This window comes from Cervus elaphus, chromosome 13 (assembly GCF_910594005.1).
Source record: "Cervus elaphus chromosome 13, mCerEla1.1, whole genome shotgun sequence".
Classification (NCBI taxonomy): Eukaryota; Metazoa; Chordata; class Mammalia; order Artiodactyla; family Cervidae; genus Cervus; species Cervus elaphus.
The window spans coordinates 13,230,539-13,302,627 of NC_057827.1; the positions used below are offsets into that span (position 1 = coordinate 13,230,539).

The 72,089-nt window shown below is 38.0% G+C and overlaps 1 pseudogene; it reads right to left on the bottom strand.

The window, feature by feature from the left end:
* Positions 1-1,010: 1,010 nt before the first annotated feature.
* LOC122706587 lies at positions 1,011-10,019 on the bottom strand (annotated as a pseudogene).
* Between the last annotated feature and the right edge of the window lie 62,070 nt (positions 10,020-72,089).

Sequence of the window (72,089 nt, forward strand, 5' to 3'; positions counted from 1 at the left end):
AGTAAGTAAGCATTTCTAAAAATAATCCTCTGAAGCTTTGTAATATACTTCTTTTATTTCAAACTAAACCCATTTCTAACTTTTAAGTCACATAAAGGAATATATTTTGAGGACAGAGCTGGCTCTTTGTATGACCATAAAATTATTTAATTTTGTAAAATCCTGGATCAACAGTTTTATGGTTCAGAAACTAGTTCCACAAATTGTGCCTTTCTGGAGTCATCCAAAAAGAATGTTTTCCTAATGATCAAAAATTAAACAATTTTATTGGCTGACTTTACTCACTGTAACTTAGAGGAGTATATCAGCTGATAACAACTTGCTCCAGTGTTTGCAGGAAAGTCATGACTAAAGAGCTAATCCATAAAGCACAGACCATTTCATAGGACACTAGCTTCTTGTAAGGCTTAAAAGTACATTTGCAAATAGATGGGAAAGCTTGAGCTTTAGTTTCTGTAGTTTCACCCCATGTTTTTTGAGTCTGGGCCAAATATTCATCTCATCAACTCTAAAATCTATGGGAGAAGCTGCAGAAATGTCATGCTTAAGTATTCAAACTAACTGTAATAATGATAACAATAATCAGAATAGCCTATATTTATTGAGTTTACTATGAGCTGATTTTAAATGACATTAGAAGCTCAATTGACTTCATAAAAACACTATCATTATCCCAGTGGTGTATGAGAGATAACTCATGAGGAGAAATGTACATTGTTCCACCAAGTCACTCCAGTGCTCTTGCCTGGAGAATCCCAGGGACGGCAGGGCCTGGTGGGCTGCCGTCTATGGGGTCGCACAGAGTCGGACACGACTGAAACGACTTAGCAGCAGCAGCCACCAAATCCTTGGGCAGTAGGTGGGGAATCATAGTGGAGTAAGACTGCCCCACTATAGAGGTCATGTCCTTGGACCACACTCTACATTCTTGGTCATTTTTTTTTTTTCTTTTAAAAAGATTTTATTAAAGGTCTTTGCAGAGCAACATTCAGATTCCAGATCCAGCGGCCAAGGAGGCCTATTATGCTGTGGGTACAGGCTGGGGCATGGCAGGCGGCTCTGGCTTCCCACCCTTCTGTTCAGAGATGGGGGTGGTGGGCAGTATTTCATCTTTGGGTTCCACATTGCTCACGTGATCAGGCAGAGGCTTCTTAGGGCCAGTCTTACCAGTTGGGTCCCAAGGCAGCATGATCTTTACCTTGATTCCCAGCACACCCTTCTGAGTAGCACATGGCACACGGCAGTGTGAATGTAGTAGTTAACAGGGTCCCCACTGTGGATCATGAGGCCAACCACAAACTTCATGGATTTAGCCCTCTGTCCTCGAAGTTTCCCAGACACCACGACCTCGCAGCCTTTGGCCCCACTCTCCATGATGAACCGCAGCACACCATAGCAGGCCCTCCACACAGCAAGGCCTCTTAGGCACTTATAACACAGAGATTCTGCCTGGGCAATAGCACACAGTCCTCTTGTGGCTATCTTTTCAGCATAAAGCGCTACACTGCCTTCAGGGAAGCCAAATCTCTTCTGAACCACAGCAGTCAACTCCCGGATCTGCTGGCCCATCTCACCAAGTACATTCTGTGTCCTGGTGGCCAAGGTAATGATTTCTGTCTTGGTTGGTGTAACTTGGACCTCAACTCCAGAGTAGCCATCTTCAGCCAGCTCCCGAGTGAGAAACTCGTTCAGTTCAGCTTTGAAGATGCCATCAGCGACAAACTTCCTCTTCTTGGAAATTTGCAAGGCCATCTTGCCGCCACCAGCTGCTGAAAGGAAAGGGTCCTGGTCATTTTTAAATTCTTTGGATAAATGACTTTAAAGATAAGGCCATCATATCTAAATATCACAGGAATACTTTTCATAGGTAGCACTCAGCAGGAAATTCATAATACTTTGAATATAGTTTGCCTATTGATTATCTAGGAGGAGTAGAATGCATAAGGAGCATATATGGGGGAAGATCTCTAGAAACAGATTTTATCAGCCTTACTGACTCTATGTCCCTATAAAGTTCTTTTAACTTTCAAGGTGCCTTGACCTCCAGGTACAACCCAAAAGCTGGGCTGGTGGTCTACAGAAGGGACAGCTGAAACACAAAGTCAGTTGCATAGTTGGTTCAACAATACATCCACTTCCTAGCAAGCATACTCAGGTCATTTTCATCTGCCCCACTTTCACCCACCATGAACCTCAGTTTCAAAAGAGAAAGATCCCACTCATGTATCCCAAATACTGAGTTTCGGTCCAGAGGGCTTTCCTGGAATTTTTTTTTATGTTAATATAAGACTGCAGCTCTACGCTCAACTCTCAGGTTCACTCCTCCAGAGAAATGGAACTCCCTCCTGGGTCCAAGGTCAAGAACTTGCTGCCTGTGGCCAAATGTCTCTAATTGCTGCTTTTGGACTGCTTGCATAAATATTTGCTTATTGACTGAGGAGGTGATGATGATCGTGTATTAACTTCTTTTTCTAATCTGACACTTTTCCTGGTACTATAGCCTGCTGCCCTGGATGAATTTTTCTCTTTAATTTGCTAGATCGTTTTCTGCAAGATGGAGGGATGGGAGAGAGCGAGCTTTTTGACTCCAGTCCCTATAGAGAGGGTGGGCTGAGAGGAGTGCCTAGGAACCTTGGTCAGATGCATTAACTCAAACATGAATCTGCCACTTACTTGCTGAGGGACCCTAGGAAACACTGAATCTGGGTTACTTCTTCCTTAAAACAGGGTTGATCATTCTTATCTCTGAGGCCTGCTTTGAGGTTGATGTGTTTGGTGATTGGCACTTAGTGTGTATCCCCACCCTGGTGCTTCTCATCCTTAACCTCCATGGTTCTTATGGTCTGAAGACACCCACTGGCAGCTGAACTCCCAGGTAGTGTTGCAGATCGAAACCTCTTCACCAGAGAGATGAACGATTCCGAGCTAACTGCAGCCTAGCCCTGGGATTTGGAATCTGGAAGCACAGGATGTGGAAGTTCATGCCATACAACTTGTTCATAAGACTCATCTGAATGCAGTGGTCAACACGGAAAGCCAAAAGGAAAGAAACAAATCATTCACATATATTTTCTCTTTTCAGAATTCTGTGACCTGTACCGAAGCTCCAAGTGTTGGTTAGTAAAAACCCCATGCTGACTATGCAGTGGCCACTTCACATTGATTCAGGCATCAAGGAGACACGTGAGCAAGTTTACAGAGGATGCTGTGTGGTTGCAAAACAGAACATCTGCCGCATGTCAGTTGGATCTGGTTGTTGTCAGTCTTGATCTCATTTATCTTGCCTATAAGTGTACTTATTGAGAAAACCTCACCTGGCAGGCTGGGAGTACTTTCTGTAGCCTCTGAACCATCAGAATTGGAGCAGAAAGCTTATCATCAAACTCAGCATCACCCATTTTTGGGTTTCAGAAACAAACTTGTTAGAGTGGGGCCAAGGTTGAGCTGAAGCCCCCAAGCTACAGCTTAATTCTGTTCTGTCCTGGAGGCCACGTGCCAACTTTGCTTTGGATTCAGTTCTCAAACTTATAGGTCATATGAAATATTTTTTAAATATTTGTGTGTTTCTAGTATACAGCAAAGTGATTCAGTTACATATACATATATATTCTTTTTCATATTCCTTTCTATAATGATTTATTAAAGGGCAGTGAATATAATTCCCTGGTGACATTAGTGGTAAAGAACCTGCCTCCCAATGCAGAAGACACAAAAGACTCAGGTTTGATCCCCGGGTAGGGAGGATCCCGTGGAGAAAAGCATGACAATCCACTCCAGTATTCTTGCCTGGAGAATTCCAAGGACAGAGGAGCCTGGTGGGCTACAGTCCATGGGGTCGCAAAGAGTCAGATACCACTGAAGCGACAGCACACACATATGTACAGCGTTTCCCAGGTGGCATTAGTGGTAAAGAACCCACGTGCCAATGCAGGCGATGCAGGAGACATGGGTTCGATTCCTGGGTGGGGAAGATCCCCTGGAGGAGGGCATGGCAACCCACTCCCGTATTCTTGCCTGGAGGAGCCTAGCAGGCTATAGTCCATGCAACTGCAAAGAGTTGGACATAATTGAAACGGCTTAGCACCCATACACATATTTAGAAACAAAATCTCTCTGACATCTTATAAACACAATTTGCATTCAATTCTGAAGGTGTATATACCATCCTCACTGCTGCATGGCTGTCTCTGCTGACAGAGAACACAATGCTTGATCTGTCTCTTCAGGTGGCTCAGGCTAGCTCAGAAAAAAAATCATAATCTTATCTCTTCAGAGCCTCGAAAGGTAAAAATAGCCTGGGTGTTTATTGCACCAGGCTTTTAGACCCAGGTGTAAGTGGGGAAAGTGGATTGTCACTTTCCCTGCTGGATAGGATGGCTTCAAAGGAAACAGAAAGGTGCAGATTAAAGGGATTGTGGCCACACTCAGCCTTCTCCAAGAAGGCTTAAAGCCCCCTCGCGAAGGACCTTATCAGGCTGGAAGGGGGATGCAGAAGATAAACTTTAAAAATAAATGCCAAAAAAAGCAAAAAAAAAAAAAAAATCCTGATTATCGTCTCTGCCTCCTCTACCTTGTCTGGTCAGCAATGTGTTAAGTGAATTGAAACTAGATCTCGGAGAGACAGTCACAACCTGGTTATCAGTGGCAGTAAATGGAAGATAATAGCCCCACTAGAGAGTTATGAAATGGCTTGTCTTTGAGCTGCCAAAGTGTTTAGTCTTTCTTTTATTATATTCACAGCAGTAATCCGATATGTCCTGACTTCTGTCATCTGTGTGTAATGCTTATCAACTCTGTCAGTGATTCACCCCCTTGTCAGAGACAGTTATTCCTCAAAGTGCCGAGGTTATGACTGAAGCAATATTGTGACTGGAAAGAAAATACAAAAGGTGTACCCATCACAGCAGGCAATCTGGGAGCTGACGTCAAAGTAAAGGAAAACATGGTCGATGAAAGGAGTACATGAGGCGACGTTTTGTTCCCTGCGCCGGGAGGCGCGGCTGGCGTGGCCGAGGTCAGATGGGCAGATGGCCTCCTTCCCGAAGATGCTTGACCTGCTCAGGATGGCGGGACGTGGGGCCTCTGCCCTCACAGCTGTGGAACCGTTTCCACGCTGCATCTCCATTGACAGGGCGCTCGGAATCGGGTTGTGACACGGTCTGCTTGATGAAGAGAGTTGAAGGGAAACAGGCTGGCGCAGAAACTGTTTCATAACAGAGATGAGAGCCCACGACTCCCTGCACCATCCATCCTTATCTTAAGATGTTCACTCACACCTGGGACTTGCTTTAAGCAAGGCTTATCCCCACATCACCCGTGAGAAGGCAGGGGAGTGTGGTGGCAACAGCTGGGGTTTGAGAAGGTGCAGAGTGATCAAGAGAATCGGGGTTTCAAATTTTAAAGAATTAAAAGTGTGGCAGTCAGAATTCATTTTGAACGTTCTTTCTGATCTTGAACAAGCTACCTAATGCCTCTGCCCGAAGTTCTATAAAAGGATAAAATAGTTACCAATAATACCTGTTTGGGGCTTCCCTGGTGGCAGAGCAGTAAAGAATCCGCCTGCCAATGCAGGAGACACACGTTCGATCCCTGGGCGAGGAGTATCCCCTGGAGTAGGAAATGGCAACTCACTCCAGCATTCTTACCTGGAAAATCCCGTGGACAGAGCAGCCTGGTGGGCTACCGTCCATGCGGCTGCAAAGAGTTGAATGCATCTTAGCAACTGAGCATGCGGCAATAGCTGTCGAATGGCTGGAGAATCCAGAGATGATGGCAATAAAGTGCTTGAGTAAAGGCACTTACAGATGTGATATGACAAATAGTGTGTGACTGGAAATAAGACACTGTGTATGTTCTGAGAGTCTCATGTGTTCAGCCCTGACGTAGGCAGAACACTAAGATGTGGGTGTGATACTAACGGCTTGACTTTGATGCTGTGAAAAAGCAGCTCCCTGATAATTCCTGTGAACGCAGGGCAGGCATGCCGGTGCGGTTCTTGCTGATTATATGACTAGAGCACTCTGGGTGAGGAGATTTGGTGGGGACCGAGACAGCAACAGTGATTTCTGTTTTCCTATCAGGGATACCATTTATGCCCAGCCATTGCTTATATTTTGTTTATACTTCCTGGACATTGCCTAACTTTTTATGCTATGCGATTGCATGACTGTTGCAGAATTCGCAGCAAGTTCACAGATAAGGATGAGGTTCAAAATGTTTACAACCAGTGATGCGAGTCCTGTGGTCTATTTAGAGTGGTTGCTGGCTTTATGGGTGGAATCCTGTCTTCTAGGCCTCCTGCTATGCTGGGCAGGAAACCTGCATTGCCAGTGAAAGCTGTGGTCTAGAAATGCGTCCCAGCACCTTGAGCATTGGTCGGGAGCACTTGGGAGCTGAGAAGCAGGCATCTCCTCTAATACAGAGGTATTACACGCTTTAACAACTTGTCTGGCTATACTAGTTCATACCTAATGATTATCAGCCCTGCCTACAGGATGACATCAAACTTTATAGTAGGTAGATTTATATAAGCTTCCATTGTATGTTCTTAACCATCTTTTATTTTCTCTTTTTTTAAGAAGTTATTTGTACATTATTAATGAAAGATTAGTTTTTAGATCATTGTAAAGGTGAAGTCTGGTCACTGTAACATGTTTAGAAAATAGAGATAATTAAAGGGAAAAAAATTGTCTAAACACCTCAACACTCAACAATCACCATTATCTACTTCTTGAAATATTTCTCTGATCCTCGGTATGTACGTGTTTGACCTGTTCTAGATTTTAATGGGAATACACTTCATATTCTATCATCAGACATACATTTCATGGTTGGTTGCAGAAATTCTATAAGCTATCTTGGAATATCAGTATTTTGTGTTAGTAATTAATATTTTTTCTTTTTTTAAATGAAAAAGTATGGAGTTTTACAAAATAACTTTTTGGCATTTGTCAAGATTCCTGCATGGGATTTCTTCTCTAACGTAATAAATGTTAACTTGGATCCCTAATTTTGGACCATCTTTACATTTATCTAGTAAGCCCAATTTATGTTTGGTGTACTGATTAGAATTAAACAAGTTTAGAATTTGTATATGGGGAACTTGTGTTGTCTGAGATCAGGGTTGTGTATGCTTTGGGAAAATAAGTAGGGAGTTTTCATTTTTTTTTATGCTCTGGACAAGTTCATAGGGGCATAATCATGATCTGAAGTCTAAGAATTTAAAAGTTTGAAGGGATGCAAAAAAAAAAAAATCTGAATTTGAGTTTTAGAGTTAGAGCCCCAATATTTTCAATTTCTTGTATAGCTATTGGCTTATTCATATTTCTTTTTCTTTTTATCCAAATCTTAACACTTACTTTTCCCCCACAAAACTTTTTGTTAGGTTCGCATTACTTTATTTTTTAGGACAGAATTGCCCATGCTGCTGTTGCGCCTGCTAAGTCACTTCAGTTGTGCCTAACTCTGCGCATTGTCTGCTATTGCAAAATGATCTCAGTAATGGGGTGATTTTCCAGTTCTTATTAATACTATAAGTTATCTCTTTTTACTCACTTTTCTTTGGCTAAGCTATATCCTTTGGTGGGTGTTTTAAAAGGAGAAAACAAGCTATCTCTTGAATTTTCATTAAAAAGGATTTTTTTTCTAGTTCATTTAACCTTATACATTTCCTCTTGTTTTCCTTGGATATCTAGTTGTTTTTAGTAAATATGGTAACCAGATTCTCTGCTTAATTGTTTGTTTATTATTTCTGCTTAATAATGAAAACATTTAGGATATGGAGCTGCATCTGTCTTTAAAAATCTGCTTATTACTCTGAATATTATTATTATTTTCTGACTGCTGTTTTGATTTCCACTGTGATACAGAAATAATTTCTTTTAAGACTACCTTCTAATTTCTAGTGGATGCTGCTTTTACATAAAATTTTGATTAGTTTCTATCTATGTTACTGTGTTCTATGAATGTGACTATTGCACACTATACTTTGGACAATTTGTTAAGGTTTTATTTTTGGAGTGTAAAAATTTTTGTAAATATCCTACTGGTTCTCTGAAAGCAACAACTGGTTCAAACTATCCTTCGTACCACCGTTTTTACTTTTTTTTTTAAATCTTGGTATATGTTATGAGGTCCTGTAAGTAGGGAAGCCAGTTGATTTGTCCTCTTAATGGGTACACTTTTGAGAGTGAAGTGGGGTTGTTAATAATTATTTCTAGACAGCAAGCTAAATTGAGATATGGTGGGCAAAAGGAGACTTAAGTTCACACATTCCATAACCCACATTAAATTCTTTCTGAGATAATATGAAGCATTAATTAAATAAGGAAACCTTGCAGTCATTATTTGTTGTAAGACTTAAATAATATTGAGATAGTATTTGTGATATAATATATGATTGCTTGTAAGTAAACCCTCAGTACTGAAAACAAAAGTCCCTACTTCTTAATTGGCTATTTAGATGAATTTTAATATATCACTGAAAGCAACTTCAAGCCCCTCCAATTGGAAAAGGTATAGTATTAATTAAATAATTAAGGACTTCAATATCTAAGTTTTAGCTGACCAATGTGCAAAATATCTAATTCTCATCTGGTGCATAATAAATAAATGGGACTTTTGGTTTTAAGCAAAAAGTTATATGCAAAAGGTACACCACAGTTAAAATGTATCTTGTTTAGTTGCCAATTCATGTCTTACTCATTGTGACCCCATAGAGTGTAACTGGAGATCAAATTGCCAACATCTGTTGGATCATAGGCAAAGCAAGAGAGTTCCAGAAAAACACCTACTATTACTTTATTGACTACACCAAAGTCTTTGACTGTGTGGAGCACAACAAACTGTGGATAATTCATAAAGAGATGGGAATACCAGACGACCTGACCTGCCTCCGAAGAAATCTGTCTGCAGGTCAAGAAGAAACAGTTAAAAACAGACATGGAACAATAGACTGGTTCAAAATTGGGAAAGGAGTACATCAAGACTGTATATTGTCACCCTGCTTATTTAACTTATATCCAGAGTACATCATGAGAAATGATGGGTTGGATGAAGCACAAGCTGGAATCAAGATTTCTGGGAGAAATATCAATAACCTCAGATATGCAGATGACACCACCCTTATGGCAGAGAGTGAAGAACCAAAGAGCCTCTTGATGAAAGTGAAAGAGGAAAGTGAAAAAGTTGGCTTAAAACTCAACATTCAAAAAAGGAAGTTCATGGCATCTGGTCCCATCACTTCATGGCAAATAGTTGGGGAAACAATGGAAACAGTGAGAGACTTTATATTTTGGGCTCCAAAGTCACTGCAGATGGTGACTGCAGCCATGAAATTAAAAGATGCTTGCTCCTTGGAAGAAAAGCTATGTCTAACTTAGATAGCATAATAAAAAGCAGAGATATTACTTTGCTGGCAAAGGTCCGTCTAGTCAAAGCTATGGTTTTTCCAGTAGTCATGTATGGATGTGACAGCTGGACTATAAAGAAAGCTGAGCACAGAAGAATTGATGCTTTTGAACTGTGGTGTTGGAGAAGACTCTTGAGAGTCCCGTGGACTGCAAGGAGATCCAACCTGTCCATCCTAAAGGAAATCAGTCCTGAATATTCATTGGAAGGACTGATGCTGAGGCTGAAACTCCAACACTTTGGCCACCTGATGCAAAGAACTGACTCATTGGAAAAGACCCTGATGCTGGGGAGGATGGAAGGCAGGAGGAAAAGGGGCCAACAGAGGATGAGATGGTTGGATGGCATCACTGACTCAATGGACTTGAATTTGAGCAAGCTCTGGGTGTTGGTGATGGACAGGGAGGCCTGGCATGCTGCAGTCCATGGGGTGGCAAAGAGTCAGACATGACTGAGTGACTGAACTGAGACTGTAGCCTGCCAGGCTCCTCTGTTTATGGGATTTCCCAGGTAATAATACCGGAGTGGGTTGCCATTTCCTTCTCCAGGGGATCTTCCTCACCCAGGGACTGAACCCACATCTCCTGCTTGGTAGGCATATTCTTTACCACAGAACCACCTGGGAAGCCCAGAACATATTAAGTTTTGGTCATTTTTCTCTTGATATGTGTTAGAATTTTAGAAATGGCTGAATCATGTTTATAAGAGTATTGAATCAAATTTCTTTTTTATATGGTCATAAATGCCAGTTAACATGCTTTTGAAACTTAAAAGAAGATTTATGTTTTAGTTGTAGAAAGCTATGCTCGTTTTCCAGAAAATAAAGTATTTAAATGAGGTTTTAAAAGTATAATTCTCAAATAGTATTAAGCTATTAAATGCAAAACATTACCCTTTAAAAATATAAAATTAAAAGGAGCTGAACAAACATAGATGATGAAATACATAGGAATAAAAATTATTTCAATGCTTAATAGCTTTTGAAATTCAAGCCCATGCAAAAGACAAATTTTAGGAAGAAATGAAATTTCTTTTCTCAACCTTGTGCTTCTCTACAAACTGTTCATTAAATTTGTAAATTATTACCTAATTTATTTAGCACTCAGAAATTTGGCCTTGTTTTGTTCTGTTGAGTTTTCAGGCTAAATTGTTAAAATGTTTTTTAAAAATTCAAAAATTGTAAAGATGTATTAAAAGCTACCAAAATGTCAAACAATTGAACATGAATATAATATATATGTCAACACATTATATTGATATACTCACTTTACACATAGTGAGACACACATTTGTAGTTGTGTATTGTACAGTACTTTCTCTATGCAAAGGCAGAGGCAAAAATTATTTTTCTTTTGGTGGTGGAGATCAATGTGGGTAATTCATTTGCTTGTGAAAAGTAAGGCATGGGCAAAAGGACTACTTCCAGTCATTAATAAAACATCTGAGGTCATATTTCTTAGAGTGGCTTTCAATCTGGTTAGACATTTGAAATGTTGCTGTGTATATATATGGGCATGATATGGAATACTCTTGAGGAGACAGAAAAACTCTTGAAGACATCAGAGCCACAGTTAGCGGACAGCAGGGGTACCTAGTCACTATTTCACTCAGCCCTTTGGTCCTCTCTCAGGAGCCCACCAGGAAACAATGACATTATAACAAGGTTGATAACAAAAATGGTGTCCTAGATTCCTTCGTTCCTGCCCACCTTGCTCCATTCAGCCCCACTTTTCAGTTTCTCCAGCACTGAAATCCCACATCGGCAGGAACACTAACACTGCAGGCTCCCTTCTCCCTGCCTGCTATGATGGACTCAAGGCTTGGGACCGGAAGGTTTCTATGGCGACTGACTAATCCACCAGCGAGAGGTGATGGGGCCTCTCAGACTCCAGGAGTTTCTTTTGAAAGACCTTACCACTCTCTTATTCTGAGTCACAGATTAATCATGCAGGGTCACAATTGGTAAAAAGTCATTGCAAACTGGTACAAGAATGCAACATTGGCAAGAGAGGGTTTTGGTGCTTGTAGATGCCCACTGTATCAGCCAGGGTTCTACCAGAGAAACAAACCTATAGATGATAGCTAGAGAGCTAGGTAACTGGATAGGTAGATAAGCAGAGAGGCAAAGACTTTAGTGCAAGAAGTTGACGTATTTAATTGTGGAGACTGATGAGGCAAAGCTGTCATCTGCAAGGCAGGACATCCTCAGGCAGGAGCTGATGGATGCTCTGATGATTGAACATAATCTCTTTTACTTAAAATTAGCAGATTATTGGGACTTCCTTGGTGGTCCAGTGGTTAAGAATCTGCCTTCCAATGCAAGGGATGCAGGTTTGATCCCTGGTTGGGGACCTAGGATCCCACGTGCTATGGAGCCAATAAGACCAGACACCACAACCAGCCAGTCCCTGAGGCACAACGATGCATCTCAAGCTCTTGCGGACCTCAACCAAGACCCGATGCAGCCAAATAAATGCATAATTGTTAGAAATCAGTTGCTTATAGATATTCATCACATCTAAAGGGAGCCTCATAACAATTGTTAAACTCTATTCTATATCCTAGCCAAAATGACCCATAAAATTAGCCATCACACCGACCATAAATATCCTGAGGTCCACTCAATAGAATGTTTTGGGATGGTCATCAGCTCAGGTTGAATATGTATCAGTGGGAGGGGAAAACTGGTAGTTCTTTATTTTATTTTCCTAAGTCAAGTTACTTGTGGCTGTGGAGTCAAGGGCATTGTGCCCACTTCTTTGATGAAACCATAGGAGCCCATGCAGGCTAGTCACCACCTTGGGTTTTGGACAACAGTGGCTATGCAAACTTCTAGTAGGAGGTATAACAAGCAAAAGTGCACTCTAAGATCTGCTACTTCCGGAGTAACAGGAACAGATCCGTTCCTGTTCCTTGGAGCAGTCCTGGGTTCCTAACATCAACCAGAGCAGTGACTATTTGGGGTCATGGGGGACCTGGGTCATGTGAACTGGTGGCATACACCAGAAGGCTAGAAACCACTTACTTGTAAGGCAGAAACTCCTCATTAGCTGCTGGGCTTACGTTGTTTTGTGAGAGGAATGGATGAAAGAGGAGTAGAGGGACTCAGGCTGCGTTTAACTTTCTGCTTTTGTTATAGCTGATTAAAACTACTCTTTATGAGGCTGTGTGTCTAACCCAAGGACTCTGGAGTCAGATAGACTGACTCAGCACCCTGACATCACCACTTCACCAGACAGTGATCTCAGCACAGTGGTCTGGAGCGTGGGGAGCAGGAATGCGCTAACTTGAAGGCAGTTGTGAGGAAGGTGAGTAAGTACATGGAAAGCCTGTTACTTGTGTAGAATAGTGTTGGATATGTGGCAGGTGTGTGCTCAGTCAATCAAGTGGTGCCTAGTATTGATTCTAGTGGTGAAATGGCTGGAAGAAGGACCTCGGTCCTTGTCATCTTTGAAGAAAGAGTTCAGCAAAGAGACCAAGATTGTGAAAAAGAGACACTGTTAGAAGCAAAGGATGTGTGGAAGAGCACACGAGTGAACTTGGTGTGAATTGCCCACAGTAGGGGTGGCTTGGGGGGCTTCTATGGGTGCAGTTTTCTAGGTTGTCTCTGGCCAATCATCTTGAAGGGTCATCAGAGAAGCAGTTGGGGCTGCTCTCCCTGGGGCCTATCTACCTCCTACCTCAGCATCACTGATGCTATGGTTGATGCTTCCCTATGCAGGCACCGCACAAGCTTCAACCTGTTAAAGCTTCACGATACACTTATGGGATCTTCGGCATCAAAGTGAGGATCATAGAGAATATGAGCTTTCCCACAACATCAGAGGTATGAGTGGAATCACTTGAATGCAGATAACTTCAAAGCTGATCATCTGAATTGCTGTGCTGGTTTTCTGACAGAGAATTGAAACCTCAGGAATAAACTGTACATTTCTGATCGATAGAAAAAGCCTCTAAGACGCAATTTTCAGTCCCTTGTTTCTGTCTAGCATCATTTAGATTCAGTCTTTGTCTATCTCATAATCTTTAACAGTCTGTGCTCAGAGACCAGGAGGGTCATTCATTGGTGACAGAGTCCAGTGTCATTTATTATTGCATCTCCAGTGCTATCAAGATATCAATGAATTCAAATGTGCACAAGCTTTCATTTTTATGGTAAATCAGAATTTTAATAAAGCTATCATAAATATGATCTTTATCTGGTAGTACATAGCTTGTTTTGATCCTATTGACAGGGAGAAACAGAGAAGTCCACGATCTTGTGAAGAAAGAAAGATGAGGGCACAGTCTTAATGGAAGAGTGACAGAGGAATCCATCTGGAAACTACAGATTTTCAAGCAGACTTCTTGTTCTTCAAAAGCTGCAGTAATGGAATAACCAATATATGCAAGTGACAGAAATCTGAGATGCTAATGCCTGGGTAGCTGAAACTCCAAAGAAGCTCAGGGACAAGAGTATAGGGTAAGGATGAACAATACAGTCAGTCCCCTGGCTGTCTCTCTGATTCTGTTCCATTCAGAGCTAGAAAATGGGGCAGCTGCTTACACTGTAATGTCCTCAGCATTTCCAAGGAAAATGTCAACACTGCCAATTTCTCTTCCACATCTGTACTCTTTGTGAAGAGCTCTGGAGTCAACTTGCGGACAGTGACTGATGATGAAGGGGAAAGATCTCCTGGAGAGTGAAAAAGCCGGCTTAAAACTCAACATTCAAAAAACTAAGATCATGGCATCCAGTCCCATCACTTCATGGCAAATAGATGGGAGAAAATAGAAGTAGTGAGAGACTTTATTTTCTTGGGCTCCAAAATAACTGCAGATGGTGACTACAGCTATAAAATTAAAAGACACTTGCTCCTTGGAAGAAAAGCTATGACCAACCTAGACAGCATATTAAAAAGCAGAGACATTACTTTGCTGACAAAGGTCCATCACATCAAAACTATGGTTTTTCCAGTAGTCATGAGTGGATATGACAGCTGGACCATAAAAAAAGCTGAGCACTGAAGAACTGATGCTTTTGAACTGTGGTATTGGAGAAGACTCTTGAGAGTCCCTTGGACTGCGAGGTGATCCAAAGAGTCCAACCTAAAAGAAATGAGTCCTGAATATTCATTGGAAGGACTGATGCTGAAACTGAAACTCCAATACTTTGGCCACCTGATGCGTATAGCTGACTCCTTGGAAAAGACCCTGATACTGGGCAAGATGGAAGGCAGGAGGAGAAGGGGCCAACAGAGGATGAGATGGTTGGATGGCATCACCAACTTGATGGACATGATTTCGAGCAAGCTCTGGGAGTTGGTGATGGACAGGGAAGCCTGGCATGCTGCAGTTCATGGGGTCACAAAGAGTCAGAGACGATTCAGCGACTGAACTGAACTGAACTGAAGGGAAAATGACTTGAATGTTCCCAGAAGGATAAAATGAAGAAGCTGAAGGTGTGAATGGCTTTGAGATTAGTTTGAAATCATGTTGCGATGGGTGCCTTGTTCCTTTGTCTTTAGGGGATCCAGGAAACAGGTTGGAAGGTAAAAACACACTCGTTACTCTTCCCGTGAAAAGAGAGGAGTACTCTACAAAGGAGCAACTGGAAAAATTGATAGTGATTCTAAGATCCAGAACTAATTTTTGGAGAGAATCAATACAAATTCCCTAAGAACAGTCACATAAAGCCTCTGTCTGCTTTTTTCCTCACACAAAGTTATTATGACAGCCATAATACAGATAGATTTCAGTAAGGTACACACATGCCTTCTCCATAAATACCTATAAACAAAGAAGACAACATGTATGGATGTCACAGCAGTCAAGAGACTGAATTATTGCATCATAAGTTGTTGAATGCTGAATTGAGGTCAAACTGAAATGTGATTGCTAGTGGTATGTTACAAGAATCTATGCCAAGCTCCCCCTATGCTATTCAACACTAGATGAAACTGTTAAAAAACAAACAAACAAACAAACAGCTGGAGAAATCAAAACTGCAGAGTTCACATGTTAGGAAAAGTTATAAAGCATTTCATAACTTGACCAACTAACCCACAAACTAAGTAAAATTAGACAAAATTTCATAGGTATCAATGCAGTAACCAAAACTTGGACTCCCCGCCCCCACCCCGAATCCACAGCACAAGCCCAAGAAGGAGATGGAGTGATCGTATAGAATCCTAATTAAGTGACCCTAGATTCATGCATAAGAAGGCCAGGCAGTGATCTGCATGCCAGACTTCTGATTTGGACTTGAGCTGTTTCAACATGTATAGAATCTATTGTAAGTAATGAGAGAACTGCTTAGAGTCATGAACTATTTCTATCACATCAAGAACCTGGAGTCTGTTTTTTACATTTTACATACCCTGGAATCTGATGGATCAGGACTTTAGTCCTAACTATTTACTTCTATGTTTTCTTGGGCAAACTACTCAATTTCTCTTTGTTTGTATCTGTAAAATGAAATTAAGAAGATATCACCCATAATGTCCTTATGAATACAGTAAATATGTTAAAAAATTACACATCATAAAGACCCAATGAATTTTAGCTAAAGTACAATTCAAAATAGTATTGTTTCCTCTAACATTTCCAAGTTGGCATGGAGTGGGAGGGCAGAGCAGGGTCCCAGAGAGGATCCAGAGGCACTTTGAGGTCCACACGTGCTCTCTTCCACAGTCACTCTCCACGGTCACCCTCTCCCTCACACCCACTCTTTCATCTGCACCTCTGTGAACAGAGAGAAACAAAAACCAAGAAGTTGATCTAGATCTGGATGTGAGACAAATATTCAATAGTATGTGACCAGAAATACGTCACTGGAACCAGAATTTTGTGACGACATTCAGAGCCATTTCTCTGAAACTGAAAGTGATTGACCTTCATGGACTGGGGATTAGGTCCCTGGGATGGGATCCTGATTTGGGTTCACCAATCACTCACCTTGTTCCTTTTTCAAGCCTTTCTCCTCTCTCTTATGTATGATATTTGTGTCTCTAAGGACACAAGAAGGTATCCTGAAAACTAAAATCTTCATGGAAAGTTCTTCAGGCCACTAAGAGGAAGATACTCACTATTCAACAGAGTTGTTCAAGAGTGGAATCAGCCACCTCTAACGTAGTGATTTCCCAGTTGCTAGATGTGTGCAAACAGGCTGTATAACATCTCACTTCAGGTGTTACAAGGGAGCATGGGCACTAACACCTAAATATCTTTCCAGATGGAATTCCATGTTTGTAGTTACATGAGTTAGCCTTGTGCTATTTGCATTGATTCATGTCTTAGCTTTCTAAAATTTCAATTGATGGACTATTCTTTAATGATTTATTCAATACTGGTATATATTTTTTTAATATTTTGCAACTAACTATAATGTTTTCACTAGTTGAGGGATCATATACTTTGAAACAAATTCATATATACAACCCACAAGTAGGTAGATCATTGATTACCACAACACTTAACAAAACCATCATTAAATTTTTGGTCCACCATAAGTTTTTTTTTATTAAATCACAAAATCATGTCATTTCATCACTGCTTATATCAACATGCATCTGTTTAAATATTTTTTTTTGTTGCACACTGTGGCCTGATGGATCTTAGTTTCAAAAACAGGAATAGAACCCATGCCCTCTGCAGTAGAAATGCAGAGTCTTAACCACTGGACTGCCAGGGAAGTCCCACATCTGTCTTTTACAAAAAAGAAATTTTTTTTAGGTAACAATTCTCCTTGACTATAATCTTAAAAAATTCATTACAGTATTTATTGCAGTATTATTGTATAATAAGTTATATTATTATTACAGTGCTCAAACTACCACACAATTGCACACATCTCACATACTAGTAAAGTAATGCTAAAAATTCTCCAAGCCAGGCTTCAACTGTATGTGAACCGTGAACTTCCAAATGTTAAAGCTGGATTTAGAAAAGGCAGAGGAACCAGAGATCAAATTGCCAACATCCATTGGATCATTGAAAAAGCAAGAGAGTTCCAGAAAAGCATGGACCTCTGCTTTATTGACTATGCCAAAGCCTTTGACTGTGTGGACCACAACAAACTGGAAAATTCTTCAAAAGATGGGAATGCCAGACCACCTGACATGCCTCTTGAGAAACCTGTATGCAGGTCAGGAAGCAACAGTTAAAACTGGACATGCAACAACAGACTGGTTCCAAATAGGGAAAGGAGGATGTCAAGGCTGTATGTTGTCACCCTGCTTATTTAACTTATATGCAGAGTACATCATAAGAAATGCTGGGCTGGATGAAGCACAAGCTAGAATCAAGATTGCTGGGAGAAATATCAATAACCAAAGATATGCAGATGATACCACCCTTATGGCAGAAAGTGAAGAAGAACTAAACAGCCTCTTGATGAAAGTGAAAAAGGAGGGTAAAAAAGTTAGCTTAAAACTCATCATTCAGAAAACTAAGATCATGGCATCTGGTCCCATCACTTCATGGCAAATAGATGGGGAAATAGTGGAAAGAGTGACGGACTTTATTTTTGGGGGGCTCCAAAATCACTGCAGTTGGTGACTGCAAGCATAAAATTAAAAGACGCTTGCTCCTTGGAAGGAAAGTAATTATGACCAACCTAGACAGCATATTAAAGACCAGAGACTTTGCCAACAAAGGTCCATCTACTCAAGGCCATGGTTTTTCCCCATATATTTCCCACGAAGTGATGGGACCAGATGCCATGATCTTAGTTTTCTTTTTTAAAAATTTATTTATTTATTTTTTTCCATTTATTTTTATTAGTTGGAGGCTAATCACTTTACAGTATTGTAGTGGTTTTTGCCATACATTGGCATGAATCAGCCATGGATTTACATATGTTCCCTATCCCGATTCCCGCTCCCACCTCCCTCTCCTGAATGTTGAGCTTTAAGCCAACTTTTTCACTCTCCTCCTTCACTTTCATCAAGAGGCTTTTTAGTTCCTCTTCACTTTCTGCCATAAGGGTGGTGTCATCACTTCATGGCAAATAGATGGGGAAACAGTGGAAACAATGACGGACTTTCTTTTGGGGGGCTCCAAATCACTGCAGATGGTGATGCAGTCATGAATTTAAAAGACACTTGCTCCTTGGAAGAAAAGTTATGACCAATCTGGACAGTTTATTAAAAAGCAGAGACATTACTTGCCTACAAAGGTCCATCTAGTCAAAACTATGATTTTTCCAGTAGTCATGTATGGATGTGACAGTTTGAACCATAAAGAAAGCTGAGTGCCAAAAAATTGATGCTTTTAAACTGTGGTGTTGGAGAAGACTCTTCAGAGTCCCTTGGACAACAATGAGATCAAACCAGTCCATCCTAAAGGAAATCAGTCCTGAATATTCATTGGAAGGACTGATGCTGAAGCTGAAACTCCAATATTTTGGCCATCTGATGCATAGAACTGACTCATTGGAAAAAGACCCTGATGCTGGGAAAGATTCAAGGCAGGAGGAGCAGGGGACGACAGAGGATGAGATGGTTGGATGGCGTCACCGTCTTAATGGACATGAGTTTGAGTAAACTCTAGGAGTCGGTGATGGACAGGGAGGCCTACCGTGCTGCAGTACATGGGTTCCAAAGCGCTGGACACAGCTGAATGACTGAACTGATGTGATTTTTCTAGATATGATCAATATTTTTCCATTTGTGCAGCATTTTGCATTCCCACCATCAATGCAGGAAGGTGTCAGTTGACTCACCATTCATCTACCTGAGATGGTGTCAAAGTTTGATGAGATGTGGTCTACATTAAATTCTTTTACTATAAAGGAGAATGAGCATTTATTATGTGTTTCTTGGACATTTATATTTCTTCTACTTCGAAATAACTTTTCATATCACCTTTTCAATTTTTTTTTATAGGTTTGTTGATCTTATTTTGGGATTGTTATCTTTTCTAAGTTGTGAATTTTTTTTTTTTCTTGTGTTTTTTGTCTTTGCTTTTGTTTGTTTTCCATGCAAACACTTTGTGGAAAAAATTTATTTGAACATAACAGTCCTTTTAAAATAATAGTTTCTTAACTATACTCTGATAAAATTTCTTTTATTTTTATTTATTTTTTTTAATAAAAAGTTTAAAATCTAAAACTTAGAAATAAGTATAGATACTTATATGCCTTAAATACATTAAACATGTGAAAATTAGTAAAATTTAAAAGATAAAAAATAAAGTCCTTTGGGACATAAAAAATAATAGCTTCTTGATTTTGAGTAATTATTAGAAAGACATTTCTCCCTCTGCTCACAAAATAGAAATGTAATCACCTATGTTTTCTTCTACTTGTCTGATTTCACATTTAGATCTCTGATTTATTTGGATTTTTCCTGGTTTATCATATAATCTAACCATTATATCTTTACACGTATAGCTATTACATGGCACCCAATTGTCCCAACATGGTTTGTTAAAAATGTTTCTGATTTGAGGTGCCATATTTATCACGTCCCCCAGAGAAGGAAATGGGAACCCACTCTAGTATTCTTGCCTGGGAAATCCCATGGACAGAGGATCCTGGCAGGCTACAGTGTATGGGGTCGTAAAGAGTTAAACATGACTCAGAGACAAAACAACAACAACAAATATATCATATATTAAATTTTCACCACACTTGACTATATTTCTGGATTTTCTATTCTGTCCCATTGGACTGTCTGTCTATGCATAGTCAAGTACTCGTTGATGTGATTAAAGTGGCTTTATGCCTCCTCACACTCCCTCTTTTAAGGATTAATCTGGTTATTCTTGTTTATTGTTTTCCATGCAACTTTATTAGCAATGTTTTAACTCCAGGAAGAAGATATCTTTGGATATTATTATTGAGATTGTTTTAAACAAATTTTATCTTAAGGCATGTTCTATTCATGACATGTTTGTATTCCAAAGCATATGTTTCTCAATTTGTTCTTGTCAACTTTTGTGTCTTTCTATAGTGTTTTAAAGTGTTCTTTAGACAGGTTTTGCATATCCTTTGTACAAATGTTTCCCTAAAGAAATTTATCATGTTTGTCTGTTTTTAGATGTGATATTTTATTACATTATTGTATATCATAATATTTGCATTGATTTTCTTGAATTTTTACAGATATTCAATCATCCTAAAGATTATTTACCTCTCTGTTTCCAACTATCATCTCTCTAAATGCTTTATCTTATCTATTCTCATTGGTTATTTCCTCCAATATTTTTATAAAGTCATGGCAATATAAATATGGGTGGACAAAGTCACTTGAAAGCATTAATTATAACTTTATTACTTATAAAATTAAAGCATTTTTGCTAAACTCTACCAATTCAATTTTTATTATTTAGAAAATTTGGTTGAATGCTTTTCCTTAACATGCCCTCTAAGCATTTACAGGATGAAATCTAGTAAGGATAATAGGCTACAGGTTGTTTAACATCATAGACTGAGACTGAACTTCAAGCCTAAACTTGAATCTTGGTTCTGCCTCTCACTAAATCTGTCACTGTGGACATAGAACTTGCGAAGTCAGTTTTCACAGTCACAAAATGAGAAATTCTGCATAAAATGTCTGATAAAATATCCAGCACTCACACACGTCAATTAACATTTTTTTCCTGCATCCTTCCATGAGGGCAGGTCAAGTAACTAATCACAGCATCCTAGTTGAACACTTTGATGGTACAGGTGTTCCAAATACATTTTCTGAGTTACATTTTTGCAGATGGAAAATGTCTGATAAGCATGATCATTTTTGTAGTGTTTCTAGGATATACTTAGAAGAAGTAAAGGAAAAAATAATTCTCATGGGAACTTTGTATTTTCACTTTTTATCCAACAACAAACCTGGCATGAAGGAATTATAGTTATTGTATTAATGACATAATTCTGACTCAGGCAAATGAAGTCAAACTAGCAAGAGTTAGATCTAGGAATTGCACCCATATGTCAATTCCCTTTTTAAAACATGTCCAAGCATTTCACTTAGGATGAATATAAACAAAACTCTTGCCTGCCACCAGCTCACTCTAATGTGTTCTTTGCCCATAGGAACCACTGCCAGTTCTGGATTAACCTGCACACTCTTGTATCTCTTGGCCTTCTCATCTGATATTCTCTTTGCTTGTAACACCACAAGTTCGTCCCTCCCGTCTTCTAGCTGATGGAAGTTTTGTACTCATTCTGTGAGTCTCCATTTAGACGATTCGTGCATGCTTAGTCGCTTCGTCATATCCAACTCTGTGTGACGCTGACTGTAGCCTGCCAGGCTCCTCTATCCATGGGAGTCTCTAGGCAAGAATATTGGAGTAGGTTGCCATGCCCTCCTGCAGGGGAGCTTCCATACCCAGGGATCAAACCGGTGGAGTCTCCTGCGTCTTTTGCATCGCAGGCGGATTATTTATCGCTGAACTACCAGGGAAACCCTGTTTAGAGCTTACTTCCTCCCAAAAGACTTCTGATTCCCATTTCTCAATAGATGGTCTTATGATACTCTCTATTTCATGTGTCATTCATTTTTTTTCCCAGTTATTTTTATTAGTTGGAGGCTAACTACTTTACAATATTGTAGTGGCTTTTGCCATACATTGACATGAATCAGCCATGGATTTACATGTGTTCCCCATCCTGAACCCTCTCTCTCCTCCCTCGCCGTCCTATCCCTCTGGGTCTTCCCAGTGCACCAGCCCCAAGCACTTGTCTCATGCATCCAACCTGGACTGGCAATCTGTTTCACACTTAATAATATACATGTTTTGATGCTGTTCTCTCAAATCATCCCACCCTCACCTTCTCCCATAGAGTCCAAAAGTCTGTTCTGTACATCTGTGTCTCTTTTTCTGTCTTGCATATAGGGTTATCATTACCATCTTTCTAAATTCCATATATATGCGTTAGTATACTGTATTGGTGTTTTTCTTTCTGGCTTACCTCAGTCTGTATAATGGGCTCCAGTTTCATCCACTTCATTAGAACTGATTCAAATGAATTCTTTTTAATGGCTGAGTAATATTCCACCGTGTATATGTACCACAGCTTTCTTATCCATTCGTCTGCTGATGGGCATCTAGGTTGCTTCCATGTCCTGGCTATTATAAACCGTGCTGCGATGAACACTGGGGTATGTTCATTGTCATGATGTATCATTCATTGCCTTATGTCTTATCCAAACTGCCTATTCAATTTCCATAAATGCTATGAGCATAGTGATTGTATCTGTATTACTTATTTCAATGTTCAGTACATCACTCCACATGACAAATGTTCTACCAACATAAACCAAATGAAAGTTTTCCGTTATAGTGTTGTTTTCAATAGTAAAACTTTGAAGACAGTGTAAATTCTCAAAGATATGAACATAGTTTTATATAGCTTAGTACATCCAAATTATGAAATCTTATACAGTGATTTAAAAAGTATATTTTGAAATTCTTTTAATTAAAAGATTTTATGTAAAAATATAGGTAAAAAAGCAATTTATAATATATTCCTGATTTTAGCTATGGAAATAGCTAATATTCTGGAGACTGTGTTTGAAAACATTGTGCTAGATCTCTTAAATCAATTGTCTTGCTTAATTTTTATAAATACAAAATAAAATGGTTGTTATTATCTTCATTATATTGTAGAATCACCCTGGTAGAAAGTGCTTGAGTAAAAGTAGTTTACTTTACTCATGGTTTCAAAATCAGGTTTTGTCCAACATTCAAGTTTACACTTTGAAATTCTAGGAAGAGATAGATGGATAGAGCTTTGCATATACATACACACACACATACACAGGTGCACCTATTGTTCAACTGAGCTGGCTTCCCTTGTGGCTCAGCTGGTAAAGAATCTGCCTGCAATGAGGGAGACCTGGGCCCGATCCCTGGATTGGGACGATCCCCCGGAGAAGGGAAAGGCTACCCACCCCAGTATTCTGGCCTGGAGAATTCCATGGACTGTATAGTCCATGGGACTGCAAAAAGTCAGACACTCTTTGAATACACACACACATGCAGACACACACACACACACACACCTGTGTGTGCACCTGCACATCAGATATGATATTTTTCTATTGTTCAACTTAGTTGATGTGAACATTTAACCTGTTAACAGTTCTTATCTCTGGATATGGTTCTAATGTTTCTTATAATTTCCCCCTCCCACTTTTTCCACAATAAGTATGCATTATCTAAAAATGGTATTAAAATAATACATTTAAAGAAGAAATCTTATAAACAGTGCTGCAATGAACATTCAGGCGCACGTGTCTCTTTCAGATCTGGTTTCCTCGGTGTGTATGCCCAGAAGTGGTATAGCCAGGACATGGAAGCAACCTAGATGCCCATCAGCAGACGAATGGATAAGGAAGCTGTGGTACATATACACCATGGAATATTACTCAGCCATTAAAAAGAATTCATTTGAATCAGTTCTAATGAGATGGATGAAACTGGAGCCCGTTATACAGAGTGAAGTAAGCCAGAAAGATAAAGACCATTACAGCATACTAACACATATATATGGAATTTAGAAAGATGGTAATGATAACCCTATATGCAAAACAGAAAAAGAGACACAGATGTACAGAACAGACTTTTGGTCTCTGTGGGAGAAGGCGAGTGTGGGATGTTTTGAGAGAACAGCATCGAAACATGTATATTATCTATAGTGAAACAGATCACCAGCCCAAGTTGGATGTATGAGACAAGTGCTCGGGCCTGGTGCATTGGGAAGACCCAGAGGGATTGGGTAGAGAGGGAGGTGGGAGGGAGGATCGGGATGGGGAATACATGTAAATCCATGGCTGATTCATGTCAATGTATGACAAAACTCACTACAATATTGTAAATTAATTAGCCTCCAACTAATAAAAATAAATGAAAAAAAAAACAAAAGAAAAAAAAATAAAGAAGAAATCTTGTCATCAGTCCTCTTCCTCAAAGCTTTTCTATCTTATTTGTAGAACTACAAAGAAGCCTTTTGAGTTTCAAAGGTGAGATTCCATTTCTTCTTGCAGATCATTTTTGGACTCATTTATTATCCAGTCTTGAGCATGCGAGTTATGATTTCCCAAATCATCTGATTGATAGAGATTTTCTCATGAACAAATGGAATATGATTATGCATTTAATCATAGGTGTATTGTTACTCTATGGACTGCATTTAGGTCTCAACCAAATGTCCAGAGCTGACTGAGTCAAAGAATGAGAATTGGTATCTTCTTATTCATTCACTATCACTTGACCAACTATCTTTTGAACACTTTATATGCCAAAATTTATGCAAGAATGTGGGGATATGGAGATGAGTCAGATTTTCTGCCCTAGAGAGAAGAAATACATAGTAAGGTTGGGAAGGAAGTCATATGAGCTGAGATAAAGAAGTATAATGTTTGGCATGAAGGAGATGTGAGGAGGAGGATGGAGAGCAGAGAAGTATTGAATTCAAATGGCCTGGTAGGAACTGAGGGCCCCGTACTGCATGTAACACCAGTCTTTTTGGAGTGCCTTCACTGAGGTTTATATTTCATTTTAGGTGATACTCTCAACATATGACTCAATTAACATTGGTGTGGATAGCATAGCCACCTTTTCCTCTTCTGGAAATATGCAAATTGACAACACATTCTTTGAAATCACTGGTTTGTGTCAGAGTTGGCATAGAGGTCAGTTTTTACCTGTTCCTTTTTCTGGCCCCTGACTCTCTGGACCTTTTGCAGATTTAATTGTGTCCAGCTGGGTGCACTTTGCCCTTTCTCTGAATAGGACAAAGGAATACTTATCCTCACCCATTTTCAAAGCCTTTCCCTTTCCCTTTGGATTTGCGGTTCAACAAACCACATCTTCCTTTGACTCAGCTCCCAAATTACCTTAATAGCCTATGGCATCCACAGGGTGACCTCCACCCTGTCCTGGCTTCTCTGGTGCCTTTAAGTCACACCTGCAGCCGTTTAAAACAGTGTCATCAAGCTGTGGTCAATTCCTGGGGCCAGCTGCTAAGCAGTATTCAAACCTCTTCTTCCTTACTGGACAAAACTGTGATTTACAATTAGGAGAGTTGTCTTCCACTCTCAAATATTAAAAATATATTACTTCTAAACTTTCTTTTCTCCCTTCCTTACCTGCAACCTCAGAGCTTCATGCAGGCGTGCATGCTCAGTTGCCTCAACTGTGTTCAACTCTTTGTGACTCAATGGGCTGTAGCCCCCCAGGCTCCTTTATCCATGGGATTCTCCAGGCAAAAATACTATTGTGGGTTGCCATGCACTTCTCCATGGAATATTCTCAACCTAGGGATTGAACACATGTCACCTGCATTGCAGGTGGATTGTTTACCACTGAGCTACAGGCAAAGCCCTCATAGCTTCACAGTCTAATGAAAAGAGCCTCCATTGATCTCAAAACCTTGGGTCTCAGCTTCAAACCTCATAGTCTCCACTATCACTTCAAAGCTTCAGTGTTCTCACCTGTAAAAAAAGTAACAGTTTAGGTTTGAGGGAAGATATAGGGAAATAACCTATTTGAGGTAATAATCACTATAAATAAAATAAAAGCAAGAGAACAGAGAGTATGGTGGTTAGTTTTAGATTTAGGAGTCGAGGAAGGACTCTGTGAGAAGGTGACATTTGGGCAAGAGTTCAAAAACAGTGATAGAGTGAGCCACAAAATTATCTGGGAAAAGAGCATTCTGGACACAGATGATAATAAATGTGTGTGACTTCACTAAGGAGAGTTTGTTTGATGTGATCAAGGAACAGTAAATCAACAGGTATGGCTCAAAGGGTCTTGTCAAACATGGGCTAAGAGCCAAGAGGAAGGTTTTGGATTGGGGTCTTAAAAGTCATTACAGAATTTTTAGCAGAGGGTGGGGGAGTGATATGATAAGCATTTCACATTAAGAGGAACTTGGTGCTGCATGGAAAATAGATTGATGATTGATAGGAGACAGAAATAGAAGTTTGGAGATAAGGTTGACACTCTCGCAGGCTACCAGATGAGTGACGACAAGGGCATGGACTGGGTGTTTATCATGGCATCTTGGATCATTTGATTCAGGATAGGAGTGTGAGAGAGAAGAATCATAACCATGAGGCTTTTGACCTGAGCAATTGGTTGAATGGAGTTGCCATTTACTGTGTGTGTGTGTGTGTGTTAGTTGCTTAGTCATGTCTGACTCTCTGCAACCCCATAGACTGTAGCCCACCAGGCCCCTCTGTCCATGGGATTTTCCAGGCAAGAACACTGGAGTGAGTTGCCATTTCCTTCTCCAAAAGAAACTATAGAAAGAAACTGAGGTCGCTCAGTCATGTCTGACTCTTTGCGACCCCACAGACCATAGCCCACCAGGCTCCTCCATCCATGGAATTTTCCAGGCAAGAGTACTGGAGTGGGTTGCCATTTTCCTCTCCTTGTCATTTACTGAGGTAGGTAAAACTCAGGGAGGATTGATGTATTGGGCTGGAAATCAAAAAGTTGATTTTAAAATAGATTGTTTGATATGACTGACAGATGCTCAAGTAGAGATGCAGAGGAGGAAATAATATATGCAAATTCAATTCAGAGATGGGATTAGAGAACAAAATCTGAAGCCATTAGTGTATACACCAAATGCGGTAAAGCCATCTGATAAGACTGAAGCTTAGAACTTGGAGGTGTTGGTGACTGAGATGTGTTTGAACTGAAGAGGTGGGCACCAGCCCAACAGGACTGTGTCCTAGAAAATGTGAAGTTTCTGAAATTAGTATGGATGACTAAAGTGATGAGTTTTGAGATTCAAAGGATGATGCCCACTTATAAAATGGAAATTTCCTGTTAAAATAGGTGATATAGAAATACAACTTAATATTATAATGATAAATTGAAAAGTATGCCAACATTTTTCCAGCCATTCTGATCACAAATAGATGATATGCATGCAGAGACCATGGAAGAAAATAATTCCCAAATATAAGGGCTTTTTTGTTTTTAAATTTTATGGAGGTGTTAGAAATTCAAGTTCAGCTGATTATCACTTAAGAATCCAACACTTGAGAGACAGGTGTTGAATGAAAGGAAAAATAGCTTTATTGAGAAAGTCAGCTATCCTGCAGAGAAGGTGGACTCATGTCCCAAAGAACCAACTCCTTACAGGTAATCAAGGGCAAGAGGTTTTAAAAGGGAGTTTCAAAGGTGTACAGGCAAAAAGAGGGGGCTATGTACAGAACAGCACAGCCAGCTCCAAGAGTAATCTTGAAATTAGTCATGGGCTGTCTGATCATCATCACCTTGATTGCTTTAACTACAGTTAATCTTTAGTTCCAGGGTTGGCTTCTCATTTTCTTGAGGTCAGTTCTTAGAACTGTGCAAGATGAAGCAGTTTATGTCATGGTTACAGTTGGGTTATCATGGAGTTAACTTCGTCTACTTGGTGGGGATTTCAGTATCTGTAAAACGGCTCAAAGAATATCAGTTCAGTTCAGTTCAGTAGCTCAGTCATGTCTGACTCTTTGCGACCCCATGGACTGCAGGATGCCAGGCTTCCCTGTCCATCACCAACTCCTGGAGGTTACTCAAACTCATGTGCATTGAGTCAGTGATGCCGTCGAACCATCTCATCCTTTGTCATCCCCTTCTCCTCCCACCTTCAATCATTCCCAGCCTCAGGGTCTTTTCATATAAGTCAGTTCTTCACATCAGGTGGCCAAACTGTTGGAGCTTCAGCTTCAGCATCAGTCCTTCCAATGAACACCCAGGACTAATTTCCATTAGGATGGACTGGTTGGATCTCCTTGCTGCCCAAGGGACTCTCAAGAGTCTTCTCCAATATAACAGTTCAAAAACATCAATTCTTCAGCACTCAGCTTTCTTTATAGCCCAACTCTCACATCCGTACATGACTACTGGAAAAACCATAGCTTTGACTAGATGGACCTTTGTTGGCAAAGTAATGTCTCTGCTTTTTAATATGCTGTCTAGGTTGGTCATAACTTTTCTTGTAAGGAGCACGTGTCTTTTAATTTCATGGCTGCAGTCACCACCTGCAGTGATTTTGGACCCCCCCCCAGACATAAAGCCTGTCACTGTTTCCATTGTTTCCCCATCTATTTTCCATGAAGTGATAGGACCAGATGCCATGATTTCAGTTTTCTGAATGTTGAGCTTTAAGTCAACTTTTTCACTCTCCTCTTTCACTTTCATCAAGAGGCTCTTTAGATCTTCTTCACTTTCTGCCATAAGGGTGGTGTCATCTGCATATCTGAAGTTATTCATATTTCTCCTGGCAATCTTTATTTCACCTTGTGCTTCATCCAATCCAGCATTTCTCATGATGTACTCTGCATATAAATTAAATAAGCAGGGTGACAATATACAGCCTTGACGTACTCCTTTCCCGATTTGGAACCAGTCTGTTGTTTCATGTCCAGTTCTAACTGTTGCTTCTTGACCTGCATACAGATTTCTCAGGAGGTAGGTTAGGTGGTCCAGTATTCCCATCTCTCTAAGAATTTTCCAGTTTGTTGTGATCCACACTGTCAAAGGCTTCAGCATAGTCAAGAAAGGAGAAATAGATGTTTTTCTGGAACTCTGTTGCTTTCTTGATGATCCAGCAGATGTTGGCAATTTGATCTCTCGTTCCTCTGCCTTTTCTAAATCCAACTTGAACATCTGGTAGTTCATGGTTCATGTACTGTTGAAGCGTGGATTGGAGAATTTTGAGCATTACTTTGCTAGCATGTGAGATGAGTGCAATTATGCGGTAGTTTGAACATTCTTTGGCATTGCCATTCTTTGGGATTGGAATGAAAACTGACATTTTCCAGTCCTGTGGCCATTGTTGAGTTTTCCAAATTTGCTGACATATTGAGTGCAGCACTTTCACCACATCATCTTTTAGGATATGAAATAGCCAAACTGGAATTCCATCACCTCCACTAGCTTTTTTCAGAGGACATGGTTCACAGTATTAGCCCTTGAGGCAAAACTAAAAGTCCTTGACTTTGTCTCATGGCTGCTGCTGCTGCTGCTAAGTCTCTTCAGTCATGTCCGACTCTGTGCGACCCCATAGAAGGCAGCCCACCAGGCTCCCCCATCCCTGGGACTCTCCAGGCAAGAACACTGGAGTGGGTTGCCATTTCCTTCTCCAGTGCATGAAAGTGAAAAGTGAAAGTGAAGTCACTTAGTCATGTCTGACTCTTCGCAACCCCATGGACTGCAGCCTACCAGGCTCCTCCATCCATGGGAGTTTCCAGGCAAGAGCACTGGAGTGGCTAAAGTATTATAATTTTGTCTTTTTAAATATTTTGTTTTGTGTCTCCATTTTCTCATTTCTCTCATTAAATTTATTCTTTGGCTAAAGTTTTTCTACCTGTAAGAGACAGGTAGAGGACATGGTGGGGAGGGGGTTTGTGTCTCATAGGGTAGAAGTTCTCATAGGGTCCTACTTAGTCCTACAAAGAGATTATAGGTAATGCAATTGTTTCCTTGTTTATTGAGTAAGTATACCTTATAATGCTTATATCCTACTTTTATTTACTCATTATTTTTTATTAAAATTCAATAATCCATCTCCCTATTAATGAGTGAAGCACTGCAATTAAATTTAATTTGATACATATTCCCAATCCTTCATCAAACTATATTCCAGGATCTTCTGCCCACATATAGCTACCATTGTGGATTTGGGCAGTACTCTTTCTAAACTTTTCTTTACATTTTCTAACTACTTAAGTACCTCTAGTGTCTTAATTATAATTTTCAGTCCTTAATTCATCACTATTTAGATCCTACATCTGAGTAAACTTGTCTTCTCTTTGCTCACACTCCACATTTCACAGTCTACACTTTAATACTGTGGAATAAATTTCCCAATTGGTGAAAACATGTTATCATTTTCCGTTTTTGTTTAAAATAATTCATGAATATTACCTCTTCCATTTTTACTTTGAAGTAAAGTTTCTTATAGCACTTTCAGAGACTTTTCATACATTGTAAATTGTTCACACCTGAAAAAAGTCTTTATTATCCCCTTCCATTTTAAACTATGGGTTCGCTGGTTTGGCTGAATATAGCATGCTGGGTTCAAAATATTTTTTCTCAGAACCTGGAAGGTGTTACTTTATTGTACTCTCCTGTTCAGCTCTGCTGATGAGAAATCTGGTGTCAGTATGATTTCCATTCCTTGTAAACAACGATTCTTTTTCTTCTGGCATCTTTTAAGAGTATTTTCCTTTCAGTATTAATATGAAATTTCATTTCATTGCGTTTTGATGTGAGTTTTGGTTTGTTTTTGGTTAAATTTATCCTGCTCAGTACCCTGTGTACTCATTCAATTTGAGAATATATGTCATTTATTTATGTATATATGTATTTTATTATTAATATTCATGTAACTGTTCTGGGATATTTCTTGCTACATTTTTTTCAAATAGTTCTTCTTCCTCATTCTCTCTGCTTAACATACAAGTGTTTTTTAGAAAAATGTTAGAAAATTTGTATCTATCTTTAAAACATTTAGACTTGTAGTTCACACTTTTTTCCTATTTTGTCTGTTTTGTGATCCATACACATTGCCCAGTTTAACTTAGATCTTTTTGATTTGCTGTTCAATATTATACTTGCTATTCAGTAGATATAATAATTATTTAGACATGATTATTTATGCAAATTTTGACACTAATCATTACAGACATATTTTTACTTGCAAAATCTCTATTTTATTCTTTTTATTATTAATTGCTTAATTATTTATTTCTTTTCTTTTAATGACAGTCATTCTACCCTTTATTGCTCCTAATTTAAGGATTTCTTTTTTGGTGTATTTGTTCAATTACCTTTGTTATCCTGGGTATAAGTTTTTCTTATCTTTGGATTTGCTGATTCTCTATCATGTAAATGGCCTTTCACAAATGTTTGATGAACCCTGATTCTGTATTCAGCTTCCGTGATAGACTTCTCTGCATATTTCCTGCTCAGCAGCAAATCCCCTGATGAGGAAACCTTAGCTTCTTGCTCAGGCTTGTTGCCTACTTTCTTTCTTTATGTGATGCCTCATAGTTTTGTGTTCACTGTGATTTCTCCATTGTTTTTCAAGTGTATGCATTATCAACTTTTCATACCTAGTTTATTAGTTAATTTCATATATCTTATTTATATCCTCTGTAGTGATTTTCATGAATCAACTCAGCATCTTAAAACCATGAAGATAATATACATGGGGAATACATGTAAATCCATGGCTGATTCATGTCAATGTATGACAAAAACCACTACAATATTGTAAAGTAATTATCCTCCAACTAATAAAAATAAATGAAAAAAAAAAAAAAACACCATGAAGAGCAGAAAATACCCTTGGCAGTAGGCAATCCCACCGTTGACACACTCTCCAGTGATTTCATGTGCTTCTGTTGTTCTCTTGGCCTCTTTCTTCTGATACCAATGTGGCTGCCACAATCCAGATGTTCCTTCTTGCTGCCAGTACCCTAATCAAGGAAGGATCAGGTTGGGACCAAAAGGTTTCTCCTTCCCAGAAATGTCATTTTCTCTTCACACTTCACAGGACAGAAATGGTGGCAAGTGCACGCCTTTCTTCAAGGGAAACAGAAATAAACACTGTTTACCAAAGGAGAATAGGATATTGTAATGATTGACTCTGGTAAACCATACCTCATCTGTTGGGTATGGGCAATTGCAATTCCAAAGTAACATACTTTATGTTTTTATTAAAAAGAGGAGGTGTATGATTTTGGATAAACAGATGAAGTATTTGCCGTGTTGGAATTCTAATCTAGTTCCTTAAAGTCCTAGATTTTTAGAAGAATTTTATTTTATATTTTTAAAATCCTAGACTTAGAAAATTCAATAGTTTCACTTTTATGATTATTATCTCTGTAACATGCTTCAGAAATAATAAAAATCTATTTATGAGACTGATTTTGAATCTGTAAGTTTGACTTTAAGTTTCTCATCTAGTTGTCATCCTTATTTTACATAGTGAAAGAAAATATTTGCTTGGTGAGTGATGGACATAATGAGGACTTTATAACTGAAGAACCTCAGCTTTATTCTTAATTTTGCCTTCCTTTCCAACCAGAAGGTAACATTTTCTTCAAAATACATTACATGCTTAGATCAGTCAAGATCTAACTTAAATGTCTGGAGTAAATGGGTCTTTCAATGAATACCTGTTGATTGCCTGAAGTTAGGGCAGAACCATATGCGTGGAGACTGTAAGCTTTATTTCAGCTCCAAATAATAATAATAATATTTTCCAGTGGGAGAGGTCACAAATGAAATTTGCTATCATTTTTATCATTTTGATAAAATGAAGAGGAAAACTTTCTCTACAGTGAAAACTAGCATAAAGCAAATTCAAACATTTTAAAAAACTGAAAGAAAATTGTATTGTGCAAATAAAATGTCTAAAAAGTTATGGTCTTAATATTTTAATAAGCTACACAAATCTTTAGAAATGCATGAATAAATAAATGGGAAATGGAATGAAGACACTAGTCAAAGGAGAATAGAAAGAACTAAAATAAGAACCAGATTTGTAAGTTACTAAATAAATGCAAAAGAAAATAATGAGAACATTAATTTTTAAACATCTAAATATGCAATGCTGACAAGGAATGCTGAAACAGATTCACTCACACATTGATGATGGGGTTACAAATTAGTGCAGTTTTAGAGAAATTAGCTTGGAATGGTGAATCAAAAGCTTTGGTTGCGCTTATATATTTTGATCCAATAATGTCATTCTTATATATTGCTAATTAAAAATTTTGAAATCCAGATAGAGTTTTATGCATAAAGCTAGAGTTTATAAATGAGGCATCTATAAATTGAAAAACTTGTAGACTTTATGGAAACTTTAAAGACATAGCAAAATTATTTTGATAACTGGAATATACAGATTTAAAATTATTTCTAATATATCACCTCATTATGTAAAAGGTAATTCAGAGAGACTTAATCCACAATTAACATGCCTTCTCTCTAGGAATTTCTTTTTGCTTTACCTGTATTTTTCTGCTGGTTCCAACATTTCCACCTTAAGGAAAGTTTCCTTTGCCAAACTGCAAAATCCAAAAAATAACAAACAGCAACAGATTGTTTGTGATTCATCTTTGTCTGTGTTTCAGGCTTTAAAATCCTTCTGCACTGATTTGGTTCTCCTGATCCTGTCAGGACAAAAAAAGAAAGCATTACTTTACCTCAGTTAAGGCATATGAGTTTCAAGTTTGTCAGTTATATGAATGACTTCCTGATCGTCTAACGAGTGTGTGGCAGGACCTCAATGCGGCCTTGTGGTTTCTAGTTCAACGTTCACTCCACTTCTCCAAGATGTCTTTTCTTTGTATGAAGTGTGCAATTTATTGCTTGTAGACTTCTTTGAAGATTATTTGTGTTTGGCGGATTAGCTGACTCTCCCTTTTGGGTTCCAAGTGAATACTTCTGAATTATTCCAGGCGTTTTCTCAGTTACATAGCTGGGATGGGATTTTCTATGACAAAATAAGAGAATATGGAATCTGTCTATCAGACCAGGTCTGCACATAAATACTGAGGAATGCTCTGGATTGGTGCTGACCCTGGAATCCTTTGAGAAGCCATTTCAGCAATCTGGAGAGAAGTAACCTAGTCCAGGTCATGAACATGCTCTCTGTCACCATGACCTGAACATCTGTGTGCTCTATTCTCTTTAAAATTGGGGAAAACTTCTCTTCAGCTGGCATTCTGGGATGGCATGAGAATTAATCATACTTTTTACTTGAGTTTCCTCTTCAAAACAAAAACACCTGTGCACGCAATAAAATATAAACTTATGAAAGCAATTGTTTCCACTTGATCTTTATGGTCTAATGAATGCTATATTAGTGCATGTCCTCTGGGACTTCTAGCCTTTGTGTAATGCATTATTTCAAGAAAATATAACTACAGTAAATATCATTAAATGGTCATAAGATTACAGAAAAAGAATTGACTTAGAAAAGCTTTGACCATACTGTATAAAATAAGAAAAATGTATGAATTTAAGTAGCCAGAAATAATTCTGAATTTGATAAATATTCATTATTTTCATTGGAAAATATTTTTTTTTAAATTAAATTAATTGTGTCTCATGCCCGCTTCTTTCCAGCCACTGAGCAGAGAAGTCCTTCCTTCACAGTACTGCTAGTGGTAAAGAACCTCAGTGATCCAACCCTCGCAGGCTGGGTCCTAATCCCTCGGGGCTGTGCTTAGTCGATTAGTCGTGTCTGACTCTTTGTGGCCCCATGGACTGTAGCCCACCAGACACCTCTGTCCATGGGGATTCTCCAGGCAAGAATACTGGAGTGGGTTGCCATGCCTTCCTCCTGGGATTCTTCCCAACCCAAGGATTCAACCCAGGTCTGCATTGCAGGCAGATTCTTAACCTCTGAGCCACCAGGGAAACCCTCCTAACCCTTCAAAACAATATAAATTTCACCTTGTCTAGGAACTTGCCCTTGTCCATAAACTCATCTCTTGCTCACATGGGATCCTTCTGAATACCTTTTATACTCTAGCACAAAGTTAATTTCTCCCTGGAGACTTTGTGATTACCCCTTGACCATACCTCATAGCACTTGAACAGTGCAGTTATTTCAAAGTATTATAGTTATTGTGCTGGTTTTCCCACTGGTTTTCCCACGAATCGTGAATCCTTTGGTGCTATGGACACTATTCAGGCATTCTTATTGCTATGAATGTAACAGAAAGTAAAATAATATGTATTTATTTGATAAAAGTGAATGAGAATACCCAGTATCTCATATTTTGATGGGTTTCTCAAAGGATTTTATCTCATTTAGTATGAGAATATACTCAATGAAAATATTTCAAAAAATGAATATCATTTTTTCTATACTCAAAGGAGATTTGAAATGGAAATTGATTCAGATAGATATTCAAGTTAAAAATGATCTCTTCAGCCTTTAATAGCAAGTGGGGTGATATGAATTTTATTTTCAAAAAGTCTAAAGATGATAGTAAAAACATCAATAATGCATAATCAAAATCTGTATATCTAATGTTTTTGACCTAATAATGGTGCTCAGTAATGACTGACATCAGAATAACTTGGGGGCTATATAAAATACTGATACATTGGCCCAACCCAACTGGTTGGAGGAGTGATGAGCATCTAAAAGTTCCCTCAGTTCAGTTCAGTTCAGTCACTCAGTCGTGTCCCACTCTTTGCGACCCCATGAATCACAGCACGCCAGGCCTCCCTGTCCATCACCAACTCCTAGAATTTACTCAGATTCATGCCATCGAGTCTGTGATGCCATCCAGCCATCTCATCCTCTGCATCTCCTTCTCCTCCTGCCCCCAATCCCTCCCAGCATCAGGGTCTTTCCAATGAGTCAACTCTTTGCATGAGGTGGCCAAAGTATTGGAGTTTCAGCTTCAGCATCAGTCCTTCCATGAATATTCAGGACTGATCTCCTTTAGGATGGACTGGTTGGATCTCCTTGCAGTCCAAGGGACTCTCAGGAGTCTTCTCCAACACCACAGTTCAAAAGCATCAATTTTTCGGTGCTCAGTTTTCTTCAAAGTCCCCTAGGTGAATTTAATTTGCAGGTTACTAAGTTCTGCCTTACAACAAAATAACTTCCAAATGTTATATGTATTGCACCTGGAAACAAAGTGAACTTTGCTAATAAATTAGTTCTTCTTGTGAATCTCTAAATTTTTTCATGAGTCACAGAATTGAAGCTGAGAGGTATGTCATCTGCCTCTGAATAAAACGCCACTCTATAAGGTAAACCCTTTTCTTGCCCACTGCATGTTGGGTCATTGGTACAGCAGTAAATGCAAAGCAGAGTTGGAGATGCAACATGGAATCCTTATGCTCATTATTACAGACACATGAGAAACCATGGCAGTTTACCCTTTACATAATTCCCTTTGAACTAGTAGCTTCTATACTCTTCATGGATGGACTGTAGATAATTTTCCGCAGACTCAAAAATTAATAATTTCCTATGTAAGGACTGAAAAAAAATCCATTTGAGAAATAGCTTCCTCTTTGCCTGGAGTCAAATATCCAATAGCTACTTCAATGAAAAGAAAACAAAGACATATCCAGTGATGATTTTAACCAGCACATGTATTTTATTATGGTAGTCAGCTGTTTTATCACACACACACACACACACACACACACACACAAATAAATCAGAATTAAACAACTTTGGGAACAAAGAATCTGAATCAGACAAAATGAACTTTTCCCACAAAATCCAGATACGTGTTTTGCTTATACTTGCAACAAGCTGTGATTCCCATGTGAAAGGTATCAATCTATTTCCTCTTCCTGTCAATCACTTGTGTCACACAGGGTCCTGGTATGTTGGGTCACGACCTTCTTCCTGGATTGGAGCCAAAAACCACCAGTAATTTGACTGCTATAATTATTTAGACCGTTTCTAACAAGCCTAAAAATGTGATGTTAACATTTTTCACATGTTTGTAGTCTTCTGGCCTTCAAGTTATCCTCAGCTTGCCATTGTACTCTTTAGTTATACTGGAAGAAAATATAATTTTCAATAACTAAACTTTAATTGTTGCTTTACCTTGGAAACAACCTTGCCTCTAGGACCATAAGATACTATTTCTTTAGAATTTTTTCCTAGGATGGGGCAAACTTTGACAATAATCAAAATCTATTCAACATAAATTTACTGAGCATTTACTATGTGCGAGGATCTGAGAATTAAAAGAAAAATATCAAGTCCAGGTCTTCAAGTAGATGAACTGACAAAAAATTAATTGGCCCTTTATGTGATTAGTAAAGGCACGTGGTTTAAATCCCTGATCTATGATTATCACATACATGACTTTGAATATATACAAACTGGATCATGAGGTGAATAATCACACAGGTAGTATATGGAAGAACTGATACCTAGACCTAGGAAATTTGAATCTATAGACTATATTTCTAACCACTATGCCATTCTGATTCTGGAGTCTGAGTTGGCTGCTGGGCTTATACATGGAAGAATGTCAAATGCCATTTTGAAGAAGTAGGACCATGTAGATACATAGTATATATAATGTAAAATTTATATATATATCTATATTTATTCCCTGGTGGCTCAGACTGTAAAGCGTCTGTCTACAATGTGGGAGGCCGGGGTTTGATCCCTGGGTTGGGAAGATTCCCTGGAGAAAGAAATGGCAACCCACTCCAGTACTCTTGCCTAGAAAATCTCATGGACGGAGGAGTCTGGTGCAGGCTACTGTCCTTGGGGTCGCAAAGAGTCAGACACAACTGAGCAACTTCACAAACTGGGTAGATGTGGATATATGTATAATACATTATATATATACATACATATATAATTTAGCAGTATATGGGAAATATGGAAAGAATCCTGTAGCCTTAATCTGAATAAATGAGTCTTAATCATCCCTTTAGAGAAGCTTGTCTTCAAGATCAACTTTTACATACCAAAGGTCCATGAAGAATGAAAGAACCGGGCACGTCTGAATTGATCCTGCAGATGCAGGTCCCATCGTGAACGTCCCTCAGGATCAGTCTCCCCGGCTGGCCTGGGGCCATGTGCTTGTAACCACGCGGGTAAATATCCTCAGCCAATCACAGACAGCAGAAAACAGTCAAACATTGCTAGAGTCCATCCTTGGCAGGTGAAGAATTTGGATGCAGTTTCAAAAACATTTATTGAATAGAAATTGAAAAAAAAGAAACAGTCTGGGTGCGATGGCTAATTTTGTGTCAACCTGAATGGCCCATGGGGTACCCGGATTAAATATTACTTGTGGGAGTGCTTCTGAGGGTGTTTCCTGATGAGATGAGCTTTTGAATAAGTGGCCTCAGTAAATCATCCTCTTCAACATGGATGGCTTCGCTGGCACCTCAGCTAGTGAATCGGCCTGCAATGCAGGAGACCGTGTTTCCACCCCTGGCTTGGGAAAATGCCCTGGAGCTGGGAGAGACTGCCTACTCTAGTGTTCTGGCCTGGAGAATTCCATGGACTGGAATTCCATAGTCCACGAGGTTGCAAAGAGTTGGTCACAACTGAGGAACTTTCACTTTCACTCCAGTGAGTGTCATAAAAGCTAAAAACACATTGGTGCATCCAATCTGTTGAGGGCCTGGATAGAACAGGAAGCAAAGGAGGGAGGACTTTGCACCCATCTTCCTGCCTCACTGCTTGAGTGGGACAGTTCACCTCACCTTCTGCTGCCTTTAGGCTGAGGTTTACAGCGTTGGCTCCCTAGTTCTCAGACCTTCAGATTCAGACTAAATTATACCACCAAATTCCAGAGTCTTTGCTTGCAGAAAGCAGACTGTGAGACTTCCCAATCTTCATAATCACATGAGCTAATTGCTGAAAACAAATATCTGTTCGTATCTTATTGGTTCTGTTTCTCTGGAGAAGTCTGATTAATACAGTCAATATACAAAGGCAAACGGAAAGCACCCTTTCCCTTTAGCTGCCTCCTTTAGCTGAAGGGGCAAATGCATGGACAGGTTCAGGTGGGATGTTCTCTGAAAAGCAAAGTGAAGGTATTAGCAGGGAGATATCCTATAAACATGAAAATAGAAAAAAGACAGATAAAGTTACCAACCGTTTTATCTCCTTTGGGCTTCCCAGGCAGTGCTAGTGGGAAAGAACCTGCCTGCCAGGACAGGAGAGATGAGAGATGCAGGTTCAGTCCCTGGGTCAGGAATATCCCCTGGAGGAGGGCACAGCAACCCACTCCAGTATTCTTGCCTGGAGAGTCCCCCAAACAGAGGAGCCTGGTGTGCTACGGTCCACGGGGTCACAAACAGTAAAACGACCAATTAAATACGTATGCAGTTTCAGGATGAGTATTCTTGGTTTTTAGTCTGGGCTCACTCAAGCCATATTACTTGGAGAATGCGAATTACTTAACTTCTCTGTGACTGAGCTTTCCATTCTCTAAAATGGTATCTATCTCATAGATATATTATGGAGATAAAATACAAAAAAAGTAAAGCTTTTAAGTATAGAGCCCGACAAACAGTGAAAGCTCTATAAGTTGCATTTATTGTTTTATTATTACTGTAGCCAAATGGAAATGCCCTTTGAGGACATAAATACAAAAATAGAAACTATGCCAGCTATTGGTCTTCTCTCTGACCAGACTGAGATTTTTTACAGTCTCATCAGAGAGACTGTAGGAGATTTTTACAACCTTCTTCCAGGAAAAAAAAAAAAAGAAAGGTTCATGCAGAAAACTGCCTGTCTGAAAGGTTGCCCTCCTAGTCATCTTTGGCCTTTAACCTATGCCTTGCCCCCTCCACCTATGTTTACTTCCATTTAGAAATCTCCCAGATATGATTTTGTGGGTTGACAGTCTAATTTCAGAAGAAAATATTTGGGCCTGAAACAAAAATGCAAAATAGCAGAAGGCTGAGACTGTTGTTCCCAGCAACTGGCACAGGAACTGAAAACACAGTTGGCTTCATATTTCAGGTTCAACTTAAAGCAGGTACCCGAGGCAATGAAGTTTCCTTGCCCCTTGAGTTTGAATATTTCAAATTTGTCTGCAGAAGTGAGCGAGGTGACCTAATTGTACCTCTGCTTTTCACATGAATTTATCTTCTTGAGTGACAGGATGTTGCTTTTTTAGGCGGGGGCCTTCCGTTTAATAATTCAGTAATTAGATGCACGGCTGTCAGCTGTGAAATCCCTAACAGCTTTGCAGTGACAACATATTGGAGGCTTTGTGGTCCTCCAAGGTCTCTCTCGATGTCTTTAACAGGAAGGACAGAGGTAGGTGAGAGCCTGGCTCAGGTGTGTGCCAACCCAGGTGTGGAGGCGGCTGTGGGTTTATAGCCAATGCCTTCATTTCCTCTCTTTCAGATCGCATTAAGCATGATCTGAGAGAGTGGAAAAGAGTAAAAGTAAAATGCCTTATCATCCGTGCACTATGTTTCTGGCTGAGACTTTAGCCAAGGGGTCATTCGGTGAACATCACCTTGCTGGCGATGCACAGAGCTATCTCAACATGTCATTGTGTAAATTCTGTTTGCATAAAGGTATGTGCTTTTTTTTTTGAGACTCAAAAAATTTATTTTGCGAGTAATGTATATATATTTTTTCTTTCTAGCAGAAACCACCAAGGAAACAAAGAAAGGGGGAAAATGCTAACAGCAGCATGTTAATTAGCAGATACACCCCAGCACTTTGCATTAGCCAACTTAGGCGCATTATGTTTTATGTCTTTGTTCACTGGCAAGGACTTCCAGCAGCCTAATAATTCACTCACAGAGCAGCTTTATCAAGAAGACACTGTGTTTTAGAAACTCTAAAAGATCATTTAGAGCAGTAACAAATTACTGCTTTTAATAAAATGCTTTTTTTTTTCACTCAATAGGATACTGTAAAAAAAAAAAAAAGGAGTCTATAGAGAAGTAGTCTATAGAAAAGGAACGTTTTTATCTTTGAGAAAATAATACCAGGGAAATGATAATGTAGTTTAGAACTCATGGTACAAAAGGCAGATAAAGAGCCTCACTCTCTGACATCTCTCTCTGCTGCTTTCTCATCAACCTGTCTGATCACTCTTTTATAGCCTCCTTCACAGGCGGCTCTGTCTGGAAGCTCTCTCTCTCTCCAATGCTGGGTTCCACCAAAATCAGTGCTTAGCCTTTTGTTTTTCTCACTCTCCATATCCGCTAATGTGATTCAATTCATTGGTTTTTTCAAAATGAAGCACATATCAGAATAATTCCTGATGATACTTTCTAACCACGCAGATTCCTGGCTATCACACCTGCTCAGCTAAGTGAGAATTACAGGAGGCTGAGCCCAGGAATCTCTATTTTCACAACTTTTCCAGGTGATGCTAGATGTGGGAATCTTGTTTGTAACCCACTAGCATCCTATAGGCTGCCAAAGATCATAAAAGTCATTTGTATTTTCAGCTCTAAGCTCTCTCCCTTCAATCTCAGGCGTGGCTGTCTAACTCCTGATAAGTGGATAAGTGTTAATGTCTGGATGTCACTCAGATTCTTCATATGCAACTCACGCCAAAGTGGTTTCATCCCTTGTCTTCACTGAGTGATTGTTATATCCAAGCTGGCAAGCGATGCCTTAGACTCCTGTCTGTCCCTCATCCTCCACATTTACGCATCAAAGTCATTTTCTTCTCCCAATCCTAGTCTAGGGTCTCAATCTTTGCGTGGGCCAGAGGAACAATCACAAACTCCTAAGCTCTGAATTTAAACAGAGTTACCTGCCACTTATGGTTTTAGCTGCCTCATAATCGTATCTGGAATTTCTATTTTCTTGCTTTAGCAGACTCTGGATCTAACACCTGGGACGTGAGATTCTTGCTCCTAAAAGGACTCAAATAACTTCTAAGCCTTAGATGTGTGCTGCCTTAATTACTTCAAGTTCCTCGGCCCCGGGAGCCTCTCTCTTTCTGTTTATCAGGGACTGCCTTTAGGTTTGGGAGGCTTACAGTGAACCTCTGTGATCAGACCCCCAGCTCCGTTAAGGATATGTAGAAGGAAGTTTTTGAAATTTAGAAATCTTTTATTTGCTTGACAAAGCTAGGCTTTTAAGACCATGGACTTAAAAAAAAAGTTAGTGTGAAATTCAAGCTGAGCAATGAGTTCTTTGTCCTACATGGCATTTGCTGTCCCCCTGAAACAATTAATGCCATTGATCCAATGGGTGAGAAACCTCAGGGCAAAGTGATTGACAGGGAAGGGAAAATACATTGTTTTCAATATCACCCGCCCCTGTGTCCCCACTTTCTCCCCCTGCCAGACCTTTGCACCTTTGAAAAGCACATTTGTTCTCAGGAAAGTGTTCTTCACTCTCCCTCCCAGGAAGGAGGGTGTCAGTTTTCTGGGTGGCTGTCCCAGTGAGGGAAAGCTCGCCCACCCTCAGAGACTGGAGAATGTGTTGAGTCCCATCTGGGTCAAGCAGACCCCATCTTTAACAGCACAGGACAGAAATAAACTCCCTGAAATGAACAGGAGCTCCTTTACACCCAGAGGAGGCCCAAGTGGTATGGCAGAGGAAATTCCTACTGCCTGAGTTCTCGGGATATAGGACCCTCATCAAGTGTGGCTTTGTATTTGTATACCTTGCCTTTTAATATCACTCTCTATCCATTCCTGTTGGCTGACTAGAAAAAGGAAAATGAAAACTGGCAACAGAAAATGGGAGAAGCAGGGAAACAGACAGCTGAGGTGAAGCCAGATGTTTTTTTTGTTGTTGTTGTTTCTATTTTCTTTACCTCTTTTTTCAAGTAAACCCTAGGAAAAATAATGCCAATGGGAGAAAACTTGGATTTTTATACTACTATCTGTTGATAAGGGAGCTGACACATAATTATCAAGGGCTGATGCAAAGTACTTTGTCATAAAACTATCTTGAGTAGAATTAAATCCATATAATCCTGTATTCTGAGTTGGTTAAATACTCAATCTATTCCTTGATCCTGATACCATACTGTCCACTCCTTGCCACACACACACACAATTGGGAGAAATAAATCCCAAAAATACACTGTCCATGTTAGGTTCAACAGGGCAAACAAAATTTATAAGTACTTTGTTAAGCATAAGTTAGATCCTGTAGGTATTTCAAGCAATTAATGATGATAGATTATATTATTTGTTGTAATTATATTTATTCAAAAAGAATTATGAAGTATAATAAATAGCATATGTCATGGACTGTCCAGATACTTTTATTTTAGCTAGATCATCTATGCATTCCTATAAAGTCTTGTATAAGAGGCAAATTTAACAGTACAAATTAATGAAAGAGAATCTCCTTGTTTCATTTACAAGGGATCCACCTATGAAATACTGGGAAACAATTTTAGAAATCCCCTTTCCTCAACTATTTATGTGCTTTAGACTTCAGTTACGCCAGCACCTCTTTGCTCCAAAATTGTCTTGCTTTTTCTTTTCCACCTTTTTCCTTTCTCACCCTTTCCATCCACATAATCCCTTTTCTATATTTCTCTTCCTTGAAACTATTATTACTTTATGGCTTACTGTCCTAAGTGATTTTCTCACCCCTCCAGGGTGTTGCTGGTTCTTTGCTTTCTTAGGTCTTCAGATTCTGCATTATAAAAATTCAAAGTGCAGAATGCTGATAATAATGTTCTGTACGTCATCATTCTCTGTAGAGATCCCTAGCACACAGCCACAGTACCTGGGACACAGGAGATGCTTGACAATGGGGCTAAGAGGGAAGAAGAGAAAGGAAGGCTGGAGCACGTGAAAAGGAAAACTTGATTAGTTTATTCATTTTTATTGATAAAATTTATTAATTATTAATTTTAATTAATTAAAATTTATTTAGTTATTTTTTCAGCTGTCTTTACATGAAAATTTTACAAAAGAAATTTTAAACCTGATGAATGCCCACTTTTTGGATGAATCTTCAAAGACATGAAACTAACATGATTCTTTTTGTTAAGACTTGCATGTGGATAAACGGATGGTTAAATACAGTTGATTGCAAAATAACAGGGGATATTGGAGAAGGTCAATTCAATGTCAGACATTTTCATTTTATCTGGACTCTCGGCATTTAGTTGAATCAGGGTTCCACATGCCAGAGCTGTGTGGGGCTTATTTCTGGCCCCACACAATGAGCAGAGATGATGGTGGTGGAGATATTTGTCTTAGTTTTATCTTCTCTACATTCAGAGACCCGTGTGGTCAGTCTCAGAGCTGTGTCACTGTGCAAGAGAGAACAGTTAACAACACAACTTAAGATTACACTCCTAATCTTATTCAGAGGGCATCCACATATGAAATACTCAGAAAGACTGGTTAAAATTTCCTCTCCACGTGGTGAACATTTTGGTGTTGGCATGGATAGGAAGTTAGAACTGACTTAGGCAGGTGAGAGATGGTGGTGAGTCATGAAAACGATTCAAGGACAAGAGAACTCAAGGCTCAATTAATGAAGAAAATTCAAGGTCATAGGTAAACAAAGAGCAAACCCTAAGGACCCATCTAAAATAACCAAAGGGTTGATTCCCAGGGCTCAGCCCTACCTCCCCAGTACCACTTCATTTTTGTTTTGGATATAATGTAGGTGACACAGATAATTTTGCTTCCATCAGGAACTATAACTAACGCAACCAACAAAAGCATTTCTTGTTTCTTTAAATTTTTACATAGATTTACATTGTCTGTTTGCTCTTCATTTTCAGAATTTCTTAGAGTAAGGGTGCTGATGGCTATTATAACCTTCTAAGTCAAGTTTAGGATTTCATGTACTGTAGAGTTCATAGTTTGTTTCTTGATGTACTTAGGTGGCAGTGAAATGCACAGGTCTCACATGGACTTGAAAATCTTCCAGCGGATTATATTTGCTTCATCATAAGCTTTTACTAAATGTCTGTATAACATTCAGTGTGTGTGTGTGTGTGACATATTTTTATTGCCACTTCCTCTTGTATTTGCTATTTTCTGTCATCACTGCCTTTGCATATGTGGATATGTGACAAGAATCTACACCACTAGCCACTGTCAGGGTAACAGAAGCCCCCCAAAATCTGTAAGTAAATGCAATCTGGAACCTTTTCTTGTATGGCTTTATTTTCAACACGTGAGACCCCAGAGTCTGTCCTCATGTAACACTAATTGAGAAGTTCTCATGTGACAGAAAGCAGGGGAATGGAATGCAGCATAGGAGTCTAAGCGGTGTCAGGGATAAACCTCCATGTTCACAGGCTGTCTTCTGGAGAACCTTGTTGCCAGAGACGCAGTATATCAGAGTTGCGGGATCACTCAGTGCTTAGCTAGATGACCCAGACTCGCTGGGCTCACTTTGCTTCATTCCTTTGCATATACTTTCCCCTCTGTTAGAAATGTTCTTTCAGGCCTTCTTTATCGCAGAAGCTCCTGCTTATTCTTAGACTTACTTCACATGTAATCCCTCTGCATGCTCTTCCTGTGTTCAACAGCTGCTTTTTGAATTCTTGACTTCCTGCATGCAGTAGGCAGAAAATTGCTCACCCCACCAAGGTCTCAAAGATGTCCACACCTTAATATCCAGAACCTGTGAAGATGTAATATAACATTGTAAAAGGGAATTAAGGTAGTAGATGGAATTATGGTTGCTAATCAGCTGACCTTAAAATAATGTTGTCCTGAGGGAGGGGGGAAGAAAGAAAAGGTTATACTGGTCTTCTCTGCCTGGGTCCAATGTAATCAGAAAGGAAAGAGGGAGGCAGAACCAAAAAGATAGTGTCACAAGAAAGATCTGATCAGTGTTACTTGATTGAAAGATAAGCATTAAAATTTAAAAATAAATTAAATATTACCTAAATCAAGTTCTGAAACCATGAAATTCTTTCAGTGAGTTCTGTTAAGCTTCCATGGAAAATATAATTTCCATACCAATTAAGTTATTCCATACTATGGGAATATAAATTGGTGAGTTGGTGATGGACAGGGAAGTGTGCTATGCTGCAGTCCATGGGGTTGCAAAGAGTCAGATATGGCTGAGCGACTGAACGGAACTGAACCGTGCCACTATGGAAAACAGTATGGAAGGAAGTCCTCAAAAACCTAAAAATGCAGTTACCATATATGATCCAGAAATCCCATTCCTAGACATTTATTCAGACAAAACTATGATTAAAGAAGATATAAGCACCCCAATGCTCATTTCAGCACTATTTACGATATCCAGGACATGGAAACAACCTATATGTTCATAGGCAGATGAATGGATAAAGAAAATGTGGTACATATATACAATGGAATATACTTAGCCATAAAAAAGAATGAAATAATTCCATTCGCAGCAACATGGATGGGTCTAGAGATTATCTTACTTGTTAGTGAAGTAAATCAGAAACAGACAAATATCATGATGTCTTATATGTGGAATCTGAGTTATGACACAAATGAATTTATCTACAAAACAGAAACCTGCTCAGAGACATAGAGAACAAACTTGGGGTTGCCAGGGTAGGAAAGGGATGGACTGGGAGTTAGGAAGTAAAGCCAATTATTAGATGTATGTAATGGATCAACAACATGGTCCTACTGTATAGCACAGGGAACTATGTTCAATATCCTATTATAATGGAAAAGAATATGAAAAAGAATATGTAACTCAATCACTTTGCTATACAGCAGAAATTAACCCAACATCGAAAATCAACTATACGCCAATAAAATAAATTTGAAAAAGAGTTATTCCATACTAGATATGGAAAAGTTCAACATGCTGCTAATCCCTTTTCTGAAGCTAGTCCAATCCTATTATTAAATCCTGCTGCTGCTGCTAAGTCACTTCAGTCGTGTCCGACTCTGTGCGACCCCATAGAGGGCAGCCCACCAGGCTCCCCCGTCCCTGGGATTCTCCAGGCAAGAACACTGGAGTGGGTTGCCATTTCCTTCTCCAATGCATGAAAGTGAAAAGTGAAAGTGAAGTCGCTCAGTCGCGTCCGACTCTTAGCGACCCCATGGACTGCAGCCTACCAGGCTCCTCCATCTGTGGGATTCTCCAGGCAAGAGTACTGGAGTGGGGTGCCATTGCCTTCTCCATATTAAATCCTGAGGGAGACACAAAAGGAAATTAGGAATTCTCATATCTCATAAAAATAAAGCCACAAAAGTTCTAAGAAAAATACTAATTCTACAGCTATTACTATCATTATTACATTATTTATTGTGCACTTGTTATATTTCTGGAACCAGGTTAAGAAGCATCGTCTCAGGTAATCCTTGCAACTTTATTAGTCACAGTTTATAAATTACAGAACTATGGCTTAGTTTTCTAAGCCTTTTATTAAATAAACAATTCAGAGTTACAAAGCTAACAATTGGTAGGGTGAGATATTCCCAGATTTATCAAACTATAAATGTATTAAATAAGAGTAATAATGTCTTAAAATAATCATCCTTGACTCCCAAGTAGTGTGTATCCCAGGGATATATAGGACGCTTCATATCAGGAAGTACAAATATACCTAAAGAACAAACAAAAGCTACCAGAATCTCAGAAGCCAAATTCATCCATTTTCAATAAAAAATTAAACAACAGAAAACAAAATCAATATACAAACAGGCAAAATCAGAACCCAGTAAAATAAGAAAAACATTGCTTTCTTAACCAAAAAGGATAAAAATTCCAGTTGTAGTTAAATAATAAATGGAGAAAAAATTTAACAATTCCTATTAAAGACAGAAGCATGACTATAATACCTACAATTTGTTCATTGCTCAATATTTTTGCAACTTCTAGTCAATATAATAATACATTAAACAAGAATAATGTTTATTAGGTAGAATGAGACAAAAACTTTATTTGAAAATAATGTGGTAACATACCTAGTAATTCCATGAAAATCACTGACATATTGAGAACTAATGGCATTTTATAAAATGATGGAATAGCTGGTAAGTACAGAAAAATTGATAACTTTCCTATAAGATATCAATAAGAATCCAGAACCTATTAAAAGAAAAAGAATAAGATCCCACAGCAGTCCAAAAATTAAATTTTTAGAATTAGCATAAGTGGTAGCTCAGATGGTAAAGACTCTGACTGCAATAGGGAAAACCCCCTGGAGGAGGAAATGGCAACCCACTCCAGTATTCTTGCCTGGAAAATTCCATGGACAGAGGCGCCTGGGGAGGCCACAGTCCATGGGGTCGCAACGAGTCGGACATGACTAATCAACTAACACTTCAAAACTTCAAAGAGAAATATATATAAACTTACAATTAAATCACAGAAACTTACAAAGGAAGGTACAAGAAGCACTGAATATTTTTTTAAATAAAATATACAAATACAAATGCATATATTAGTATCCTAATGTCCCTTTGTTCCTGGAAGGTGTACTGAGACTGGAAAAAAATAGCAATTCTTATAACCACTTGCAGTATGGTTAGTGCAAATTCCAATGAAATGCTCTGAAACTTATAAATATATTCTAAGGTTAATCTAGAAGAATAAATAGATGAGAATAGAAAGAAATACTTGAAAATGTACATAAGTAGAGGCATACTTACTTTACAATTATATTAAAACTTAAAGCTACAATAATTAAAGAAGTTACTCAGGAATATACTTAGGGAGTTATTAAAAAATATTTATGATTCTAAAGTAAATATCTTTTGGTTGGTGTGTTTATGTGTTTGTATTTCAGTTTATAACATGATAGTGAAAACATTTCAAAGACATGAAAAGTGATCAATTACTCAATAAATCATCATGTGAAAACCAGCTACTATTTTTCAAAAGTATGCTAAATATTTTTATTACTGTCATGCATAAAATAATTTTTCCTTTAAGCTCAGAACAATTATGAACAATTACATTACTTAATTTGAGGAAGGAGAAGGAATTGCTACAGTGTAAAAGTACTGGGAAAATTACAGATAGATATTGACATATAAAATTTTTATACTTCTTGTAACCTTAAGGCAAAGTTAAAAATAAAAAAAATGGAAATATATTTACAACAAATTAAAAAGGCAAAGAATTATTATCACTTATGCTTAAAGACTCAAAACGCAATGAATAAGATATTCAACATTCCATTTAAATATTCAAAAGATTTTAACAAAAATTTACATATGCAAGGTCATAAATCTTCAATAAGCAAATATTGAATGCTAGACTTTCAACCTAACAATAAAGAGAAAAGTCTAATATTGGAGTTTATTTTTTGGCCTAGCAATTAAAACAATTCAGCTAAATTTGAACAGATTTGTTTCTGATGAATTAGCCACTTTCTATCGGTGAAAATATAAATTATCAAAAGTATCTTGAAAGCAACTTGTCAAAGTATTGTCAAAAATCAAGAATATTTATGCATTTTGTTTTATTAATTTCATTTCTATATATCTACCATACGACCATAAGTAGTATGTTTACAAACTTTGTACATGGAATGCTTATTATGGTGTCATTCTATTTATTTTTGGTTGTACTGGGTCTTCATGGCTGCATGCGGGCTTCCTCTAGTTGCAGAGGGTGGGGGCTACTCTTCTTTTCTGTGGTGTGTTAGCTTCTCATTGTGGTGGCGTCTCTTGTTGCAGAGCGCAGGTCCCAGGTGCACGGGCTTGCCACACACAGGCTCAGAAACTGTGGCTTGCAGGCCCTAAGGTGCTCAGGCTTTGTAGTGATGCACGGGCTCAGCTACTCTATGGCATTCCTCCCTGGACAAGGAATCGAACCTGTGTCTCCTGCCCTGGCAGGTAGAGTCCTATCACCGTGCTGCTAGTGAAGTCATTCTTAAAAGAGCAAAACACTGTTAGAAGTTTTCATGTACAAAAGTATGATAGGTTTCATGAACAAATAAAGATATCATTCTGAGGACTATTTTCTGACACAAGAATTATCCTAATATAGTTTTAAATAAAAAGACATAATGATCTCTGTTTTACATTTTATATATATGTATATGGGCATTATATATGTATGTGTATATATACACATACATATATGTGAAATGTTAGGTAGAGGCATGTTAACCTGTTAACAGCAAGTATCTCTAGTTGATAAGAAAACTTTATTCTTTTTTGTTTCTCTATTTTCTAAATTTAATGTAGTGTCTTTTCCTTTAGCTTTGTAAGTAAGACACAGACATGGACACCGACAGACAGATACAGATTTCTGAAAGAAAGACTGAAAAAAATGTTTCACTATTAGTATTGTCCATTTAAGTAATGGGTAAAAATTTGGAAACTTTATTTTGACACACATGAAGTATCCATTTTCTGTCTTTGTCATGAAGCCAAATATAGAATTAAATAGGATAGTGAAGGGATTTACACAGTAAGCTCTGTACCATCAATTTATGAGTTCTAGTAAATTTCACTCTGCTTATAGTTCCTTGCAACTGATGTAGACTTTAAGAATATAGGAAGATTTTAAAAGTGTAAGAAATTTCCAAGTTCCACAAAGAAACCTTGGATTTTACTTGAACTTACTTAAGAAGCATCTTGAAGTCCTTGGGTCAAACTGCATGGCTGTGAATTTTTATGCGAGGGAATGTCAGCCCAGAAAACTTCCTAGAGGAAATTATGAAGGGCAAAATATAGGAGAAAGGGGAGAGTGTAGAATGAAACCTTGACAAAACTTTGAATATAACAATAGAATGGAAAAAAAATAAAACAAAGAAACAAATAAAAAATGATTTCTTGATAGCTAGAATTATTTGTTTAAAAGATTATTTTATAAGAAGCAACAAATCATTTTGAGCTTTGACCACTGTGCTCAGTTCTTGTTTAGTTAGCACTCAATTAACTCCACTGAATCTCAGAAAGTGAATTCATTATTTTTCTGATATTGCTTTAAAAAATGAGAAAAAAAATGTCTTTGAATACATAAGGAATGAAGAAAATATGCAGATAAAAAAATTTACACTCCGAGCATTAGAAAATATGGCACAAGTTTCCCTCCACTAGTTTAGTAAAGTTTTTTACACTGCATTTTACATCTTTCAATGGGTGTTGAACCATTAAAATTATATTGTGCATAGAGTAGAAAAACCAAAAACTTAGGGAGGAAACAAATTTTAGGTTTGTGTTTGCTAGGTTTTGTCTCATTAATCAACTAAGTTAGTAATGTTTAAAAAAGACAGTACTCTGACTATGGCATTCAGAAGTCACAGAGAAATTCTACTAAGAAAAATAATGTTGGAATCTTTTTATTTGTCACTGTATCAAAGAGTGTTTCAAAGATTAAGGGGCTTTGTTCTTTGCTTTTCTCCAAGTTTGCAAGATAATGGAGATTATTTTGTTTTTGCAGATGTTTAAAAACATGATGCTAAAGACAAATTTTTTCAACTAGAACCCTCAAGAAATGTCACTTCTGTGTCTTGCAAAGAGAGCCAGCATTTTCTCTACATAAACATCTGCCAGGAACATTTTAAAGGGAAGTATTTTAAATAATGACATTTGTAGCTTCTTGTCTTTATTAAGTTTGAAAAAGAAGAGAAAAGAATTTGTGATACATTCCCTCCCAAAGTAACTTTTCTTCATTGACATGGATCAAATTGGCTGATCAGAAAGTGAAAACATTATGTTAGCTGGAAATGTTTAAAATTGTCTGTATCAGTCATACCTGAGAAGCACTCATAAATCATGGGTTTTTTTAACTCCAAAGACTCCAACAGTTCATTGTAATGCTCACTTGCTTGTGGCAATTATACTATGTTTCTATGTACATAATTGGATTTTCTATTAAATTAAGCAAAAAAACCAACAAAAGCGAGAGTCAGGGAACCGTAAGTTAGTTACGCGATCTGAACAAAGCAGATTCATTTGTGATTAGAATGGAAACTTCATTTTGTCTAAACCAGTGTAGATGCTTGGGGATAATTCTCTGTAGAAAATGCAAGATATATAGCTGGGCTTTTTAAGGTTCTAAGAAAGAGACATATGCAAATTGCCTTTGGTAATAGGTATTTATGGCAAGGATACCTAGGATGTAATTTCAGAAGTAATGCTGCCTTGTACTCTGGATTTCACTACTTAAAAGAACTGAGGGTACTGCAGGTATTTTGAAGTATGACAAAGACTCCATATAAAGGTAGTTTAGTAGCTTTCAGGTTAGAAACTAAGTTCAAATGATTTATCTTTTTCCACTTTACCAACCTCATTACTTCTTCAAATAGATAATCCGATTGATGGATTTGTAACTATCCCAGAAGTACCCTTACCATCAAGAATTCAGACCAAATCAGCTCAGGGTGCTTGTGTAATGGTCTCCAAGTGGAAGGTTTGTTTTCTCCTGATACATGGAGTTCAAAAACTAAATGACTGACTCAAGTACTTATTTGGGCTCCTCTTGAAGTTAGCAATGACCGTGGTTTATACAGTTATCCTGGAGTCTTCTGCTAGTAAGTTCAATAAATTAGGAATAGAAAAAAAGTACATAAAGCAAGGATTCAGTTTATATGCCTTCAAATGGACCTCATAGATGTCCCCTAAAGCTAAATTCAGAGACCAATTCTACACCAAAAACTGGTGTTAGTGATTAGTACTTTCAGAATGGTGGAGTAGAAGCTTGTTGAACCTTCTCCATAGTAAAACAGCAACTTAACTGGTGAAAATAAGAAAAAAAAAATAGTAGTTTATGAAAAGTGTCCTAAGAGCATACACAGGTTAAGAAATATTTGTTCAAGAAAACCTACTAAAACTCAGTAACAGCAGTGAGAATCTGTGTTGTTGAAGCCTCTACCTGCTCCATTAACCCTTCTCTCCAGGACTGATATTGGAGAAGGACTGCTGCAAATGCTCTATGCCGGACCAGGGTGACCAAGAAGATAAATGACTACTTGAAAGCATGCCCAAACCACCTACATAATTATCAACATGGAGCTTCACGGGCACAAAAGTCTTAAATACAACTTTTGACCAAACACTGACTCTGTAATAACTAATCCTAATAACCTAATCACCTATTCTAACCCAAGTGTAACTCCCAGGAACCCAAAAATAAAAATTATATCACCATCCTTGGTAATCTAGAAAACTGTGTGCATGTTCAAGATTGTGCCCTTTCAGGAGAAATCAGAGATGATACTTCTAAGTGCCTAGTCACTGGCTGAAATATATTAAGTAAATAGATATATAGACAGATAGATAAACAAACAAATGAACTCCCTGAACTGTGGTAGCCACCTTCAAGCTACATATACATTCAGTGGTAAAAGGTAAAATTAACCTTGCTAAGTGGGCTTAAATATGGCCTTTGACTAAGAAGTGGCTTATGTTGATGCAGGGTCAATGCCTAGCAAGCCAGACAACAATATAAAAGCAAGGTTTATAATCTGAGTGGAGAGATTTGAAGTTTCAAATTGTAAGAGAACCAGATTTGCAAAATTAGTTCAACAGGGTCATTAAACAAATAAGCAAACAAACCAGCAAAAAATAATGACAAACTCTGTCATGTGTGAGTTGGGAAAATATTATTTGAAGCTGCTAAAACATACAATTTAAATTTTCAGCTTTTAATAACAACAAAAAATTCAGAACTACAAAGAAAAAGGAAATTGTGAATCATGCATTAAAAAAACAAAATGGAAGCTGCTTTTGAAGAGACCCAGTTGAATTTAGCAGACAAATATTTCAAAGCAATAATTGTAAATAAGTTCAAATACTATAGTTTACTATGTTTCAATAATTAAAGGAAGGTATAATGAATGATAATATTATTAAATAATGTAAATCAGTACAGGATATAGAAATGATTGGGTATTTCAATTTCCAAATTTCCAAATGAAAATTCTGATATTAAAAGTCCACTACATAAAAAATTTACTAGCAGGACTCAGCAATAGATATAAGCAGGCAGAAATAAAGAATGAGAAAACTTTAATATTGATTCAATAGAGATATTACAATCTGAAGAATTGAGAAAAAGGAATGAAAAGAAAATAAGTCTTAGAAAAATGTGGGACATCAATAAATGCACTAAAATTCATATAATGGGGATATAAGAAGTAAAGGTAGCTCAGTTGGTAAAGAATCCGACTGCAATGCAGGAGACCCCAGTTCGACTCCTGAGTCAGGAAGGTTCACTGCAGAAGGGATAGGCTACCCACTGCAGTATTTCTGGGCTTCCCCTGTGGCTCAGCTGGTAAAGAATCCACCTGCAATGCGAGAGACCTGGGTTTAATCCCTGGGTTGGGAAGATCCCCTGGAGATGGAACAGTTACCCACTCCAATATTCTGGCCTGGAGAATTCCACTGGGGTTGCAAAGAGTCAGACATGACTGAGTGACTTTCACTTTAATTTTCAAGAAGTAAAGGAGAGAAATGGACAGGGAAAATATTCAAAGATATATAACTGAAAGCTGCCAAAATTAGATGAAGGCTTTAAACATTCCCCCAAATCAACAAACTCTTAAGTAAGATAAAAGCAAGTACATATATTAACACCCAGACACATCATAGTCAAGCTGCTAGCAGCCAAAATTTAAAATATAATTGTGAAAGCAGAGAGACTAAGGACACATACATGAGGAAATTACACAAAGATTAACACCTGACTTTCTATCAGAAACAATGGAGGTCAGAAGCAGTGGGGTGACATAGTCAAAGTGCTGAAAGTGAAAATAATTGTCAACTAGTGTCAAAAAAACTATCTCTGAAAAAATAAAGGTGAAGTAAACATCTCCTAAGTGAAACAAATCCCAAGATAATTGTTTCCAGAACACCTGCTTTATAAGAAATACTGAAGGAATTCTTCAGACTGAAAGCTAGTTTCAATAGTCAGAAATTCAAATCCACAGAAAGAAAAAGAAAAAAAAAAGAGCACTCAGAATTATGTATGCAATTACAAAAGACAGGATAATTGCCAATTTTCTACCTTCTTCTCTTAACTCATTTAAAAAGAAATTAGTAAAACAACATGTAAGTAATTATATTGTTGAGAATTAACATATAGAAATGTAGTATATTTGACAATAAGGGGATAAAGTGGGTGTAAATAAAACTGCACTGAAGTGAGGAAATGGTACCAGACTGAAACTCAAGTACAAAGGCAGGAATAAAAACAACAAGAAATGGCGAATAAGTGCCCTATTATTATATGTATCACTATCACATTCTTTATTTATATCCATTAATAATACTTGCTTTATATTTTTAGGTACTCCTTTATTGAGTGCAAATATGTTAGAGCATAATAACCTCTTATTGATCCCTTTGTGTGTGTGTGTGTGTGTGTGTGTGTGCATGCACACACATGTGTTTTCTCAGTCATGTCTGACTCTTTGTGACTCTGTGGACTGTACTCACCAGATCCCTCTGTCCATGAAATTATTCAGGCAAGAATACTAGAGTGGGTTGTGATTTCCTACCCCAGATGATATTCCCAGCCTAGGGATCGAACCCACATCTCTTGTGTCTCCTGCATTAGCAGGCAGATTCTTTACCACTAAGCCACCTGGGAAGCCCTGTTGATCCCTTTCAGTTCAGTTCAGTTGTTCAGTTGTGTCCACTGCACGCCAGGCTTCCCTGTCCATCACCAACTTGTGGAGTCTGCTCAAACTTGTGTCCATCAAGTCTGTGATGACATCCAACCATCTCATCCTCTATTGTTCCCTTTTCCTCCTGCCTTCAATCTTTCCCAGCATCAGGGTCTTTTCAAATGAGTCAGCTCTTCGCATCAGGTGGCCAAAGTATTGGACTTTCAGCTTCAGCATCAGTCCTTCTAATGAATATTCAGGATTTATTTCCTTTAGGATTGACTGGTTTGATCTCCTTGCAGTCAAAGGGACTCTCAAGACTCTTCTCCAGCACCACAGTTCAAAAGCATCAGTTCTTTGGCGCTCAGCTTTCTTTATGGTCCAACTCTTACATCCATACATGACTACTGGAAAAACTATAGCTTTGACTAGGTGTATGTTTGTTGGCAAAGTAATATCTCTGCTTTTTTTTTTTCATCTCTGCTTTTTAATATGCTATCTAGGTTGGTCATAGCTTTTCTTCCAAGGAGCAATCGTATTTTATTTAGTATCATTATATAATGGTAAAAGGATCAATATTATTATTATTATATGCCGTATATATTAAATGCCATATTTTGTTATAGACATTGCTTAAAGTCTATTTTGCCTAACATGAATATTTACCCTGGCTTCTTAGCATTTCTTTTTTTATGAAATATTTTTCTCAATCCCTTACTTTTAGTCTCTGTGTATCTTTAGCTCTAAAATGAGTCCCTTGTAAACAGCATACAGATGAGTACCCTTGTTTTATTGTTTGTTTGTATGTGTGTGTGTGTGTGTGTGTGTGTGTGTGTGTGTGTGTGTGTGTGTGTATTTTAATCCAATAAGCCATGGTATGTCCTTTGACTGGAACATTTAGCTTATTAACATTTTAAATAGTTATTGACAAGCATGTACTTATTGCTATTTTATTGCTTGTTTCTGGTTATTTTTGTAGTTCTTCTCTGTTCATTTTTTCCTTTTCTTTCATCCTTTGTGGTTTGATTATTTTCTTTCACAGCATTCTTGTGTTCCTTCATTTCTACTTTTTGAGTATTGTCCAATTTACAATGGAGTTTATATGTTTACCTACAACTCTATCCACTTATTTTAAACTGGTAGTCATTTAAGTTCTAACACATTCTAAAAGATCTACATTTTTTTTTTACTTTCCTCCCTCACATTTTGTGTTTTTGAAGTCATACTTAAAATCTTTATGTTTATCCCTTTACTGTTCATTTTAGTTATAGTTGCATCTACAATATTTTTTGTCTTTAATCTTTATTGCATTTCTATACAATAGTGACAAACTATCAGAAAGAGAAAGAAATAATTCATTTAAAATTGTATAAAAGAATAACATACTTGGGATAAACTTAACTAAGGAGGTGAAAAACCTATACACTAAAAAGTATAAAACACTGACAAGGAAATTGTAGTTCCTACAGCAACTACTAAGGAAATAACACAAGATATAACTAAAATCATTAAGATATTTAAAGTATTTCATTAGAAAATACTCAACTAACTATAAGTGAAGAAAAAGGAGGAATAGAGGGAAAAATACACGACTTATATAGAAAACAAAAACACAGTAGCAGAATACATATAACCATGTCAATAACATTAAATGCAAATTAACACTCCATTCAAAAGGCAAAGATTTGTCATATTTGAAGTACAGGTGACACCCTTTATTTTTTGATATTTATTTAGTTACTTGACTGCCCTGGGTCTTAGCTGTGGCACACAGAATCTTTAATTGCAGCAGGGGAACATAAGAATGCTTAGTTGCAGCATATGGGATCTAGTTTCCTGACAAGGATCAAATCTGGGCCCTTTTCATTGGGAGCATGGAGTCTTAGCCACTGGACCGCCAGGGAAATCCCATAGAGGAGACCCACTGTAGATTCAAACGTGCTAACAATCTGAAACAACCTGCAAACTATAACCACAAAAGAGCTGAACATCAGAAAAGAGAGACATTAAAGCAAAAAAAGCTTCTAGAGATGAAGAGTGACTTTTTATAATAATAGAGAAAATTCATCAGAAAAGTATAGCAAGCATAAACATGTACGCACCTAAAAACAGAACCCACACGTACTTGAACCAATACTGGCAACTGAAGAAAGATGGGGACAATTCATTTACAAAATTATAAGAAGTTATAGTAATAAAAAGGAAAGATCTCAAATCACTTAGTCATCTACCTAAAGTAGAAAAGGAAGATCCAAACTAAGCACGTAGCTAATAGAAGAAAGAAAATCATAAAGATAAAAGAATAAATAAATAAAGCAGAGAATATAAAAATATAAAGAAAGTCAATGTAATAAAATATTAACTCTTTCAAAAAATCAACATAAGTGACAATCTTTAGCTATGCTGACCAAGAGAAAAACAAAGACTTAAACTGCTAAAACTGGACATGATAGAGGGCACCTCCCTACCAACCCTGAAGAAATAAAAATGAATAAAAGAGAACGTTATGAGTGACTGTATGACAACAAATTAGATGACCTAGACAAAAATGGGCAAATTCCTAGAAAATATTAATCACTTAAAATGACTCAAAAATCTGATGTGAATAGCCAATTCACTGGAAAAGACCCTAATGCTGGGAAAGATTGAGGGCAAAAGAAGAAGAGGGCAGCAGAGGATGAGCTGGTTGGATGGCATCACCAGTTCAGTGGACACAAACTTGGGCAAACTCCAGGAGATGGTGAGGGACAGGGAGGCCTGGTGTGCTGCAGTCCATCCAGTCACAAAGAGTCTCAGCCATGACATAGTGACTGGAGAATATCACCAACTAAAAAGAGAAGGTTATGAGTTATTCTATGACTGCAAATTAGATGACCTAGACAAAATGGGCAAATTCCTAGAAAATAATTATCAAATTGACTCAAAAACAGAGAATATAAAAATTATAATATGTAAAAACATTGAATTAGTAATAACCCCCCCAAAGATATCACAAGAAGAAATTATATGCCAGTATTCCTTATAAATACAGGTACAAAGTAGTAGCAAGCTGAATCCAGAAACACATAAAATACGAACAATTATAATTCAAACAATGTACTGTACCACATTAACAGAATAAGGGACAAAAGCTATATGATCATTTCAATACATGCAGAATAAGCACTTGGCAAGATCCAAGAGCCTTTTATGATTAAAATCTACAGCAAATGGGAATAAAATAGAACTTTCTCACACTGATAAATGACATCTATGACAAACCTAAGCAACTTGCTATTTAATGGTGAAGACCAAATGCCTTTCCCTTAAGACCAGAAAAAAACAAGGCTATCCACTCTCACCTTTTCTGTTCAATGCTCTGCTGGAGGTTCTATTCAGGACAACAGATAAGAAAAAAAAAAGTCACTGAGATTGAAAAGAAAGAAGTGATACTATCTATACTAGCTCATGACATGATCTTATATATGGGAAATTCTATGAAATCAACACAAAAACTTTTAGTACTATTAAGATCAGCAAGGTTGCAATACAAAAGATAAAAATTAATTGTATTTCCATGCAATTGCAATGAGTACTCTGAAAATAATATTGAAAATTGGTGATTTGTACAAAATATGTTTATTAGGAAAGAACAGAAGCTGACTTAAAACTCAGCCTTAAAAAAACTAAGATGGTGGCATACGATCCTATCACTTTATGGCAAATAGTAGAGGAAAAAGCAGAAGCAGTGACAAATTTTATTCTCTTGGGCTCCAAAATCACTGTGGATGGTGACTGCAGCCATGGAATTAAAAGGTGCTTGCTCCTAGGAAGGAAAGCTATGACAAACCTAGAGAGTGTATTAAAAAGCAGAGACATCACTTTGCCAACAAAAGTCCTTATAGCCAAAGTAATGGTTTTCCCAGGAGTCATGAACACGTGTGAGAGCTGGATTGTAAAGAAGGCTGAGCACCAAAGAACTGATGCTTTTGAACTTTGGTGTTGAAGAAGGCTCTTGAGAGTCCCTTTGACTGCAAGGAGATCCAACCAGTCCATCCTAAAGGAAATCAGTCCTGAATATTCATTGGAAGGACTGATGCTGAAGCTGAAACTCCAGTACTTTGGCCACCTGATGTGAAGAGCCAACTGATTGCAAAAGACCTTGATGCTGGGAAAGACTGAAACTACAGAAGAAGGGTGAGGCATTGGATGAGGTAGGTAGATAGCATCACTGAGTCAATGCACATGAATTTGAGCAAACTCCGGGAGACAGTGCAGGACAGAGGAGCCTGGAGTGCTACACCCTTGGGGTCACAAAGAGCTGGACACAATGACTGAACAACAACAATTAAGGCCATCATGAAAGTATGAAAATAATGGTTTAATGTTATATATGTAGTATACACATATATAGTATATTGTATTTTATGGGATTCTCTGGTGGCTCAGTGGTAAAAAGTCAGCCTGCAGTGAGAGAGACCCAAGTTTGATAACTAGGTTGGGAAGCTCCCCTGGAGAAGGGAATGGCTACCCACTCCAGTTTTCTTGCCTGGAGAATTCCATGGACAGAGGAGCCTGGTGGGCTACAGTCCATGTGGTGTAAAGAGTCAGACACCACTGAGGGACTAACACTTCACTTCACATTGTAAATCACATAATTAATATATTAACATAATATTAACTACTGTTTTATATTAATCAATGCATATATAATGTTATTATATTTATCATATAGTATATGAATATATATTACATATAAAATATAACACTATATGTATGATGTTGCATATATTTTATGATTACACATAAAAACCTAATGATATCATAAATTTTATATTATGGGCTTCCCTGGTAGCTCAGCTGGTAAAGAATCTGCCTGCAATGAGGATTTCCTGCAATTATATATTATATAAAACAATATTTATATATAATACATACACCATATATATACAATAGATAATATATAGTGCATTTTAATATGATATATTATATAATATATGTATAATATCTATTATATATGAGCTACTGTATAAAAGATATGATATATAATATATACTATATATTATGGTAATTATATATAATCTCTAACCCTAACCATAATATATATTTGATATATGTTATATGATACATGATATGTAATGTATAATAATTATAGAATATAAAATACAGAATAATTTCATAACATCATATATAATATACCTGTATATGTTATGCATATATATTATATGTATATATATATTTATATTTATATTGCATTATGTGCTTCCCAGGTGTCACTAGTGGTAAAGAATCTGCCTGCCATTGCAGGAAACATAAGAGACACGAATCTGATCCCTGTGTAAGGAAGATGCCCTGAAGGAGGGAATGGTAACCCGCTCCAGTGTTAGTATGTAGACCCACTACAGTCCATAGAGTCTCAAAGAGTTGGACACAACTGAAGTGACTTAGCACTCAGGCACATACATATAATTTATATTATATATATATGTGTGTGTGTGTGTGTGTGTATGTTAAGTAATATACTTTTATTATGTTAAATATATATGTATATGTGTAGGGACTTCCCTGGTGGCTTAGACGGTAAAGCATCTGTCTACAATGCGGGAGACCTGGGTTCAATCCCTGGGTTGGGAAGATCTCCTGGAGAAGGAAATGGCAACCTACTCCAGTATTCTTGCCTGGAAAATCCCATAGACGGAGGAGCCTAGTAGGCTGCAGTCCATGGGGTTGCAAAGAGTCAGACACGACTGAGGGACTTCACTTCACTTTCACTTTCATATGTGTTTCATATATACACACACATACACACACATACTCACATACCAACACACCTGAATTTTCATCATGTTAAATGATAAAAGGAGAAACTCATGCTTAGGTCAAATAGCTATTCTACTATTTCTAGAAATTTTACATTTGGTTTGGAAAGTTTGGTACCCAGATTAATCTGTATATTCTTTGAGGTAGGACCTACATTGTGTGAAGAAGTTGGAGAATACATTATATCCATTCCACAGATATTTGACAGAACAATATTTTTAAAACACAGCTTGTCCCTATTTAGAAGTCTTCATGTTTGTTTTAGTTCCAGGTTTAATGCATATGTGGAAATAGAATGATAGAGTGTTTTTTCTATAATTACACTGAAAAATTCTTCATCAGAGATCTTGGTATACTGTGGCAGATAGGATCAGGTCAGGTCCTGCTACTCCCCTGATTCTAAACACCCAATGACTTCGCATCATACTGCAAATAAAAGTGAAACTCTTTCTCCAGAGCCTGACGCTGCTTCTACTGTGGATTCCCTTCTTTTCTAACAGCTTCTGTATGTTCAGCCACACTGGCCTTCTCTCAGCTGTTGGCACTCCAGGACTCATTCTTTCCTTGGGTTTGTCTGTCCCACCTCTGGAGTGGTCCTTGTAGGGACCACTTCATGGTTCTGTGATGTCCTCAAGGTCTGTGCTTTGACATGCCTTTCTGTTCTCCATGCTCTACCTGAAAATACCCCCATTTCCATTCATTTGTCTCCTTGACTTACCTTCCTTCCCTTTAATGTGCTTAAGTAAGCAAGTAAGGTCGCTCAGTGGTGTCCGACTCTTTGCGACCCCATGGACTGTAGCCTACCAGGCTTCTCCCATGGGATTTTCCAGGCAAGAGTACTGCTTACTGCTACCTAAAATTATATATGTGATTATACACTTAATTATTTGCTTACTTATTTTCTCTCTTCTTCACTAGAATGTCATCTCTTTGAGGTCACAGATATTTTGTATCTTGTCTACTCAGACCTAGGGGAGAACCTGGTATATAATAGATACTCAATAAATATTTGATGAATGGATTAAATTGTGATTCTGTGTAGTTTATCTTGAACAAATAATTCAAGAGATTGTTCATTTTTTTGATTTCTCAAACTATATTTTTAATTAATTGCATGAAAACCTAATATCAGTGAGACACAAAATTAAAAAAAAAAAAAATCTCTTGGAAAGAATCTAGTATTGACTGTTGGGTTAAAAAATTCCCAAAGAAAAGAAATGAGAAATGAAAAATTTCATAAAATGAGTAGTGTTCTCCTTACTACAAAGTTAAATCCATTTTATTTTTTTAACCCAGAGAAATATAGAAACCAAAAAAACTGAAATAATAAGCACCACAAATGATGCTTTTAGATTACATATGTGTGTTTAAATCTATATTCATTTACATGTGTACACCAATGCATACATATACATATATATTATATTATGTGTGTATTCTGAACACAGTTAGAGGCATGAAATTTCAACAGTGAATGAGATACATCTGGTCCAAACCTGGGCTCTGCCATTTCCTCACTGCTTGAACAAATTATTTGACTTCAATGAGACTGAATTGGTTTCTCTTTAAAATACGGATCAAGCCTAATTCACAGGAATGGTGTAAAGACTAAATTTGACAGTAAATGTTCTATACCTGGCAAAGTGCCTTGGACATTGGAGGCTTTCGCTAAAAAATAATTCCTCATTCTCCCTGCAGAACCTTCTGGGCTTTTTCCTCTCTATGTAAATCCTCCTCAGCTTTATAAAACACACAGTTATTGAATCTGAATCTTCCAGAGTCATGTTTCTTTTCGTGTATTTCTCATATGTTATACAAATTTACCTGAGATCTGATAAAAACTTAAATTTGGTAAGTTAGCCCCTGCAAACAAACAAACAATAAATAAATGGACTAAATTATAGAAATTTGCATACATCTATTTGCAATGGAAATGTTTTACTAGACTTTATAACAAAATTTAAAAACAATATCAGAAATGAGTGTGTTTCTTAGGTAAGTAACCGGATAAACCATATGTTACAAGATATTGAGTTTTATCCATACGGAAATGCCTTTACGATGCTGTAGTAATGTAAAACTTGAAGGTAGACAGGGAAGGGCAGAAAGGTTCCCATAGACAGAGCATGAATTGTGGCCTGCTAACCTGGATCCAGATGCTAGCCAGAAGAGAACTTCAGTCTATAGGCTATAGAGAAAAAAATCAGGAAGTTCCTTAAATTTAATATTTATCCAGTCATATTGTTCCATTCTGATTCGCTCCCTAAAAGTCCCAATTGTGTTTAGCCTAATATTCTCAATAGTATAGACAAAATTAAAATGATCTGTCATTTCCACCTTCCTGAAACTAGTGGGATGGAAGAATTTTCGACCCTTTCCTGTGTATAAAACACCTCCACAAAGGGAAGACACGACAGTAATTCAGCCAGAGCTGCAATATGCTGCTGCAACCAGCACACAGGTCCAAAGGGTCTCCTGCAACACCATTAAAACCATGTGATGAACTGAAACGCTGCCCAAACTTGAGCTTCAACAACAGTCTTCTTCAAAAGATCTACTGGGCCGAGAAAATGTCTTTCTATGAAGAGGCTGACATTTCACAGTTTCGTAAAATATATTTCTTATAATTCCAAACAGATCTTGTAAATCATGTGTTTCTCTGGTTTCTCTACAAAATCTTTCCTCTTTGTGTCCCTTCTCTATTTTTTTTCTCTCACTACCTCAGCAAAAACAGAAAAAAGTGTGGAGGAAGCGTGTAGCAAGTTGTTAAAATGCACTGTGGAGGATTAGTAACAAATAAATATCCACCCCCATTCTTTGACTGCTTTTCAAGTAACTCTCTCCCTAATCCTAAAGATGAATCTTCTCCCAGGAAGGGGACTAGTCAGTCCCCTTGACGGAGAGATTAAGATGCTGAGTTTAGCGAAGTGTCTGAAGTATACCTGTTCCCCTCTCCTTAGGGCACTACTGAGAATATAGGAGTGTGATTTCCTTATTGCCCAAAGAGAGTTTTTCCCTCTGCACCACCTGCTGAGAGCCTGTCTTCCTATTCTTTGCCTTTCCTTATGTGTTTGTGTTCAGATATGTTTATTTATTTTGATAATTCTCTGGGTTTCAGGCTGAGGAAATTTGTCTCTGAGAAGAAATTTTTATATATTTAGTATGGATCTTTTAGGCCCTTCACAAATAACCCAAAATGTTATAAAACAAGTTAAAACTTGTGTTCCACACATTTTATAATCTATATGAATACAAACACTCAGAAATAACATTAACATCATTATAATTCAGTATTGAAATATGATAACTACCTTTAAATCTCTGCTTACCTGAAAATATGTCAGTAAATACACACTTGAAAAATTAGTTAGCATCTTGTAAATACAGTGTTAATATTAGCCCACGTTCTCTGAAACTCCTTTTTTTATTACTCATGTAGGATATTTGTAACAAACAGATTTTCATTTACTCACTGAACTACTGAAATTTTCTAGTTTACAATAAATTGTATATACAATAAATGCTATGTTTTAAAATAAAACAAACAATTCTATTATAATGTATTATGAAATTATCTTAGAAACTCTACAATGTATATCTTGCAAATTGGAGATGTTTAAGTTATTCATTTGGAGGGACAGAGAGAGGGGAAACAAATATTCATAAAAATAACTTCCTTTGCTCTTCTTTTAATTCAAGAAGCAAAACTGTTGAGAAGAAAAATAGTTTCTTTTTAAAATTTCAGTATAGAGATCTATAAACAATGTGACTATCTTTTCAAGTGGATGGTCCCTTTGATGGTGGGTCCTGGACTCAATAAAGAAGCCAGAACAGCTTATATATTAATATTTTTGAAAAATCAGTCTAAAGAAGAAATCAAGGAAGTACTACAACATGAAAGTTACCAAAAAATCATGTTCAAACCTCTCCAAATATATTGATATTCTTCAGACCGGTAATAATAATAATAAAAATAAAAAGCATTACATGCTTAGTTCCAGAAATTCTCCATTTCCATTATTGCTGGAAAAGCCATCTAAAAAGCACTTGAAGTTGATGATGTATGTTGTTTACTCTCTTGAAAAAACATCCTCTCCAAATAGGGGGAAAGGTTAGAAATGATTTGTACTGCACTGATCAATTTATCTGAGTTGTCTTTCGGCAGATTGTATTAATGGAACTTCATTTTCTTTTATTCAGTTGACGGCCAATTTTTTGTTGTCTCCTAAAAAGATCAATGAACATGTCTCGCCATCTTTTCACAAAACAAGATGATTTTCCCCTTAAACTTTAGAAAAGACATTATTTTGTTGTAATAGATTTTTTGTCCCCCTCTTTCTTGCTTTCAACCCCCTGCAGTGAGTTTTTTAATGCCTGTCTATTCTTTTATATCTTTTGTAGTTTCAACTTCAATACCTTGAATTTCACTTTTTTTCATCATTCTGGGTGCACAGATATCTTCAGGGACAGCAGTTTCTCCACTCTTTGAGCTGCAATGGGGAGACAGGCTGATGGTATTCACCACTGCAGTGTAAAAACACAATCAAAACAAGCATGCACAAAAACAAGAATGCATTTCCACGAGGACATTATGCACCACACCCTTCACATTCCTTAAAACTAAAAGCTCGCTGCTTTGACCAAGGCCTGGTGGGAACAGTCGATTTTCTCTTTGTGTAAGGAGAGTAGGGGAACTCGTAGCCCTCATTTGCCATTTTTTGATATTTAGAATGTTTCTGAACATGAGGATGCATCTTTCTGGTTGATAGAAACATTCTATTTTGTTTTGTTTTGATTGCAGTGGAAAATATGATAAACATAAAGACCATAAAACTCAGTTTATTTTTGTGTCTCTCTTCCTAGTAGATGCTGATTCCTGGTTCATTGTGCTCTCCTCTCCCTCCTCATAATCATCCTCACAATCCCATGTTGGTTTATCACGTGCGCAGACCACTGGCATTCATAAGTGAAGTGAAAGTCTCTCAGTTGTGTCCGACTCTTTGCTACCCCATGGACCCATCCGTGGAATTCTCCAGGCCAAAATACTGGAGTGGGTTATCTTTCCCTTCTCCAGGGAATCTTCTCTACTCAGGGATTGAACCCAGGTATCCTACATTGCAGGCGGATTCTTTACCAGCTGAGCCACAAGGGAAACCCCAAAACACTGGAGTGCATTCATAAGGGGTAGCCATTCCTGGCTCCTACAATGTAGGAGATGCCGGTTCAATTCCTGGGTCAGGAAGATCCCCTGGAGACAGGATAGGTTACCCACTCCAGTATTCTTGGGTTTCCCTGCTGGCTCGGATGGTAAGGAATCCACCTGCAATGTGGGAGACCTGGGTTCGATCCCTGGGTTGGGAAGATCCCCTGGAGGAGGGCTTGGCATCCCACTCCAGTATTCTTGCCTGGAGGATCCCCATGGAAAGAGGAGCCTGGCGGGCTATAGTCCATGGGGTCACAAAGAGTCAGACACAACAGAACGACTAAGTACAGCTCAGCACAGCCATGCCTAGAGACACTTGGTACATTCAGCAGGAGATTTTTCTGGATACTGAATAGCAGTGTAAGCCGTATACTAACTTGTCTTAACCTCCCCTTTCCAAAACAAGGAACAAACACATGCTGAGAGACTACAGCACTGTTTCAATACATATATTAAGCGCAGGTGGTATGGGTGTCTACATCTTGAACACAGTATTTCATTTCTTCATTCTTATAGACTCAAAAAAAAAAGATTTGAAACATAATCTGGGGAGAAAAAAGAAATAGTATTAGTGCATCCAAGCATGCATTTCTTTGCAGTGTCTTTAAAGCAAAAAAAGAAAAAAAAAAGTAAAATCCTGATTTACTGAATTAAGGGCCCATTCCTAAATTATTGCATGCTGGAGAGTGAGTCAACCATGCTTGGCTTAGCATCTATCATAAATCACCCCTCCCCTCCAGGGCCCCACAGCATACAAAGGAGGACAAGTTATATCTGGACCAGTGGGGTTCTGATAGGGAGAAGGAAGGGCAGACTCATTTCCTTTCATTGGTGATTGTCATCTTTATTACACAAGTGATACTTGTATGATGATTCTACATTTCTCCCTCTTATTTAATGCACAAATATAATAAATCCCCATGTTTAATAAGTTATTTTCCTAACCTTTTTGTATTCATCACTTTTTCTATTATTATTGCCATTATTTCAGTTCAGGGTTGTATCATTTCTGGCCTGGATGACTGGGTTAGCCTCCCAACTTGTCTCATTTCCTTTAGCATTGCCCTTGCTATGATTCCCCACATTTGGCCAAAAAAAAAAAAAAAAACAAACCTCTCTCAATTGCGAATCTGATCATCTCACTGTATTCCTCAAACTTCTGAAAAGCGTTCCTTAGTTTTGGGCTCATAATTTTGCCATTTCCCCTCTGGAGCCCTCTAGGGTACTCTAGGCCCTGCTCACACATGGCCTGCAGAAATAGTAATTCTTTGCAATTCCTTGATTAATTCTGATATTTTACTCTTCTCAACTTTCACATGTACTCTAACCCTTCCTCTTTTACACTGAGAAGTTTCATACTTATGCTCAAAAATAAACCAATACCAAAACCAAAAAGCTAACTCTTATCAAGCACAAAGCCCAGTCTCTAATTAAATATTACTTTATTAGAAGTCCCACCTAGACTCTTGAGTGCAATAAAATGCTCCTTTTCTATGTTTTCCTAGCAGCCTTTTCTAGGTCTTCAGATAAATGACCACAGTTCTTAATACTGGAAACTCCCACTGTTCTGTTGGTTCTGAATTCCTAGTGCGGAGTGTTTGGCACATAGTAGACACTCAAGAAATATTTGAGGGACTTAGGCTAAACATATGTTTCTGTTAGGTTACTTTGATTTCCAACCAGGAATTATGGAATACTAAAAGGGTATTTGGGCTTTGCAGGTGGCTCAGTGGTAAAGAATCTGTTTGCCAATGAAGGAGACCTGTGTTCAATCCTTGAGTCAGGAAGATCCCCTGGACAAGGAAATCGCAACCCACTCTAGTATTCTTGCCTGGGAAATCCCATGGACAGAGGAGCCTGACAGGGCTACAGTCCATGGGATCACAAAGGAATCAGGCTTGACTTACTAAACAGCAACAACAAAAAGGGCATTTACTTATGAGAAAACATAGGCATCAAAGTAGTTAAAAGAATGGATAGCTGGTCCAATGGGCGTGAGCATAGGGGAATCAAGCTTTCTTTCCTCCATCTCTTTAAGGCTACATGCACTTATGTCTCTGCTTCTCTGCCTGTTTCACTCTTTTCTACCTCTGCAAACCAGTTCTCCAACCTACTCTGGTTTACAGCGTCAAGCCTAACCCAGTCTTAGTTTTGTAGAACATTCTAACTTGAATTTGAGCATTCACTAGACACAACTTAGAACGTTGAATCTTCACTTGAAAATCCCAGTTGAGAGGAACTGATTACCCCAACTTGGAATTAACCATCTTGGCTCAGAAAGTGCTTTATCTGTCAGTAAAAATGGATTTAGCAGCTATTCCTATGGGCAGGGGCAAAGGAAAGGATCAGTTTTTATAGGAGGAGTATTGTAGATCAGCAAGTGTCAAAACAATGGATGACCAATTCTTATGCCCATTTCTCAGGGCTTACATAAGCAACTTACATTTCTCAACTTATATAAGCAACTTCATATGTCCTACGCTAGAAATGTATCTGATCTTTCTGCTTAATGTGCTTTCCTCAAGGCCACTTAGTACTTCATGATCCCTGAGGTCTCTTCCCAGTTTGGACATTCGGTGAGGTCAAATTCTCCAGAATTAAAGAACACACATTTCTGGAGGCAAAACGGATTGTCAGAAGGAAGAGGAACATATTATGTTAGAGTCACTGTTAATAATTCAATAAAAATAGTGACAAGAATACAGACCTAAACCAATCTGTATTTTTTATGTTTTAATTGATAAGACTGCTAAAGGGCCTAGCTTAGGATGTGTCTCACTTTAAGTGCTATGCTTTCACTTAATATTTTTTTTTCCCCAAAAACATAATGTTATGAGTGGAATTCTGCCACCCCCCAAAATTTGTATGCTTAAATCCTAACCCCCATTATCCCCGACTTTGACCTTATCTGGAAATAGGATCATTGCAGATGTAATTCATTGAGATGAGATCATATTGGAATAGCATGGCTGAATCCAATACGACTGATGCCCTAATAAAATGGGAAAATTTGAGCACAGACATGCAGACAGGGAGAAAGCCATGTGAAGATGAGGACAGAAAACAGGGTGATACGTGTACATGCTGTGGAATGCCAAGGGTTGCCAGACAACCACCCACCAGAAACTAGGCAAGAGGCCTGAAAGAAGCTCTTCTTCACAGCCCATGGAGGAAAGCAGCCCCAGCAGCACCTCAATTCTGGACTTCTGACCTCCAAAGCTGTGAGACAATACAGTTCTGTAATTTAAGTCACTCAGTTTGTGGTACTTTGGTAAGGCAGCCCTTGCAGACTAATATACATAATAATAATAAAGGTGGGGTTTGTAAACTTGAAAAATCATACAAATATTAAATACAATAAGAAATTCCAAGATGACCACTAACTCTTCCAGATAAACAGGTTTATTTTTTAAGATCAGCATATATAAAGAGTTTAGTTCACAAACAGAAGTCTGATGATTAGAAGTGTGTTGCTTCTATAAATCTTTCTTGAACTGTTTGCTCCCTTCTTCCCTTCTGTTAAATTTAACCCTAATTAGGTCCCACAAAATTACCACTTATGAAAGTCATCTAAAGTTATACCAATGCATCCTTTCCAACCTCAATTTTCTTGTCTACAAATTAAAGATGTAAAGGGAAATATCTCTTAGTGTTTATGGGAGGGCTGGATAGTAAAACAATGTAAAATGTTTTGTTTTCCTGTGCCTGGCACAAAGTAAGTGCACAGTAAAACTGATTCTTCTCAAAGTCAGAAAATATTAATACCCTCTAATTTGCATTCTGATACCCATAGCCTGGAACGGTTACATGGGTTTCTGTGTTGGTTAAGTCCCATCTTTCCAAGTAAATTATATTCCAGGCACATGTGTTCTCCAAATTGATCACTTTTGGAACAAGAGGATAATGGGTTTGCTGTCTATATTTCTTCATTCTCCTCAATGTCTAGCATAGTTCTGAGCACAAAGCATATTTTAAAAGGCCACACAAATAATATGATGGTCAAGGAGACTGATTAATAGGGTAGAGTTGAGTTTAAAAAAAAAAACAATTAAAAAACCCTAGCCATCTAGATGGTTCAAGTATCCTGTGGGAAACTAGCTTTATAGCACTACTCTTAATTCTAAAGTTTCCAAGTATATAGAAAAAATATGAACTTTGTAGTAGTAAGTGAAATTTATATCATATTCTGCCACTGATTTGCTCTGAGTACTGGGAATTGATTTAGCTTCCCTGAACTTCATCAAACTTATCTGTAAAATGCTAGATCTTTTGTGAAGATGGGAAATATAAGATGGGAATGTAAGAAATGCTGACATAGCATATCTGCCATATAGTAGGTGCTCAGTAAGGTAATTGCCAATTACCTGGTTAATGTTTGAACTCTAAGGAAATGAGACAAATAAGGAGGGAAAACAGACAGAGGGAGAAAGAGAGACAGAGAGAGAGAGAGAGGAGGGGTGAAAAGAGGGAAAGAGGGAGGAAGGGAAAAAAGGAAGGAAGCAAGGAAGATTTTATAAAATTAGCTAATGTGATTGAGGAGATTGGATAAGCAAGTCTGAAATTCATAAGACAGGAAGTCAGTAAAATAAGAAAATGAACAGGCCAAAAACATGGGCATGGGACAAAACTGATACCCTCCATTCCAGCCTTGCAGTTTCACATCAAGTAGACACATGAAACACAGTCATGTGCAGCTGAAGCTGAAGCTCCAATACTTTGGCCACCTGATGGGAAGAGCTGACCCATTGGAAAAGACCCTGATGCTGGGAAAGATTGAGGGCAGGAGGAGAAGGGCATGGCAGAGGATGAGGTGGTTGGATGGCATCACCGACTCAATGGACATGAGTTCGAGCAAGCCCCGGGAGTTGCTGATGGACAGGGAGGCCTGGCATGCTGCAGTCCGTGGGGCTGCAAAGAGTCAGACACGACTGAGTGACTGAACTGAACTGAACTGAATATATGGCTGAGTCAGTTTGCTGTACAGTGGAAATTAGCACAATATTGTAAATCAACTACACTTTAATAAAATAAATTAAAAATAAAAAAATAAAAACAGTCATGTGTAGAGAAAGAAAGTTTTGAAGAGAAGAAGCTGCTTCTCCTCCTTGCCTTCTTTCTTAGTAGTGATCAGCTCAGAGAGAAGAAAGTAGTTACTTAATGTCTGTTCTACATCTGATTCTAAAAGCCTCATCCTATGTACATATCCTCTGTTTACTCTGTTTATATATCTGAACTTTCATTTTTAATCAAGATAAAAATAAAATTATATGAAAAAATTACTGTGCAAAGCAATTGAAGAAGGAGTGGGTGTGGGGAAGAGAAAAATGACATAGCAGAGGTATAGAGAGCATCTGTGGATAAAGGGTACAGATGTTACCTCTCACTTATCCAGCAGGGACTACTCAGTGGTACCATTTAGACACTTTTATTTTCTTACTTTAAAGAGATCAATGAGTCTCAGTCTAAACATTTGCTGCTATTTCTTCTTGTGGTTCAATGCCAAATTGTGACTTGGTTATAAATTTCCAGGAAAAAAATACAGATTTTTATATTAAGTCTAGAAATATGAAGGTTTTTCAAGGAAAAAAAGGCACTGTAAGTGCATATAGAAAAGGTGTAAGGCTTAAGAGAGCAAAGACAAAGAAAGAAGGTTAATGAAAAAAGACAAAAGTAGATGTGAATTCCAGTTCAATATGGTGAGCTCCTCCAATGGAAGTGGAGCGATAGTGAAAAGAATGAGCAGAAGGTGGATTTACTGCAGGTGAGATATTTCAACAGATTCCTGGAAGATG